The sequence below is a fragment of the Ciconia boyciana genome, chromosome 16 (assembly GCF_034638445.1).
Source record: "Ciconia boyciana chromosome 16, ASM3463844v1, whole genome shotgun sequence".
NCBI classification, from domain to species: domain Eukaryota; kingdom Metazoa; phylum Chordata; class Aves; order Ciconiiformes; family Ciconiidae; genus Ciconia; species Ciconia boyciana.
Genome location: NC_132949.1, coordinates 1492812 through 1557159, shown reverse-complemented (window position 1 = coordinate 1557159; position 64348 = coordinate 1492812). Strand labels below are relative to the sequence as shown.

General features: G+C 68.0%; 9 protein-coding genes across 10 annotated transcripts; 7 read left to right on the top strand and 2 right to left on the bottom strand.

The window, feature by feature from the left end:
• The first annotated feature begins 8491 nt into the window (after positions 1-8491).
• On the top strand, positions 8492-11327 carry RPL38 (ribosomal protein L38). Its single transcript, XM_072881426.1, has 5 exons — positions 8492-8613; positions 8836-8868; positions 9280-9340; positions 10629-10751; positions 11245-11327. Exons 2-5 carry the CDS (start codon positions 8866-8868, stop codon positions 11268-11270), a joined length of 213 nt encoding a protein of 70 aa, XP_072737527.1. The 5' UTR covers positions 8492-8613; positions 8836-8865; the 3' UTR covers positions 11271-11327.
• Positions 11328-12520: 1193 nt separating this feature from the next.
• On the top strand, positions 12521-21550 carry TTYH2 (tweety family member 2). Its single transcript, XM_072881319.1, has 14 exons — positions 12521-12728; positions 13459-13631; positions 15029-15140; positions 15570-15790; positions 15882-15977; positions 16067-16139; positions 16254-16323; positions 16451-16506; positions 16601-16693; positions 16783-16875; positions 16965-17107; positions 17250-17435; positions 17554-17632; positions 19608-21550. Exons 1-14 carry the CDS (start codon positions 12600-12602, stop codon positions 19686-19688), a joined length of 1605 nt encoding a protein of 534 aa, XP_072737420.1. The 5' UTR covers positions 12521-12599; the 3' UTR covers positions 19689-21550.
• A 930-nt stretch (positions 21551-22480) lies between these two features.
• DNAI2 (dynein axonemal intermediate chain 2) lies at positions 22481-29383 on the top strand. 2 transcript variants are annotated; one of them, XM_072881056.1, is made up of 14 exons: positions 22481-22605; positions 22731-22958; positions 23087-23248; positions 23373-23494; positions 24085-24227; positions 24898-25011; positions 26408-26547; positions 26807-26929; positions 27322-27545; positions 27822-27957; positions 28313-28459; positions 28650-28874; positions 28959-29060; positions 29260-29383. In XM_072881056.1, the coding sequence occupies exons 2-14, from the start codon at positions 22776-22778 to the stop codon at positions 29266-29268; spliced, it is 1830 nt and encodes a 609-aa protein (XP_072737157.1). In that variant the 5' UTR covers positions 22481-22605; positions 22731-22775; the 3' UTR covers positions 29269-29383. The 2 variants fall into 2 exon arrangements, with proteins under 2 accessions (XP_072737157.1, XP_072737156.1); XM_072881055.1 differs by having other exon boundaries at positions 28945-29060.
• A 1328-nt stretch (positions 29384-30711) lies between these two features.
• KIF19 (kinesin family member 19) lies at positions 30712-37857 on the top strand. Its single transcript, XM_072881501.1, has 19 exons — positions 30712-30813; positions 31417-31497; positions 33047-33157; positions 33278-33365; positions 33452-33588; positions 33752-33877; positions 33956-34138; positions 34232-34378; positions 34481-34603; positions 35005-35161; positions 35230-35389; positions 35475-35661; positions 35936-36206; positions 36421-36515; positions 36584-36729; positions 36825-36921; positions 36994-37081; positions 37149-37462; positions 37714-37857. The coding sequence occupies exons 1-19, from the start codon at positions 30712-30714 to the stop codon at positions 37855-37857; spliced, it is 2757 nt and encodes a 918-aa protein (XP_072737602.1).
• A 1331-nt stretch (positions 37858-39188) lies between these two features.
• Positions 39189-42352, bottom strand: BTBD17 (BTB domain containing 17). Its single transcript, XM_072881130.1, has 3 exons — positions 42259-42352; positions 40674-40950; positions 39189-40269 (listed from the first exon to the last, which is right to left on the bottom strand). The coding sequence occupies exons 1-3, from the start codon at positions 42350-42352 to the stop codon at positions 39189-39191; spliced, it is 1452 nt and encodes a 483-aa protein (XP_072737231.1).
• A 3136-nt stretch (positions 42353-45488) lies between these two features.
• On the top strand, positions 45489-49445 carry GPR142 (G protein-coupled receptor 142). Its single transcript, XM_072881500.1, is given in 4 exon segments — positions 45489-45542; positions 45544-45616; positions 47349-47504; positions 48583-49445. Coding segments are annotated over 4 exon segments (1146 nt in total).
• Positions 49446-53785: 4340 nt separating this feature from the next.
• Positions 53786-58317, top strand: GPRC5C (G protein-coupled receptor class C group 5 member C). Its single transcript, XM_072881104.1, has 5 exons — positions 53786-53901; positions 55196-56255; positions 56874-56968; positions 57235-57381; positions 57643-58317. The coding sequence occupies exons 2-5, from the start codon at positions 55238-55240 to the stop codon at positions 57673-57675; spliced, it is 1293 nt and encodes a 430-aa protein (XP_072737205.1). The 5' UTR covers positions 53786-53901; positions 55196-55237; the 3' UTR covers positions 57676-58317.
• A 2132-nt stretch (positions 58318-60449) lies between these two features.
• Positions 60450-62808, bottom strand: CCDC137 (coiled-coil domain containing 137). The gene is made up of 6 exons (XM_072880957.1): positions 62637-62808; positions 62157-62287; positions 61749-61959; positions 61329-61411; positions 61119-61198; positions 60450-60911 (listed from the first exon to the last, which is right to left on the bottom strand). The coding sequence occupies exons 1-6, from the start codon at positions 62759-62761 to the stop codon at positions 60696-60698; spliced, it is 846 nt and encodes a 281-aa protein (XP_072737058.1). The 5' UTR covers positions 62762-62808; the 3' UTR covers positions 60450-60695.
• A 140-nt stretch (positions 62809-62948) lies between these two features.
• Positions 62949-64003, top strand: OXLD1 (oxidoreductase like domain containing 1). Its single transcript, XM_072880952.1, has 2 exons — positions 62949-63011; positions 63393-64003. Exons 1-2 carry the CDS (start codon positions 62967-62969, stop codon positions 63783-63785), a joined length of 438 nt encoding a protein of 145 aa, XP_072737053.1. The 5' UTR covers positions 62949-62966; the 3' UTR covers positions 63786-64003.
• The last annotated feature ends 345 nt before the right edge of the window (positions 64004-64348 follow it).

The following is a 64348-nucleotide window of genomic DNA, read 5'->3' as shown; positions in this document are numbered from 1 at the left end:
AGTACTCAGGTGGGCACTGGCAAGCGAGGAGGGAGGGGAGCAGCCTGCGAAACGCCGAGCCCTTGGAGCCAACGTTTCCCCCGCCAAGGGCTGGCGTCCTGCTCCGGGACGGCGTTTTATTGCTGCTGTTCGGTGGCTGTAATTTGCAGGCAGGAGCCCAGAGTTGCCTGCCTCGGGGCAGGCGATGCACCCGGGGAACACCCGGCTCTGCTCCCGCCTTTGCTGCCTGCATCGCTCTCGTGCTGCCGGGCGTGCTGCTCGGCTGGTTTCGGCTGGACGCGGCCACGGCCGGCAGCAGCGGGTCGGATGGCACGGCCGAGCCACCATGCTCGCGTCCACCCAGGCGCAGGCCGGTTTTCTGCGTGACAAATGCCTGAACTCCAGGAGCATGGGATGGGAAAGGGGGGCTGCGCCTCCCTCCCCACCGCTACCTCGCCCTGCCTAGGCGGCCAGCCTCCTGGGAAGGGATTCATTTTTCCTTTATTAATATTATTTAAAGGCAGGAGACCCAGTCCCTTGCTCCAGCATCGCTCGCTCCCCCCCCCCACCCCCCCGTCATGCCACCTTCCCGTGGGCTTGCACAGGGACCGCTCCCCGCGTCACCACCCCGGGCAAAGCTCACCCTGGGCAGAGAAGCATCCTCGCCCTCCACCCCATCCCCCCCGGGGGACCTCACCCCACGGACCCCTGGGCCCTGGGGCTCTGTCCTGCACGGCCACGTGCTCCCGCAGCCCTGCTGAGTCCGGAGCAACTCATGACATGGGTGGCCAGACACAGCGCTGGTGGGAGGGGCAGTGTGGGCTGCGGACGGGGACCCCAGTGCCTTCTGCTTTGCATCACTTGGAGTTTTTTTTTTTATTCCCTCAGTTTTTGCTCCCCTGCCTCCCGGGGAGGGACGCTGAGCAGAGCTGGCGATGGGGGACCCAGGTATTAAATGGCTTTGCCACTGCCACACCACAACCCATTAAACCTCCCCGGCTCCGGCCTCTCCCGGCCCCCGAAACGGCTGAGAGCAGCAAAGCAGAGCCGCTCCCCGGCCAGACGCTGATCCCAGCTCCCGTGCAGCTGCTTCGCCCGGGCAGGATCCGGCCCAGCCCAGCCCTAATTTTAAAAAAATAGATATTCAAGAGCTTCAAACGGCTCCCGATGCCTGCGGGAAAACTTCCAGCCGCTTTTATTCTCCTTTTCCCTGCTCCGGCCACACCACGATGCCGCCGCTGAACACGAATCCCACCCCAGCTTTTTTCCCAGCCCTGTGTCCCCTCCCTCCCCAAATTTGCTCCCCCCTTTTCAGGGCATTTCCATGAAAACAGGCTCTTTTGTTTCTTCTGGATTTCATCTGCCTCCACTGCCTGTTCCCCACCTCGAGCCCGCGCCTGCCTTTGTCCTCCACAAATAAAGAACAAAAGGGGAAGAGATGGAGAAAATATGATCTCGCCTCCAAATGGGCTTTTTTTTTTCCCCCAAGTCGTCCATGAAGCCTCGGATGCTCTTTAAGAGCCCGGCTGATGAATGCGAGGGCATGGGAGCTGCCATTAGGAGTGAATTGATCGGCTCTCTGCAGCGCGCTGCCAGGGCCCTTCGCTTTAAAAACCAAGAAAGGAAGAAAGAATGAGAGTGAAGGGGGGGAAAAGAGAGAAAATACCGAGTGATTGGAAAGAGTTTTCTGTCCCTGTTAATAATAAACGCATCCAGCAAATTGCACTCGCACTCCAGAGCAGGTAATCGCGACGCAAGGCCTTTCTTCTCTGCACCAGGGGGGAGAAACTCAAGTAAACAGGGGGAAAAAAAAATCAATTTCTGCTGCCGTTTGTTCCCTGAATAGGGGAATCTCCCGGCAAACGTGTCCTTTCATGTCTCCTATTAACTGTGCCAGCTCCCCACCTCTGCTGCACGTCGCCTTCCCGCACAAGCACCTTTGCACAGTGAAGAAGGACCCGAGATTCGGGAGAACAAAACAAGGGCTGGGTGGCGGACGCCTGTGCCGGTGCGGTGCCCCCACGCCGGGACTGGTGCCGCGGCGCTGGGCTGCGTGGGGGCACCAGAGGGCACACGGCCTGGGGACACGGTGCTGGGTGTGCACGTCTGGAGCACACGTCGGGCACCGGTGTGCATGGCTCGGGCAGGCGCGTCTGAGGCGTGTACCGCTCGGGCACGCAGCACTCGAGCTGCGTGCATGGCTCCATCTTGCACGTCAGCCACGCTTATCTCAGCCACGCATATCTCAGCCACGCACGTCTCGAGCTTGCATGTGTCAGCCACACACATCTCAGCCACGCACATCTCAGCCACACATGTCTCAGCCATGCACATCTCGGCCATGCACATCTCATCCATGCACGTCTCGGCCACGCACGTCTCGAGCTTGCATGTGTCAGCCATGCACATCTCAAGCTTGCACATCTCAGCCACGCACATCTCAGCCACGCACATCTCAGCCATGCACATCTCAGCCATGCACATCTCATCCATGCACGTCTCAGCCATGCACGTCTCGAGCTTGCACGTCTCAGCCACACACGTCTCAGCCACACAGTCTCAGCCACGCACGTCTCAGCCACACTCATCTCAGCCATGCACATCTCGAACTTGCGTGTCTCAGCCATGAACATCTCAGCCGTGCACGTCTTGGGCACGCACATCTTGGGCACACACATCTTGCCCTGACCTGGGGCTCAGCAGCTGTGGGGCGCAGCCGTGAAGCGGGGCTCCCGCAGGCAGCTCCCCAGGGTGCCCGAGGTGGGACCACGCACCTCTGTGGACACATCTCCCGCACATCTCCTGGCATGCAGCTAGCGCATCGCGTCCCCGAGGACGAGCGAAGCTCCCACGCTCTAACCGCCCATGGGACCCCGGAACCGTGGGTTTTCCCTGCTGACTGCCCAGGGCTGGCTCTCCCGTGCGTCCTCGCTGGGCGGGAGGGACACCGGCGGCATGAAGATATGAGCAAACATCTGGGGGTGTTGCATGGCGTCTGCGAGCAGGGGACGGTCGTGTGTCCCTGGCAAGAGCAAGAGGAGAAGGAAACCACCCACACTTTGGGTGGGCAGGGTGCTCCCTGGTCACCGGTGGATGCCAGGGATGGGGAGAAGAGGAGGTGCTCAGCTTCCAGCGGGATGCACCGGAGCCAAGGGTGCAGAGTCAGGCCCCAGGGTCCGGGCGGTGGGCACCAAACACTGCTGCAGAGACCCCCCTGCTCGCTGTCCCGGGGCCGCAGCAAGCACCGGCGCAGTCGGGACTGGTCCCGTAGCTCGGAGCTCGCCCTGATGCACAGACGAGCTGCGGTTCCCCTCCCCACGCAGCCGCTCTCTCCCTCCGCCAGGAAAAATGGTTTGCAATTCCATTAAGGACAGTGTAATTATGCATAATAAAAATAGGGCTGCCCTTGTGTGTGTAAACACAGCTTTGACGGAGTACCCCTCCGCACCCAGCCCTTCTGGCTCGCTCGGCTCTCCGGCGAGCGCGCGAAGCGAGCTGGCCGGCTCCCAGGGACAGAGCAGGGCTCGGGCTGCCGCCGCCAGCCGAAGGCCCCCAAGGTCAAGGCGAGCAGCGCTGAGGAACGGAGCCCGCGGCAGATTCCCTTCGGCGGCTGTTTAACTTTGAATCAGAGCTTTGAGAGGGAGAGAGAGAAAAATCACATCGGCTTTTTCTTCTTTTTTTTTTTTTCATTTCTCATTGTTACCCCCCTCCCCGCAGCCCCCGGCGCTGCTGCCGCTGATAAGGCGATACCATCTAATCGCCGGGTGACACGCGCATCTCACCGCCTGCCAACGCGCCGCTTAAACCCGCCGCTGCAAATAAACTCCCGCGCGAGCTGCCGGGAGTTGCCACCCGCGCCGGCACCGTCCCCGCTGTCCCCAAGGGTGCTGGGGGACATCGCCCCGCCAGGCTTAGCGGGCAGCACCTGCGGGTCGCGGCGAGGGGTGCGTTTGGGGAGGGGGAGATGGGGTGCGTTGGATGTCGGCAAGGTGCCGGGAGCCAGATTTGGCATCCTGGGTTTCCTGCATGTGGCTCCATCGACATCCACCTCGCCGGAGCCTCCCGGAGCTGCTGGCAGAGGAGGAGGAGGAGAAGGATGAAGAGCAGGAGGAAGAGGAGGAGGATGAGAACAAGGAGGAGGATGAGAACGAGAAGGAGGATGAGGATGAGGAGGAAGGCTCCTCATCAAGCTCTTCACCAAACCCCGCACCGGGGGGGCGTGCGGTGCCCCCGAGCCGCGGGGTTAAACACAACTGCGATCCTGGCACGGCGCTTCCCGAGCAGAACCAGAAAGATTTTTTAATATAAAACTGGTAGCCAGCGGGTGAATTAAGGATGCTAATTGAATTTCATTAGGCAGAGGAGCTGGGCCGGTGGGAGGCAGGGAGGAAATTTATTTGATGTGTTTTAAAAGCTGCAGTTTCAGAATGTGGTGGGGTTTTTTTTTTTTTCTTTTTTTAATTTAAAGCCGGTCGTAAAAAGATCCCGTCTTTGAGGAGCTAATGACTCTCATGAATTATTTTTGTTGATTTATACACCCACTCGGCTTTTAAATAATATTAATAAAGTAAAAGTGAATCCGTTCCCAGGCAGGAGCGGGAGCGATGCTGCTCGGGGGCGCAGGGGCCGTGGGTCGGGGGGGACGGCCGCCGCCTGACCCACGCGTCCCCCGGCTCAGGCTCTGGCGGTGAAGCCACGCTGCACTTTGGGCCAAAACCAGGCGATTTTGGAGGCCGCTGTGGCATGCCGGCATTCGCAGCCCCTCACCGGGGCCGGATGGTGCCTCGCTCCCCTCGGCCGAGCATTAGTATTCAGCATGGGTGCCGTAATGGGCACTTTTCATGCCGGTTTGGTTTTATTATTATGCCAAGAAGCTTGCTTAATTCTCTGCTGTCTTTCTTCTGCACTGTTGATTTACACTGTTAGTGTTTTAATTATACAATTCAGCACTCCTTAAAACATGAAAAACTGCTCAACTTTTGAAGCAATTAAAAGGCAGCAGAGTAGATCAGCCGATCAGAGATGAGATAAGTAAATCAAACAATTAAAAAACTCACTTGGTGGAGGGTGGGGGGTTATCCCACCCAACAAGCCTCCCCTCGGTGGGAGCCCCACAGCTCCCGCCCCGGCTGCAGGTTTTGTCCCAGTAACTTGTCTTAGTGTGATACTGGGAGGAACTGGTGGGTCTGCCACCAGGTGGGAGTGCGGGGTGATGGGGACAGGGTGATGGGCGCAGGGTGATGGGGACAGGGTGATGGGCACAGGGTGATGGGTGCAGGGTGATGGGCACAGGGTGATGGGCGCAGGGTGATGGGCACAGGGTGATGGGGACAGGGTGATGGGGACAGGGTGATGGGCGCAGGGTGATGGGTGCAGGGTGATGGGCACAGGGTGATGGGCGCAGGGTGATGGGGACAGGGTGATGGGGACAGGGTGATGGGCACAGGGTGATGGGTGCAGGGTGATGGGCACAGGGTGATGGGCGCAGGGTGATGGGGACAGGGTGATGGGGACAGGGTGATGGGCGCAGGGTGATGGGGACAGGGTGATGGGGACAGGGTGATGGGCACAGGGTGATGGGTGCAGGGTGATGGGCACAGGGTGATGGGCGCAGGGTGATGGGCACAGGGTGATGGGGACAGGGTGATGGGGACAGGGTGATGGGCGCAGGGTGATGGGCGCAGGGTGATGGGGACAGGGTGATGAGGACAGGGTGATGGGCGCAGGGTGATGGGGACAGGGTGATGGGGACAGGGTGATGGGGACAGGGTGATGGGCGCAGGGTGATGGGGACAGGGTGATGGGCGCAGGGTGATGGGCACAGGGTGATGGGGACAGGGTGATGGGGACAGGGTGATGGGGACAGGGTGATGGGCGCAGGGTGATGGGGACAGGGTGATGGGGACAGGGTGATGGGCACAGGGTGATGGGTGCAGGGTGATGGGCACAGGGTGATGGGCACAGGGTGATGGGGACAGGGTGATGGGGACAGGGTGATGGGGACAGGGTGATGGGCGCAGGGTGATGGGTGCAGGGTGATGGGCACAGGGTGATGGGTGCAGGGTGATGGGGACAGGGTGATGGGCGCAGGGTGATGGGGACAGGGTGATGAGGACAGGGTGATGGGGACAGGGTGATGGGCGCAGGGCGATGGGGACAGGGTGATGGGCATGGGGCGGTGGGCATGGGGTGGTGGGCACAGGACGGGCACGTAGGAGCCGTGGTGGGGACACCGCCAGAGTTCAGGAGCAGCATCCCTGCAAAATCCACTCTCCCATCGCAGCGGGACGCCCCAAGTCCCCCTTCGGCCAGGAGCAGCGGGGCCGGAGAGGGGCGAGCCCGGGTGCAGGACCTGGGGACAGCTGTCCCTTCCCCGGTGTCACCTACCACTGCCTTTCTTCCTCCTCATTCTTCTTCCTTGGAACTTAATTCCGTCATTCAGGGGAGCTGCCGGCACCCATGGACCCACGTCCCGGGCTTTTGAGTCTCCGGGATGACTGGGACATATCCACGCTGCCGACACGAGACACGGCCCCACGACCCTCCGGTCCCCTTGCGGGCACACGAGTGCTGCCAACAGCGTCCCCCCGCCAGCAGCAGTTACAAGCAGAAGGGAATTAATTATCCATCTGCAAAGCCACCATGGCTGCAAGATCAGGAACCAGCAGGTAATTAATCTTTGGCAGCTTTGGCACCCAGTGCCGGCTCAGGCCACCGTGCAGTGGGTGCCCACGGGGGGTTCGCCCCATGCGGGGCCACGGAGGGGGGACCCACGGCATCGGGGCACGGTCCCGGGGAAGGGTTTGCTTTGCGAGGCAGCTGTGATGCACGTGCCCAGCCACAGTCCACCCAAAACCGCAGCCCCCGTGGCTGTGGGTGCGCCTGGTCCAACGGATGGGGACGTCCACGGGCGGGGCCACGGGTGACAAGGAATGGGAGCTCGTCCTCCCGCTGCGGAGCGGAGGAGCCTCTGCGGGGCCGTAACTCCTCACTCTCCGTTAAACATTGTTGTTTAATAGACTTGGAACAAAAATCCTGCTTTTTAGTGAGTTACAACCATTTCCCCACAGCGCGTGGCGGCGATTACCCCGTTCCGGCAGCTCCCCCGCCGCAACGCTCCCCACGCTCGCGTGAGCTCACACACGCTCGTCGGGGGGCCACGGGGACCACGTGTGCACGGACACCAGGGACCCCGTCGGAGCCCGTCCTGCCGCAGGGCAGCTGGGGCACCTGCATCCCCCCAGCCCCGTCCCCGCAGGGCTGCTTGCGGGGGCTGTTCCGCTCCCCCCGGCTCTCTCCCGATGGAAAAAGTCCTTCTGCACCCCGCCGGTGGGAGGGATGGACCCGGGGACGGAGGGTGACAAGCTTCTCCTGGCACCCCGCAGGCAGCTGGGCAGGAAAGGGGAGCAGGGACGAGCCGGGGCCCTTGGCCGTGCCATGCCAGGGACCCTCGGGACATCCCCGGCCGAGGCAGGGACCCTCCTCGCGGGCACGGGAACTTATGGGCTTGAATTTTCCCCAGTTCTCACCTCCGTCCCCGCAGCCGCATCAGGCCTTCGTCTTCCCCAATGGTTTATTCCCTTCTGATTTGAACCGTCCGTCAGGTGGTGCCCGTGCCGGAGCAGGGTGCCGGGTCAGGGTGCCACACCAGCCGCACGGGAGCCGCCAGCTCCCTCCATTCCCGCCCTCCGCCCTGGGGACGCCGGACCCAGACAAGCCGCCCCGCTGCCCCCGAGCCCCTCCTCACCCGGGGGGGGGTCTGGCCCCTCCGGGTGATCGTCCAAGTGGGGGGGCCCTGCGTGGTTGGGGGTCCCTGGCACGGACCGAGGGGCCCCGGCGCTCATGGTCAGCACAGGGCACATGGTGTCACGACCCTGGAGCCAGCGTGGGGTGGGTGACCCCCCAAAAGCACCTCCAGCATGAGACTTCGGGGCAGAGCTGGAAACTGCGGCCAAGGGGAGGGCACGCGGCCCCCTGTCCCCGCTGTCCCCGCTGTCCCCATTGCACCCGATGACCCCGCTGTCCCCGCTGACCCCAGCCAAGCGCTGAAGCATCCACAAACCAGCGCTGCTGAGCACCCCAGCATCCCAAAACGCCGGTCCTGCCCCGCGTGGGGCTCAGCAGGATGGGGACAGGGCGAGAGGGACCGAGGAGTTGCGGGGACAGGGACAGGACGGGGTCCCTCGCCCCCAGGGACTCTTTGCAGAGGTTTGGGGTGGTTTGGGGGTTTTGAGCGTGGCTGAAGCTCTCTCTTGTGGCAAAGCTGCTCCATTACAGCCCTACCCGAGCCGCCGAGCCCCAGCATCTCTCGGGGGACCCTGGCTCCGGCCCTGCGCCAGGAGGTGGTGCTGGGGCTCGGGAGGCTGCAACAGCCCGCCCAGGCGGCCGTACTCCTCCTCCGCGGCGGTGCACGGAGGGATCGGGGAGGCCGGGAGTGCCCGGTGCTCCCTGCGTACCCCCCCGTTACCCGTGCAGCGGGGGCTGAGACCCCGCCAACTCATCGCGGGAACCGCGATCGCGACCCGGCGCCGTTTGTCCCTCCGCCCGAGCCGTAGCGGCGCTGCCGGGGGCGGGGCTAAGGCCCGGATGCGGAAGTGCGCGCTCACTTCTGGTCTCTGCGCAGAGGCTGTTGCTGTGAGTACGGGGCGGTGGAGGGGGGGGTCCGTGCGGGATCCGCCGCCATCCGCCGCCGTGCGGGGCTGGGCGGCCCCGGGGCGGGCCGGGGGAGCAGAGGGGACGCGGGGCAACCCGATGGTGGGCGGTGGGCGCGGGGCGAGCGCGGGGAGGCCGTTGTGGGGCGGCCGTTGTTGGGCGGTGGGACTGCGCTGACGCCATCTTGGGTTGTTTCTGCCGCAGGTTGGAGCGCTCTGAGCCCGGCCCGGAACCATGGTGAGGAGGGGGGGCCGGGGACGCACAAGCCTAGCGTGGGGCTCGCCTGGGGGCTGTCCTGTCGGCCCGGCAGGGTGGGGGGGTGTCCTCCCCCGGGGGTGAGGGGGGGGGTCCCTGGCCCCGGGCGGGGTGGGGGTGCTGTCAGCGCCTCGCGCTGCGGGGGGTGACGGTGCCGACCCCCACGCTGGCTTAGGGCAGGGGCGCGGTGCTGCTGTCCGAGGAGAGGCTCTGCCTGAGCTGGCTGTGAGGAAGAGAGATGCCCCGTGCCCTGGGGCAGCTGCTGCGGGGGGGCTCGGCCGTGGGAGCGGGGGCTCACAGCGGTCCCGGGGCGCTCCCAGAAGCCCAGTGTGCGAGGAGGGGAGCGAGCTTTCGGCTGTTCTCTGTACGCTGAGTCTCTGTTTTACTTTTCAGCCTCGCAAGATCGAGGAGATTAAAGACTTTCTGCTGACAGCCAGGAGGAAGGACGCAAAGTGTGAGTGCCGAGGCTGCTGTGTGCGACTCCGGGAGGAGCGAGGCGGGGTGCTCCGGCGCAGGAGCTGTTCTTCCCTGCCCGAGCAGGGCTCTGGGGGCCGCAGGTCCCCGAGGAGGCTGAGGAGCTCCTTGGCTTGGAAGCGCTGAGGGACACACGGTGCTGAGGCTTTGTCTGGTGACAGCAGTGGTGACGCTCGAAGCGGCTTGTGCTGAGCGTTGCCTGAGGTCGCTGCCTCTGAGCAAAGCCCGGCTGGGCAGAGGGACGCTGTGACGGGTGGGGGCTGCGGGACCGGGCTTCTCCAGGGGCTGGTGCTCTGACACCCGCTCAGCCGCGCTTCTCCCGCTGCTCTGCACCCCGGAGTCTTTTAGCCAAGCCCCAGCTGCCGCTCGCTGGAAACTATTTGCAAATATCCCTGTCTCTGACTTGCTGTAGTCTTCGAAAAGCTACAAGATGTCAGACGCTGGGGAGCTCTGTCAGAATGACGAGTGAATCATTCTCAAACTTGAGTTTTCTTTTGTTGCAAATACAAAGACCGTTATAATTGGAACGCTGGAAATGCCTTGTCTCGGTATTTAACGACGCCTGAAGAGTTTTCCCTCTTCTCTTGCTTATTTGGATCTGGCTGTCATGGGAAAGAGGCGCTTTCATTCTGAAAATGTTTTGTTAGCTCACCAGTGTGGGTGAGAAGGGATAGTTCAACACCGAAACGCTGTTGTAGCTGATGACGGCCCCTGACAGAGCATTCCCATGCCTTTCCACTTCCTCTGGGTTTTGCAGCAGCTCCCGTAATGCTGAGCTGCGGGGAAGGGGAGGAACCGACCACAGCTCCGAGCGAGCTGCTTAGATAAAATGGCCTTAGGGGGATAGAGAGGAGAACGGAAGCGCTGGCCGCAGGGTTCGGAAGCCGCGTTACGAGCTCCAGCGCAGCTCTTCGGTTGCGGAAGGTGACACGGGTGAATAACAAGGCCGGTGTGAGCTGTCATGCTCCGTTGAAAATTTGCGGTGCAAGAAATTTTTCACGTCGCTTGTTGTAAACTGCTGCTGCGAAGCCGAACGGCCTCCCAAAATAAAGCTGTTGGCTTCGAGAAACCTGCGAGACGGCGGGCTGAACCCTCTGGCTGGGGCGGTAGCTGTTAGTGACAACGGGGTAGAAAAAATAACTGAGTTTGGATTTTCTTTAGTGCCGGTGGGCCGGGCAGGGCTGTAATCGTCCTCCCCGCTCGGGTGAGAGGGGAGGAGTTGGGGTGGGGTCGCCGCCACCCCGCTGACCCGTTCTTTAATCCTGCAGCGGTCAAGATCAAGAAGAACAAGGACAATGTGAAGTTCAAGGTGCGCTGCAGCCGGTACCTGTACACCCTGGTCATCACGGACAAGGAGAAGGCTGAGAAGCTGAAGCAGTCCCTGCCCCCAGGTACCCCTCGGTGGCCAGAGGGAAGGGTCCTGTGCTGGGGCACGGCCGGGCCGGGGGCAGAAGGCAGCCTGCGTCCAGGCGGGCAGCGAGAGCCCCCTCCCCACGGAGGGGCCCCTGCGGAGCTCCCGCTGTCGCAGCCTTGTCCCAGCACGTCCCCCCCTCCCCGTCCTGGGTCGCTGAGGTGTTCGGGCCACCCGGTTTTGCTGTCCCCGTGCCTGGAACCGATGCCGCAGTCGGTTCCTTGCCTGGCTAAACGCTGCTGTTGTCCCGCTGGTTCCCCGGTGTCGGCGTTCACGGGGAGCCGGAGACTCCGAGCACCCTCTCGGTGGCCGTACCCCCCCCAGGCAGGCGGCGGGAGCCGCCCCAGCCCCTTGCAGAGCCGTGATGAGCCGCGGCTGCCCGTCTCCCGGGGGAGACGCTGATCCCCGGCCGGGTGGGCACGGCAAGGAACAGAACCTCTCCAACCATTAAATCTCCTCTTTCTCCTCCCCAGGTTTGGCCGTGAAGGAGCTGAAATGAGCCGTTCCCCCGTGGGTTTCTCCACGTTTGTTACAATAAATAAAAACCTGAACTGTTCGTGTCCCCCCCCGTCACGTTTGTTTTTTCCCAGCGGCACCAGGCTGAGACCCTTCGTGTTCTCCGGGGGGACGGATCCTGCTGGGACCGGCCCAGAGCGGCTCCCCTGGGGGCCCAGCTCGCCCTTCCGGGGGTTCAGGAGCCGGATTCGGTCCGTGTCCCAGTTAGAGTCACTGGTGGTCGCCGTCCTCGGGGCCCAGCCCTGGGTGAAGGTCCCCGGTGGCGTTAGCGGTGGGCGTGAGGGGGCGAGGGCTGCTCCTGGGGGGGCAGAGGGGCTGGGCGGGCAGCTCTCCTGTTGCCCAGTTGGGACTGGTGTGCACTGGGAGGAGGCGGGGTGGCTTCCCCGCGGGCAGGGGGAGGCGCTGCCACCGGCTGAGGGACCCGGGGAGGACGAGGGGGGCGAAGCCCTGGTGGCCCTCGGCCCCGAGAGCTTCCGGCCACCCCGTCCCCAGGGCTGGGGACACGGCCAGCGCGGCCACGCCACGGGGAACCGGGGGGCTCTGCCGGTGGCACCCGCGCCTCGGCTGCGCCAGCGCGGCCCCGGTGGCGGTGACCCTTCCCCACGGCCATGGCTGTGTAGGGCGTGACGGGGAGCGGTGCCCCTATAGCGGGGAAGGGATGGGGAGCGGTGCCCCTATAGCATTGAGGGGATGGGGAGCGGTGCCCCTATAGCGGGGAGGGGATGGGCAGCGGTGCCCCTATAGCATTGAGCGGATGGGGTGCGGTGCCCCTATAGCAGTGAGGATGGGCAGCGGTGCCCCTATAGCGGGGAGGGGATGGGGTGCGGTGCCCCTATAGCGGGGAGGGGATGGGGAGCAGTGCCCCCATAGTGGGGAGGATGGGGAGCGGTGCCCCTATAGCGGGGAGGGGATGGGGTGCAGTGCCCCTATAGCGGGGAAGGGATGGGGAGCGGTGCCCCTATAGCAGTGAGGATGGGCAGCGGTGCCCCTATAGCGGGGAAGGGATGGGCAGCGGTGCCCCTATAGCGGGGAAGGGATGGGGAGCAGTGCCCCTATATCGGGGAGGGGATGGGCAGCGGTGCCCCTATAGCAGTGAGGATGGGCAGCGGTGCCCCTATAGCGGGGAGGGGGGTGCGTTCCCCCTCTAGGGGAGCACAGAGCTGCGGTGGGGTGCGGGGCACCCGGGACACGGTCCCCGGTCGCGGGGGCGGGGCCGGGGGCGGGGCCGGGGCGGGGCGGGGCGGGCCGAGCCCCTCGGCGTGGCGGCGCGGCGCCCCCCGCCATCGGCGGCCGCAGCCCGCCCGGCCCCGCCATGCCGCCCGCCCGAGCCGACTACCTGCCGCCCTGGTGGGCGACCTGGCTGCACGGGCTGCCGCACCGCGGCCTGCGCCTCCAGCCCGTGCCCGCCGCCTTCCGACCGCGGGACCCCGACTACCAGCAGGTACCGGCCCCGGCCCCTTCCCCGCGCGGCCCTCCGGGGTGGGCTTGGGGGCGGGCGGGGGGCCCGGAGCCCTCCCCGGGCGGGGGGTCCCGCTTGCCGGCGGGGCTCCCCGGCTCCCCGCCCCTTGCCCGCGGCGCGACGGCCCCTTCCATCCGGCGGCGCCCGGCGCCAGCTCTGATCTCACGGCCGCACAAAGCGCCCTTCTTCCCGGGCAGCGCCGGGGGCGCGGGGCCCCCCCCGCCGGGCCAGCCCGCACCGGCACCGGCACCCCCGGCCTCCCGCTGCCGCGGGGCAGCGCCGGCTCTGCCCGAGCCCTCCCCCCCGCCGCTTCCCCCCCCCCCCCGGGGGGTGCCAAAAAGAAAAAAAGGCGGGGGGGGGGGTCACCCCTCGCCTCGGCGCTGCTGGGCCCTCGGCGGTGCCGCGCCCCCGGCTCCTGGCCCCCGCTGCAGCCCCCACCCCCCTCGGCGTCCCAGGGCACGGACCGCCGTGACCCCGAAATGAGGGGGGGGGGACAGCGCCGGTGCCCCACCACCCCTCGGAGGGGCCGCTGCACCCCGGGCTCCGCAGCCCGACGGCCCCGCGCGGGGATGGGGATGGGGATGGGGACGCTTCCTCTTTCCCCGTGTGACCGTCCCGTGGGGCGACGGACATGGCCGCATCCTGCCCACCGCCGGGCGCTCTGCCGCACGTGACGGCCGCGGGCGCTGACTGTCCCCTCTCTCCTTCCCAGTCGCTGCTTTTCCTGGGCTTGGTGGCCGCCGTCTGCCTCGGCCTCAACCTCCTCTTCCTCACCGTCTACCTGATCTGCCTGTGCTGCTGCAAGAGGGACCAGGAGCCTGAGACCAAGCGGCCCCACTCCTGCTGTGTCACCTGGATGGCCGTCACCGCTGGGCTCATCTGCTGGTGAGGACAGGGACGGGGACCCATCCCTGTGGCTCTCCGACTCACAGCTCCGGCCATGAGACGTTTTAATTAGATCTGTGCAATTAAATATGGTCCATCCCTGCCTCCTTCCGTGCGGCCGCTGATACCGGGGCAGCCCCGGGGACCGGCCGCGGGCCAGCCCTGTCCCTGTCCCTGCCACGGCCATGCCACCTTCCTGGGTAATCCCGGGCGGGAGCGGGGCCGGGTCGCTAATCCCAGCCCGGAGCAGATGGCGGGCAGCAGCGTGACCCAGCTGGCAGGTCCCGTGCACGCCCGGCCTTAATTGCGACCGGAGCAATTAGGCGAGGGGACGCTTCTTCACCCGGCAGCGCTCTGGTGGCTTTCCAAGCCCGTCTCGGTTTTTGGCAGCCCGTGGCTGGGAGGACCCCCCGCCAGCTGGCCCCTGTGCCCCCCGGCAGGCCTGGCCTAGCGGGGGACAGGATGGGACACGGGGCCCTTTCGCTGCCCAGCCGTGACCCGCTCGCCAGACAAAGGGGCTGGTTTTGCCGGGGCGGAGCGAGATGGCTGCCTGCGAGCGTTGTACGGAGCAGGGAAATGGCACTAATGAGCTTGGCGCGCTCCCCCGGGACCCCCCGGGTCCTCCCTCTCCTCCAGCCTCGGGGCGCCCGCCGGCAGGCTATCCTTCTGCAGCTCCCCGGGGGCTTTGAAACCCCCCCCGACAGCCGCGCCGAGCCTGTTCGCAGCCTAATCACGGCAAACGGGCCGGCGTCTGTCGGTTTTATCGGTGTTTGCCGCGGGGAGGGAGGGAGCACCGCGTGCACCCAGCTGCCTGCGGGCACGTGCCTGGCCAGGGCAGGGGCACGTCCCTCCTCGGAGCTGGCTCCGACCGCCAGCCCGGCTTCGCCCGCTGGCACACCAGGTGCCGGGGAGCGCTGAAGCAGCTGCGGTGAGCTCGCCGCAGGGCCTGGAGCAGCCGTGGCATGGTCCCCAGCCTGCCACCCGCCTTCCCTCCTGGGGCTGAGCCCGGGAGCGGGTTTAATCGGGAGCAGCGTCGCTTCCAGCAGATTCCCCTCATCTGCTTGGCCCGGCCCCGCCGCCCTCGGTCTCTTGGGGTTCGGCAAGAGGAGCTTCAAACCCGCCGCGTCCGGCCGTGGAGCAGCTCCGGGCTCGCGTGTCCCCAGGCCCCGCGGGTGCTGGCAGGAAGCAGGTCCCCATCTCGGTGCTGTCTCTGTCCCATCTGCTTTGGATCTGCCCTGCCGGGGGGTGGGGGGGGAGTCCCCCAAAACCGGGATGCTCCGGGGAGTGTCCCCTGTCCAGCTGATGTCCCCACATCCTCCCCGGCCCCAAGGCAAGGCACCCAAGTCGGGGTGAGTGTTTCCCTCCCCTCTAACTGGGGGTCCCCTCTCTGCCCACAGCGCGGCCGTCGGCATCGGCTTCTATGGGAACAGCGAGACCAACGACGGGGTGTACCAGCTGCTCTACGCCCTGGACCACGCCAACCACACCCTGACCGGCATCGACTCGCTGGTAGGGCCGCGGGGCAGGGTCCCCCCATCCAACCCCCTCCGTGTCCCCCAGGGTCGCATGGATGCTCCGTCCTGGGTTTGGGTAAAGCCCTGGGGAGGGAGGCATCCAGCTGAAGGGACCCGGGCGTCCTGCGCTGCTGGCCGAGCCCTGCCTGCTCCGGCCGAGCCCCCGGGGTGGCCGTGCCGCACCGAGCGTGGGAGGGTGACGTCACCCCGCAGAATGGGGCCTTTGTGGCCGGGAAGGGGGGGGGCTGTGGTGCGGCCGTCCCAGGGGATGGATCCGGCTCAAGCGCAGGGGGTCGATGTGGGGCTGCCCTCCCAAAGGGTCGGCATCCCACAGACGGGGCGAACAGCTCCTCCGGGCGCGGGGCTGACGGCGGGGAAGCCCCCAGCACCGTCCCGGTGTGGCCGACCGTCCCGCCGTCCCCAGGTGGCGGGCACCACGCTGCAGATGCAGGTGGGCCTGGAGCAGCACCTGGCACGGCTGAACGAGCTCCTGGCCTCACGGGGGGACTACCTGCAGACCCTCAAGTTCATGCAGCAGTTGGCCGGCAGCATCGTCCTGCAGCTCTCGCGGCTGCCCGTCTGGCAGGGCGCCAGCGCCGACCTCACCGCGCTGGCCGGCCACGTCGCCTACGTCGAGTATTACCGGTGAGCGTAGCCACGGCGCTGGGCCGCCGGAGCATCTCCTGGCGAGGCTGGGAAGGTGGGCACACGTGACGGAGCCTTCCTCTGCACCCAGGTGGTTGGCTTATCTCCTCTTCTTCATCCTCGTCCTCGCCGTCTGCCTCCTGGCCTGCCTGGGGCTGGCCAAGCGCTCCCGCTGCCTCCTCACCACGTGAGTACCCCGTGGCCGGGCTCGGTGGTGCCAGAGCCGCCGGTGGGGCAGAGCCGGACCCCGTGGCACGCTCACCCCTCTCCCCGCAGGATGCTGTGCTGCGGGCTGCTGACGCTCATCCTCAGCTGGGCCTCCATGGCCGTGGACACGGCGGCAGCGGTGGTGAGCGGGGCCGTGAGGGGAGGGGTGGTACCGGCTGTGCCGGGGCAGAGCCGAGGGCTGCGGGCACCCGTCCTGTCCTTCCCAGCCCCGACGATGTCCCTCTCGTCCCCACAGGGTACCAGCGACTTCTGTGTGGCCCCAGACAAGTTCATCATGAACCAGACGGAGAGCGACATCCGCGCGGGTGAGAGCCGGCTGCGGGGCAGGACCCCAGCGCTCCCCCAAAACCTACCTGGGGGTCAGTGCTCTGCGCCTGCGCTGCTCTCCGCCCCCCGGGGTGCTCACACCGACGTCTCCCGTTTGCTTTGCAGAGGTGGTTCACTATTACCTCTACTGTGACCAGAGCCTGAGCAACCCCTTCCAGCAGGTACGGGGGAGCCGGCACCCCGCTTTGTGCCGCCTGCGGCGGGGGGGTGGCCCCGGGCAGCTCCGTGACCGCTCCCCGCTCCCCCCCCTCGCAGGTTCTCACCGTCTTCCAGCGCTCGCTCACCACCATGCAGATCCAGATCCAGGGCCTGATACAGTTTGCGCTGCCCCTCTTCCCTACGGCTGAGGTATGGGGTGGGGGGGAGCCGGGGCCCCGTGTCCCCCCTCTGCTCCCCGCCCTGCCCGGCGCTGCCCTGACCCCCCTCTTCTCCCACAGAAAGACCTTCTGGGGGTCCAGCAGCTCCTCAACTCCTCAGAGACCAGCCTGCACCAGCTCACGGCCATGCTGGACTGCCGGGGGCTGCACAAGGTGAGGGAGGGGCCGGCACAGGGCTGTGCAGCTCCCGGGGTCCCCCCCCCGCTGCCGCCAGCCCTGCCCCGTCCCGTCTCCTGCTGCAGGACTACCTGGACGCCCTGATCGGCATCTGCTACGACGGGGTGGAGGGTTTGCTCTACCTGGTCCTCTTCTCCCTGCTGGTGGCCGCCTCTTTCTCCACCATCATCTGCGCCACGCCGCGCGCCTGGAAGCACTTTGCTGGCCGGTGGGTCCGCCCGCGGCCCCTGCCCACGCGGCCGCCCTGCCTTCACCGGGGGGCACGGGGCTGCGCGTGTGGCACAAGCTGGGCACGGGGGAGAACTGCCTTTGGGGCTGGGGGGGTGAGCGCTGGCGCCTCGTCCCTGCAGGGACCGGGACTACGATGACATGGACGAGGAAGACCCCTTCAACCCGCAGGCGCGTCGCATCGCCACCCACAACCCAGCCCGGGGGCAGCTCCGCAGCTTCTGCAGCTACAGCAGCAGCCTGGGCAGCCAGAGCAGCCTGCACCCCCCGGCGCAGACCATCTCCAACGCCCCCGTCTCCGAGTACATGTGAGACCCGCTTCCTCGGAGGCGCTGACCCTTTGGGTCCCCCCACCTCGGGGATGGAGCGTCACCCCACGGTGGGGGTCTCGCTGTGCCCCCGCTCTGACGGGCTCCCCCGCTCCAGGAACCAAGCCGTGCTCTTCGGTGGAAACCCGCGCTACGAGAACGTCCCCCTGATCGGCAGAGGCTCTCCTCCTCCCACGGTACGGTGGACGGCCGAGGCCAAGTCCTTCTTGTGATGCCCCGCGGGCTGGGGGGGGGGGTTAGCTGGGTGGCAAGAAGCCCCTCTGCTTCGCTGGAAGGCCGCTCGCCCGGGGCACCGACGAGGTCTGCCGGGGTGGGGACGGGGACGGGTGAGCTTGGTCCCCTCCTCCTGCCCTTGCAGAGGACGTGCCCTATCTGCGAGCGCATCCCTCCTGCCCGTCTCGCTAACCCAGTTCCCGGCCGGCCCGTGGAGGCTGTGGGGAGAGGTCACCAACCACATGCTCGGAGGAGACCAAAATAGTCTTCCCTTCAGCTGCTCTTCTCTGTCTGCTTTATTTCTTATTTATTCTGACTTTCAAAGGACACTTCCCACAGTCACCAGTGCACGTTTACATTTCCCCGCTGTTTGTTTAAACCCACCCTGTCTGTTAACGCCTGCTTTTCTTCTTTTTTTTTTTGTTTGTGGTTTGTTTTTTTTTTTTGCATCCATTATTTTGGAGCTAAGTTACCCAACAAGAGTAAGTTCAGCCGCTTCCTTCTCCCTCCTCGTCCTGGGGCAGCAGCTGGGTTCCCATCCTCCTTCTCCTCCTCGGTGCCTCCCTCCATCCCCTTTCCCATGGGACTGGTTTGCTTTCGGGAAGAGCACGGAGGGCTCGGGAGGGATGGGGCCGCATTTTGTCCCCAGCCCAGGTACAAGAGGATTTGCAGCTGCCATGCGTTGGGAGTGGAAGTGGTCCCCATCTCCATCCCCTTCTCGGCGCAGTTTTCCCCCACTCCTTTTCTGACAGCATTTAATCTGCTTCGATGCCTCCATCCGAAGCAGCAATGCCCCCCCCCCGGCTCATCCCTCGCGGGCACGGCAGTGGCACCGCGGCAGGGCCGGGGACACGGCTCCGGGCACGCTGCCGTGGCAGGGACACCGCGCTCGCTTCTTCCAGGGAAGATTTTTGCCATCAGGTGAAAGCGTGGAGCCACGTCAGTGCAGGAGGCTGTAATCCGATTGCACAGACCTGGCAGCTGGCGAGCCTCTTCCCCGGGGGGGATGAACGGGGGGGGGGGATTAATTTGAGCACTTCTCCTCGCCCTGAATGGACTAATTTAACCAGGATTCAGATCCCTGAGGAAGGACTTTCACGGTCCAAAATAACAAACTCGGAATAATCTTTCTTAATGCCTGGCCAGGGTATCCCTCCCTCCTGCAAAATGCTGGAGAAATTTAATTCTGCAGCGTTGGTGGGGCGAGGGCGGCTGGAGATCTTGGCCTCTGCCCTGGGCTCGCTGCTATCCCCTTCCCGGTGCGGCAGGGGGACCTTGCCCTGGCTGGTCCTTGCAACCGGCACCCGGTGAGTCCCGGCACACCGGGGGTAAGGTTGGTGCGCGGACAGGGAAGATCAGGGGGCAAAACCCAGCTCAGCTGCCGCAGAGACCCGGTCCCGAGCCTGGATGCTCCCATGTGTCAAGGCTAAACCCCATCCTGCTCCACCGCCGTGCCGGCCCAAGCTGGTGCCACTGTCCCCGTGCCGGCACAGGGAGGGGAGCTCAAGCCTGCGGCTGGCATCCCGGTGTGAGCCCCTCGGGATCAGATGCATCCAGACTCAGTGGTTGGGGCTGAATTTGCTGCCAGGCTGGAGTCGGGAAGGCGGAGGACGAACCTGGCCGACGTCCCGGCAGCACGGGAAGGGGCAAAGCAGAGCCTGAGGCACTTGAAGCGTCTTGGCTGGGGGGGGGTCTCTTCTCTTCCAGCCCTCGAAGAGGCTGTGACCAGGGTCTGGCCCCCTTACCCACGGCAGCCTGGCAGATTAATTGGGGATTAATGCAAATGGGAAGCAATCTTCCCTCTCCATCCTCTGGCTTTCTCTGGCGGCTCAGCCGCACGTGGCAGCGCAGGGTTGGGTTGGACGTGGCTGGCGGGGGCTCAGCGGGGTGCGCCGTGGGTTGGGGGGGTGCGCTGACCCCCATGTCCTCTCCCCACAGTACTCCCCGAGCATGCGAGCCACCTACCTGTCCGTCACCGATGAGCACGTCCGGCACCACAGCACCGACTTCCCAGCCTAACGCCCTCGCCCCGAGCAGCTCGCGGGAGGAGAAAATGCCACCGGTGTTTCTGTAACGGAAACCAAAGACACCTGGAAAAGACGCGGTGGGAAGCCCGCCGGCGGCAGCCAGAGGACGAGCCCCGGCGGTGGGGAGCCCCCCGCCCCCTGCGTGCTCTGCGCACCCTCCTCTCCCCCTCAGCAGCGTCTGCTCCATCTCAAGTCTTCCTGGCCTTACGGCTGACAGCGACTCTGGGGCTGAACACCAGCCACCATGGCCGGGCTCCTGGTGCGCCAGGAAGACCGGAGGTACTTCACGCCCCTGCGTCAGCTTCTCCTTTCTCTTCCCGTCTGCACCAGCTCGGGGATGTTTTATGCCACGGAAGGGAGCCTTCTCCAGCTCCCTCTGCCTGGAGCGCACAGCCTGGGACCACGGGCTGCCCCCAGCACCAGCCCCTCGGGGAGGGGTCCGGGACAGCGGCTCCTTCGCTCCTGTAGCAATGCAGTACCAACCACTAGTGATCCCAGCCCCTTCCTGGTGCCCACGGCGGCTTTGCCACCCCCCAACGGTGACACCGGCTGCTCCCCCTTGCCACGCTCCTGCTCGCAGGGGCAGAGCCAGCTCCCCGTGCCCCCCCATTGCTGCCCTCCCCCCAGCCGGAGCCGCCCCAGGCTCAAGGGCTGTAGAATTAGGGATGTTTTGGCCTTGCTGGTTTTCCTTTGCTTTGCTTCTGGGTTTTATGAGTTCTCTGCAGGGCAGAGGTGCGGTTCGACTCGCTGCCTCTGTCCCAGCGTGGATTTACTGCAGTGCATGTTGGTAGCAGGTTTTTGGCTGGTTTGTAGGCTCTTTTTGGCGATTCGGCTCCCCGGGGCAGGCAGGCCGGCAGTGTGGCTGGGGCAGGCTCCCCTCCTTCTGCAGGACAGCCCTGGGGTAACCACGCATCCCCTGGAAAAGGGTTAGGGGCTACTCAGGCGTCTCGGGGGCAGGATGCGGTCACGGGGAGGGGAGGGCGTGTTCCTGCCACCCTGCCTGGCTTGCCTGCAATTGCCAGGGCTTCAGGCTAAGCGAGGGTGCAGCTCTGGAGGCCAAGGAGTCGGGGGAACCAGCATGAGCTGAACCGGATCCTTTGTGGCTGCCCATTTTGGCATGGGCTGCCCCGGGAACCTCGGGAGGACGCGAGCAAAGGCCCCTTCCCCATGGCAGCCCCTCGCTCACCGTGGGCAGGGAGAGCCCCTGCTCCGTCCCACCAACTGGGGACGGACCCCAATCTCCCAGCCCAAAGGGTGCGGACAGGGTGATGGCTGTTTTCCTGCCCGCTCCTGCCCGTAACCACGTTCAGCACCGCGGCGGTGGCTTAGCCGGGGCTGGGTTTGCTCCAGGGCTCTTCCTCACTGCAAAGGCTGCACCCGTGCCGTGGGAGGGCAAAGGCTTTCCCTGGCTCATCGCAGTTAGCAGCCGCCTCCTGTGCTGCTGGTGGTGGTTATCCATCCCTTCCTTCCTCCCTGCTTTGGCTAACAGTGCTGCAGCCGGGCAGACCCCCGGGGTGGCCGGGCTGTCCCCCTCAGGCGAGCCGGGGGGGTCTTACTTGATAGCAGTGACTCACTGTGTCTTTTAAAGATAACTTGTACGTACCCTTTGGTCCCCTAACGCTGTCTGTCTGTGTTCCGTGTGACTAGCATTACTTGCTGTTGGAAACTTCCAGGGGATTTTTATTTTTTTGGGGGAGGCTTTTAATGTTTCGATGTAACGGTACTGATAGAAGAGCTGTTTTTAAACGCATGTGAACTAACCTCATTAGGACTCCATCTAGGAGCTGGAGTCCGGCCTGATTTGTATGTGCCCTTTGGGGAAAAGACAATAAACACTTGTACTAAACTTACCTCTTCCTTGCAGGTTTCTCCGGGCTGCCCTGCATCTGCCGCCGCTTTCCCTGCCAGCCCTGCGCAGGTTGCTCTGCCCATCCCGGGGTGCCGGCTCTGCCACGCCGGGCCTCTTCATGGCCAGTGCAAAGGCCTCGCTGCAAGCGCCGGTCCTAGCATTTCTTTGCAGTCAAAGCTGGTTTTAATTGGGCTTAAATCCTGTGCCTGCAGCTTGGGCTGGCTTTGGTAGTGGCGGGGGGCGGCTGGAGCGGTTGCGGGTGCGTCAGTGCTGGGGAGCAGGGGGGGACACGGGCTTTGGAGGCGCAGCACGCGCGGAAGCGTGTCCTGGGTGCGAAGGGAGAACCGGCGGCTGCTGGGGCTGGAAGGCGACCGCAGGGCCCCGGGGAAGGGTGTCAAGAGCTGCGTCTCGTGCTCCTTTCCCAGCCGTCGTCACGTTGGAGCGAGCACGGGTGCGTGGGGAGCAGTGCCGTCGCCTGGTGCCAGCCCCCGGGCTGCTGGCGGGCACCGGACCTGGGCAGCCCCAGGCCTCTGGGGCCCTGCAGCAATGGCGGGGGGCTGCGGCCCCGGGGGGCAACGCCTGCTGGCTGCAGGGACCTTGCGGCACCCACACGGCAGCTCCCCCAGGACCCTGGCCTGCTCCCGCAGAAACCGCAGCCTTCCCCCCGGCCGAGGGCTGCGGCGAGAGGGGTCGGGGGCAGCAGGGAGGGCGGCCCCGCCGCGGGCTGGGCTCCCCTCGCTGGGGCTGGAGGGCCCAGGCCGCGGCCCGCTCCCCACGCACGGAGCTGGGGCCCGGCCTGCTTTCCACCCGCCACAGTCGGGCTGTGGGGCTGGAGCTGGCAGCAGAGCCGCCCCCGCTTCGGGGAGCCGCAGCCGCCCGCCATACCCTGCGCTAATTGCACCTCCCTCATTAGCCGGGTTTTGCCCTCCCAACATGGCGGCAAGCAGCGACCGTCACGTGACACCGCCGCCGTGCCCTCCCCAAGATGGCGGGTGTCGTCACGTGATCGCCCGCCGGCGTTGCCAGGCAACGGCAGACGCGGCCCGCCGAGCGCCTCCCGGTAAGGCCGCGCTGGGGGAGGCCGGGCCCCACCGGAGGCCGGGGTCCTCGGGAGCAGGGCGGGGGTGTCCCCTGCCGCGGTGGGCCCTCTCTGAGCCCCCGATCCCTTTCGGGGCCCCCCCCCAGGGCTGGGGTCCGTAGGGGCGCCCACCACCCCCTTGCAGAGCCGCCATGGAGATCATCTACGTGTACACGCGGAAGCGCAGCGAGTTCGGCCGGCCCTGCAGCTTCTCCGACCAGCCGGCCAAGGTCAACGTGGACATCCCCCCCGACCCCAGCATGGCCAGCGGCTTCATCCTGAGGAACCCCGTGGACAGCTACGTCCAGCACACCAGCGACATGTCGGAGCATGAGGTGAGGGCTGCCCGCCAGCCATCCAGGGCCTCCCAGGCTGCCGCTCTGCAGGGCAGCGCTGTACGAAGAGGGAAAGTTGTGTTTTGTAACCGTTGGGCTCCATCTCTTGCTCCGTTTTCTCCCCCCAGGTCAACACCGAGCGGGTGGAGGTGGAATCCCGCGGTGTCAACCACGTAGAGGGCGGCTGGCCCAAAGACATCAACCCGCAGGAGGTGGAACAAACCATCCGCTTCAGGAAGAAAGTGGAGAAAGATGAAAACTATGTCAACACCATCACGCACCTCGGCACCGTAAGGCCCTGCCCGCGTCCCCTCCTCGCCTCCCGCTCCCAGAGCCCCCTTGCCCGCCCGCTGCCGCTTCCTTCGCCCATGCGGCTCTCCAGAGGCCCGGCCTCTGCCTGTGCTCTCCCCGCAGCTGATGGAGCACTGCGTCAAGCAGAACAACGCCATCAACATCTACGAGGAGTACTTTGGCGAGGAGGAGATGGCAGAGGTGGAAGATGAGCCCCCCTCCGCAAAAACCATCAACGTCATCAGGTAGCACGACCAGCTGGGCTCAGCAGGCTCTCCAGATCCACAGCGGGCTACTGCGTATTAAACTGCCTTTGGAGACAAAGGAGGTGGAAAACCCAGCGGCTTTAGGGTAGTGCTGGATCAGTTTATGGATGGAGAGACCTGCTGCAGCCCCCCTGCTCCATAACTCCGTCTGTTCCTCCCCTCCCTGCCCTCCGCCCTGCCCAGGCACTTTGGAGATAGGTACCACGGTCCGAGGGCAGATGCAGCTCTGAGCATCTTCTAACAGTGCTTTAGACAGGTTTTATTTTTTTTTTTTTTGGTGCCTCAAAGATTATTTTCAAATGTCAGGGGCTGGTAGGTCATTTCTAGAAGTCAGATCCAGTAACCTAATTGGATTCTTAGAAACGTATAACTGGAAAGACTTTATTAAATCATCAACTCTTCTCCCCCCGCCCAACCCCCAAGAGAATCATTTCCTGCACTCAGTGCTCCGCGGCTGCAGCTTGTTTTAATTGCAACTCCCACAGTTTCCTTTGGGAGACAGTCATCCCCGGGCGTGACAAAGCTGTGAGCAAACTAACATCTTTCTTTGATGTCCTGTTATCAAAAAGGGATCCAAACGTAACCAAGAGGACGGCCACGCATCTCTCCTGGCACCCCGACACATGCAAAAAGCTGGCAGTGGCTTATTCCAGCCTGGAGTTCCAGCAAAACGTGAAAGACATGAGCTTTGACTCATACATCTGGGATCTTGGTAAGGGGAAGGGAAAACTCACCAGTCAGTAATGCTGCTGCTGCGGAAGCACTTTGTGTCTTCAAAGAGTGTAAAGAAGCCTCGCAGCGCTCCGGAGGGGGTGAACAGGGCTTCGGTTTCTGCTTTGCCCACAGATCAATGCAGAGAAAGGGAGAAATGGGGCCTGAAAGCTGGCCAACAGGTGGAAAATAACCGCTAAAATCCCACTACATGACTTGATGAGCTGGAGCGCCTGTGACCACAACAGGCAGCTGAGCCACACTCCTCTTATGTGGTTCTTGTCTTTTTGTGGTTCACTTGTGCTTGATTGAGAAAGAAAGGCAGCACAAGCCCAGGCTGAGAATTGCCCTGTTCTGTCAAAGACTCTCTAAGACCTGTTGTATTTTGGAGTGAAAAACACAAAGAAGAGGGGTCAGGGTACCGGGGGTTGGGGTACCAGGGGTCTGTCCCCAGGCTGGCAGGTGAGGACAGGTCAGCTCCCTTCCCTGGCTAAGGCGAGGCATCCTGGTGCCATGGCCACCTCCTCCAGCATGGCCGGGCAAGCACCGGCGTGGCAGGGAGCCAGGCGCGGAGGAGCGGGGCGCGGCATCGGGAGGCTGGTTTAGAGGCGGGGGTGCTCACCCTCCGGACCGCCTTTGCACTTTGCTCTTTACTCATCCCTTCTTGGCAGAAAACCCCAACAAGCCGGAGCTCGTTCTCAAGCCGTCATCCCCTCTCGTGAGCCTGGAATACAACCCCAAAGACTCACACGTCCTGGTGGGAGGATGCTACAACGGGCAGATGGGTAAGGAAGATGGATTAGGCGTGAGGCCGTGCTAACGAGGGCCTGGCTTCATTTTAATTCAGCAAGAGCCTGGTTCCAGCACTGCTACACTCACAAAGGACGTAATGTCATTAGTGCTGTGGCTGGGAACATCCTGAGCACGGCCTGAAGCCCTGGGGCTTGGCGTGCAGAGGACAGGCGTGTGCTCACCTTAGCAGGTACCAGGGGAGGGGAGGACACCGTGACGGGGAGCCCTTCGCAGGCACTCGGGGCAGTGAGGCGGCTGCGGCCACGGCGAGAGCCCGGCAGGGACTGCTGGGTCAGATGGCTGAACAGCACGCGTGCTGGGCTCCCGCCTTGCCCGCGGCCCCGTGTCTTCGCATGGCAAAAGCCCAGGAGAGTTGCCGTCGTTTCGTGCTCTGAATTGTTCTTGTGCTGTTGTTTCAAGTGCTTGGAAAAGGGCCCCTCTTTGCCAGCTTCATTTATGGCTCTCTCACTTACTTGGCCACGCGAGCCCTTTGATTTAATTGCGCTCATTTTGATGTTTTCCTTGCCATTTGCAGCAGCAATCAGACCTGACAGGGCATGCATTACGGGGCTGTTACTGCACGCTCCGCAGGTGATGGACGGGAGGGATCTCACCCCATCCTTCGCAGCGCTCCCCAGGCGTGTGGCACGGGCCCAGCGAAGCACACTCCGTCACATCCAATTGCCTAATTAGAAGTGAGCAAGAAGGAGTGCGTGCGGCTCGGTGCCACCGCGGCCCAGCTGCCTAACCTTTGCTGAACTGCAGCCGGTCCTGCGCCGTGGCTTGCCCTCCGCCGCGTGTCAGAGGCAGAGATAGGGAAGGACGGCTGCTGCTGGCTGCGGGGGACCTGCCTTCGTTAGCCAGCGCCCTTCGGGCACGTAGGAGGGGAGCACAGCCGGGGTCAGGTCACACAGGCCGGTTTTTAGCAGCGTTGAGTGTAAGAGCCGCTGTTTGGAGTTGACAGGGGGCTGGGGGCTGCTTAGACCATGTCTGGTCCTGCTGCAGCCTCTTGTGCAGAGGAAGGGGGACCTGGGGGGATTTATTGTCTCTGGGGATTGTAGTGCATCCGCCAGAGAGAGATGATCGCTGAAGAAATGCTGCGGCTATTTAGTGTGTTACCACCATCTAGCTCAGCGTTTGCAGAAGGTGCAAATTGCATTACCGCTCAGAGTGGGCATCCCCGCGAGCGATCACAGCAGCAGGCTCCCAGCCTGCGGGGCACGTGTAGGGCTCTTCTGGGGCTGGGAAGCGTGGGGGGAGCAGCCGGTGAGGTTTGCTCCCCGTTGCGGCTCGGGCAGTGGCGCAGCATCTCCTTGGGAAACACGTGGCAAGCAAAGGAGCCAGGCACAGGAGCTGGTGCAGATCTTGACAGTTCCTTTTCTTTCCCAGCTTACTGGGACACCAGGAAAGGGGGGCTGCCCGTGGAGGTGTCCACCGTGGAGGTCAGCCACAGGGACCCCGTGTACGGAGCCATCTGGCTGCAGTCCAAAACGGGCACCGAGTGCTTCTCAGCCTCCACCGACGGGCAGGTAAAGGGCAGGGGCAGGGAAAGGTGCCAGGCACTCACACAGGGGCCGCGCTGGCAGGTGCCGACAGCCCAAAAGAGCTTCCCCTGCCTGCTCTGCCCCTCGCCAGCCACGGCAGCACGGGAACCAGGCTCCCAGGCTGGCAGCACGGGCTGGCACAGGGCGGCCGCCCGGCTCCAGGACACTCGGCTCCCCAGCACGCGCGGCTGAGCCGGGAGCAGTCCCTGCCCTGCAGCCCTCTCCCGCTGCTTGTCCCGTGCAGGTCCTGTGGTGGGACATCCGCAAGCTCTCCGAGCCCACCGAGACGCTGGTCTTGGACATCACCCGGAAAGGGCTCCTGGAGAACGCTCTGGGTGCCGTCACGCTGGAGTTTGAGCCCACCATGGTGAGTCTCCCTGCCCTGCCGTCAGGATCACCCTGCCTGCACACAACCAGTATCCTCACCTGGGCAGGAGTGTGAGCCGAGCCGAACCCCCACGGGCAGGGCTCCAGGGGCGCGGCACAAGCATCTGATGCCCAGAGTGACCCGGAGCACCGTGCTGCAGCTTGCAGCATGTTCTCACGCATCTTTAAGAATTAGGAGTTGATGTTCTCCCAAAACGCAGGGTCTCTAAATCCCCCAGATCACGGCGGGTCCCAGGGCTCCGTTCTCCCCAGGCGCCGGCCATGGCAGGCTCCCCCCTGCTCAGACAGCAAAGCCCTTTTCTGCCCCACTGCCCCCGGCACCGAGGGGTCCCCAGCCTGCTGATGGCTGCTCTCTCCTGCTCCCACCCTCAGCCCACCAAGTTCATGGTGGGCACAGAGCAGGGCATTGTCATCGCCTGCAACCGCAAGGCCAAGACACCCCCTGAAAAAATCACCGGCACCTACAGCGGCCACCACGGACCTGTCTACGCGCTGGCCAGGAACCCTTTCTACCCGAAAATCTTCCTGACGGTCGGCGACTGGACCGCTCGAATCTGGTCGGAGGAGACCAAGGAATCATCAATTATGTGGACCAAGTAGGTGTCAGTGTGTGTTTGCCCTGCAAAAAAAATCTTCTTTTTTGTGGAAGAGCATGTTCAGGGCAGCTGACCAGCAGGGTCTGGTCTGCTCGGGTCAGGCAGGAGGCGGTGGGACCGTCACCAAGGCAGAGCGGTGCCAGCGTGGCCGAGGGCACTGGAACGGAGAGTGACCAGGCCTGGGCTCTTGGCTGAAGGTGCTGTGCGGGCAGCAGCCATGGGGCCAGGGGGACGGAGGCCACGAGCCCATCCCCGCTGTGTCGGGTCTGCCGGCAGGTACCACCTCTCCTACCTGACGGACGGGTGCTGGAGCACCGTGAGGCCGGCCGTCTTCTTCACCACCCGATCGGACGGGACCCTGGACGTCTGGGACTTCCTCTTCAAGCAGAACGACCCCTCCCTCAGCCTGAAGGTTGGGTCCCCAGCGGCTCTGGGCCCCTCGCCCCGGGAGGGGAGCGGGGGCTGCCCCCGGCCGGCGCCGGCAGCGGGGTGCTTGGCAGACCTGCCCTGCCCTGCACAGAGCAGGCAGAGCCAGGGGACAGGGTCCCATCCTGCCCGCGCGGAGCTCGGGATAAGCTCCACCAAGCAGCAGCCGTCCCCTCGGCCCTGAGCTGTGCCTAGAGCCCAGCGTGCCCAAAAATTTGCACGTAGGCTCCTGGTGTTGGCAAGCGTGTGGATTTGCCTCTGTCAGCTCGTCCTGCCTGACTTCCCCCGTGGGGCATCACGTCAGGGCTAAGTGCCACCACCCGCCCGTCCTCCCTCCCCAGGTCTGCGACGAGCCCCTCTCCAGCCTGCGCCTGCAGGACAACGGGTGCGTTGTTGGCTGCGGCTCCAAGCTGGGCACCGTCACCCTGCTGGAAATCTCCTCCGGGCTCTGCACCCTCCAGAAGAACGAGAAGACCCTGGCCACTGCTGTACGTGCGCTTTGGGCCGCGGAGCTGCTGCGCCAGGTCACGGCGAAGCCCTCGGCACGTCGCTGACCCCGTGCGCAGCAGCTCCGCCAGCACTGCCAGCGGGCCCTGCGCCGTCCCTGTGCAGAGCACGCTGTCCCGTGGGGTCCCCTGCTCGACCCTGCACCCCTCAGCCCCCGCCCCCCCGCCCTAGATGTTCGAGCGGGAGACGAAGCGGGAGAAGATCCTGGAGGCTCGGCAGCGGGAGCTGCGGCTGAAGGAGCGTGCCAGGTCGGAGTGCCAGGAGACGGAGGTGGAGGAGGAGCCGGCGGAGAGTCCCCACGAGGTGCTCGACCGTGCCCGCAGGGAGTTCTTCGAGGTTATCGAAGCGGAGCTGCAGAGGAGGGCGCAGGCAGAGACCCCGCGCCTGCGTGGCAAGGTATTGGGGACGGGACAAACCGACAACCGCAGCAGGGACTCCCTGCCGTGGGGCGGGGGACATGGGTCAGCCTCTGCCTTTCAGTTTAAAGACCGTGCGGGAGAGGAGGCGGCTGCGCAGGGGGAAGAGAGCCAGCTGCCCAAGGACAAGGAAGAGGAGGAGGAGGAGGAGAAGGATGCTGCCAAGGTCAGTGCACTCCAGTTTTGCGTTGCTTTCCCCCTCCATGCCAGGGTCGCTGCTCCGTGGCTCATGTGGGAATGAGGCTGCTGTCCCTGAGCCGGGCAGAGCTCGTGGGGTCTCTGCCTCCGTGGGGTCTCTGCCTCCGTGGGGTGGCGAGCAGAGGGCCCTGCACAGCTCCCTGACCCCCCGCCTGCTCCCTCTGCAGGAGCCGTAGCCGAGACTGGACCGGTGGGTCACACAGAAACCCTCACGTTGGTCACAGATGCTCCCTGGTCCTTTGCCCTCCTGATTTTTTTTTTCTTCGGGGTGAATAAACAGGAGCTTTCCACGTCACGTTTCCTGTTTTGTCACAGCAGGGTTGAGCAGAGGGTGGGAAAGTCGCGTCCTCTCGCTCTTCATCTCCCCGCCTCGAGCCAGGCCACGGATCAAAGCCGGCTGCTGACCACAGCGGAGCGCCCGTGGCAGCAGGGTGTCCCTGGGTGCGTCCCCAGCCCAAGGAGCAGGGCAGAGCAGGGCGGCTCGTGGCGGCGGCGGGGTCCCGGCGCAGCACCGTGCCCCTTCCCAGCTGGAGAGTGATGCCGAGCAAAGCCCCGTGCCCCCAACCTGCTGATATCCCTGCGAGAGCAGCCTGCAGTGCTTGGGCCAGGGTTATCGGCGCTGGGTAAACACAGCCCGGCCGGTATCGCCAAGCAGCCGCCCTGCCTGCTCACCCATCCGTCAATTATTAACGAGCTGCTGGTTGCGCTGGACCCACGGCACAGCTGTCGGCAGAGGGACGGGGCCGGCGTGCAGGCGGCATCCCGTGTGCCGGGGCTGGGGGTGAGCCCTCCCGGCAGGACCCTTCCCCGGGCTCTGCTCGGGCGGTGGAGGGTGGGCAGGGGCTCTTGAAGCCATCCTGCACGCGTGGGGTGGGCGCACGGCGGAGCGGCTGGGTGCGGGTCTTGTCCTGGCAGCACGGGCAGAGGGGGAGAGCAGGTCACCTGCCGCCGTGGGACTGGGGTGGGGACAGGGCTCGCGGTCCCCCAGCCCTGATCGGAACGCTGCCGTGTCCCAGCACAGCCGGCTCCCGGGCTGGGAAGCGCTGCCCAAGGGACAGGTTCTTCCCCGGCTGTGGGAAGGGAGCCAGGCACCAGCCTTGCAGCTCGGCCAAGAGCCTCGTTACGGGCCAGCCCTAATTGCACCAGCAGCCAGAGGTGGAAGGGCACTTCCCCAAGCCGTGCGCTGGCTGTGCCCCGTGCGGGACAGGCGCGTTTCCACCCCGCTCACCGCACCCTGACCGCGCCGCGGGGCCGTGGGTGCAGCCGGCGGAGGGTGCGGAGCGTGGGCAGAGTCGCACGCGCCGCCAGCCGCTGCGTCAACGGGAGCCGGCCACGCTGCCGGTGTCGTGTACGGCTCGACATCTCCAGGGGACCGGAGCAGACGAGTCGGGTGGGGAGATGCAGCCTCTGGAGCACTTCCCAGCCCAGGCTGGGGGGCACCCATGGGGCCAGGCCCACAGCCCAGCCCAGGAGGACAGAGGGGCTGTGCCAGTGCCCACGGAAGGAAGTGGGGAGAAGCAGGCTGGGCTGGAGGTGCCCCGCTGAGCCCTCCCACGGGCAGTGGGGGCACTTAGGGACAGGGCTGCAGCGAGGGGACAGAGCGGGGATCAGCACACCCCATGCACCCCGCATGGGCACCTCCGCTCACAGGCTCCCCGCGGCCCCCGTGCCCTAGCAAGGACGCGAAGGCTCCGGGGGACGGCAAGGACCAGCAGCTGGCGGTGAGTCCTGGCCGGTGGCACGCTGTCCCCGAGGGGAGCAGCACCACTGCCGAGGGCAGCGGCGACACCCGGGGCCAGGGCACCCCACGGCTGCACCCCACAGGGACACGGCAGGAAGCGGGGGACGTGCGGGGGACAGGGTGGCTGGCGTGGCTTGCCTGTCCTGCCGCCCCACGGAGCAGCCGTCCCTCCCGTACCTTGGCACCACAGGGCTGGTTTGGCGGATGCCGATGGGGCACCCTGGGGGGTTCGGGGGCACAGAGGCATGGCACCGGCCCCCCCCCGTGGTCCCCCCACTCCCGCTGTGCCACCGCAGGCTCACCCATCCCCGAGCCACGTCGGCGTGGGGCCGGGTGCCAGCAGGAGGGCACGCTGCCCGGCTGCCCCTTTAAGGCCGGTCCCAGCGGTGTTCGCTTTCGTCCCAGGAAAATGAACCTTTAATTGCAGCGCCCGGCATAGGGGGGTCCTGGGGGCTGCGTCGACACCGCACCACCGAAGCCTCGGCTGCCAGACCCCGCTGTGATGGCTCGCGTGCAGGTCCGTGTCCCCGTCCCCGTGTCCCCGTCCCCGCCACCCCACGCTGACCCCCCCCGTGTCTTGCAGGTGGCTCTTCGCATCCGTCCGATGAGTACGACCGAGCTGGCGGAGGGGGCCAGGCCCATCGCCCACCGCGTGGACGAGCAGGTACGACCACGGGACGGGCACCCACGGGTTCGCTGGGCACCGCCTGCTCCTGGTGCTTCGCCCCCCCCCCCTCCGCTTGCCCCGTGCCCGTCCCGCGGGGTCAACAGGGCCAGGTACCCCGGGGCGGGACGTGGCCCTCGGCATGGTGCGTGCCCTGGGATGTCCCTGGCAGCCCCCAGCGCTCTGTGCGATGCCCACGTGTGCCACCTCGCAGCCCCTGCGGGAGACCCTACAATAACAAAGCAGGAGGGTGGGAAACTCCGGGGGCTCTGGGGCAGGAGCCCCCCCCCTTCCTGCAGCGCTGTGGGACACCAGTGCTGCCTGTCCCTGTCCCCAATCCTGGGGCCAAGCGAGGGGGGACGGAGGTGGCAGTAGGGCAGCAGCGAGGGAGCAGCTTGCATTACTGCATTACGGGAAAGGTCAAAATCTGCATTGCAACGGGAGCCGGCAGGGACGCCGGGAGCAGGGGACCCTGCGAGGGGCCATTCCACTCAGGGACAGGGCCACGCAGGGTCCCTGTGGGGTGCCGGCACCCCCAACCACCTCGCGGTACCCGGGCAGCGGGCACCTTGGCGGGCCGCGCTCACAGAGGTGCCTTTGTGCCGCCGTGCCCAGGTGGGTGCAGCGGGGCGGCCGGCCCGGCAGGTCCCCTGGCACCGCGCACAGAGCTGGCTTTGAGCCCCAGCCCGGCCTGGGGACAATGGGACGATTCAGGAGCACAAAGGGCCCCACGCCGCCAGCACCGGCATCGGCCCAGGCACCTCCTGCGCCCCAGCACGGAAGGGACGCTGGCCCCGGCAAAGCAGTAGAGGGATGCCCATGGGGCCCCACGAGGGCTCAGACCCACTGGGGAGCACATCCCAGTGCCCCCCCCCCCCATGCCATGGTGCCCCCCTTGGCTCTGGCACCATTGTCTTTGGTGTGGGCGATGCGGGGTTGCCGGGCAGCTTCCCCCCCAAGCCTGGGGGGAAGATGCAGCCCCGAGCAAGCCGTTCCCCCGCGGGACGTGCCGGCGATGCCTGGGCAGGGTGCTCGGTTCCCACCAGCTCCTGCGGCCGGCAGGGGCGAGCGATCGCGTTACCCAGCGCCGGGGTGCTGATGCCTGGGATCTGAGACCCAAGTCCCCCTCGCGTCCCCTCGGGGCTCCGGGAAGCCAATCACCGGTGGGGTGACGTGCTCTCCCACGGGGTCCCTCACCCACCGGCCAGCACGGTGCGGCTCGGCAGACCCAGGCCATCCCGGTGCTCCTGGGGAGCTGTGCTGCAGGGCCACCCCGGTGTCGGGGCCGGGGAGAGTGTCCTGGTGCATCCCCCGGTCCGTGCACATCCCGGGGGATCTCTGCTCGCAATGCCACCAGCCCACGGGGCTCCCAGCACCTCGTTACACCTTGGGGCCCAACCGGGTGCTAATTAGCACCTTTAACAGCGGTGCAACACCCAGCGTGTGCTGTGCCTCCACGGGAGGCTGGACGTGACCCCGGAGCAGAGCGGTGGTGGGTGCCCGGGGCTGGTGCGTGCCCCCGGCCAGCCCCGCTCGCGTCCCCCGGCAGGTCGTGCTGCTGCGAGACCCCATGGAAGACCCTGACGATGTCCTGCGTGCCAGCCGCTCCCGGGAGAAATCCTACGTCTTCGACGTGGCCTTCGATTCCACGGCCACCCAGGTGGGTCCCTCGGGGCACGGGGGGGATGTGGGGCCAGGGGAGGCAGGCTGGGATGCCCAGGGCAGCGGGTGGAGGTGGGGGGCAGCAGGATGCACCCCGGGGCCTCTCTCCCTCCCGCAGGAGACTGTGTACCGTGCCACCACCCGGGGCCTCATCGCGGGCGTCATCTCCGGCTACAACGCCACCGTCTTCGCCTACGGCCCCACCGGTGAGGGGTGTGGGGCCAGGGAGGGGGCCAGCTCCGTGGCCATGGCGGGGGTCCCAGCCCCAAGTGAGCCCCCTCCTCTCCCTCAGGTTGTGGGAAGACCTACACCATGCTGGGCACCAACGGCGAGCCCGGCATCTGCACCCACACCCTGGGCGACCTCTTCCAGGCCATCGAGGACGCCAGCGGTGACACGGAGTACAAGGTCTCCATGTCCTACCTCGAGGTGCGGCGGGGGGGCACAGGCACGTCCACCTCCCCAGGGAGGGCAGGGGACAGCAAGTGACACGCGGCCCCAAGCCAGGCATCTTTGCACCCAGCGTGGGACGCTGTGTCCCCACGGGTCCCCACGCCGGGGAGGACGTGCCCAGCTCCTTCCCCCTGCCCAGATCTACAACGAGATGATCCGGGACCTGCTGAACCCCTCACTGGGCTGCCTGCAGCTGCGGGAGGACGCCAGTGGCACCGTCCAGGTGGCCGGCATCACCGAGGTCTCCACCATCGACGCCGAAGAGGTGAGCCAGCAGACGCCCATGGGGCGTGGGGGGGATGCAGCGAGTCCCCCCCCGCCCGCCGCTGCCCTTCCGCCCCAGGTCATGCAGCTGCTGGCGCGGGGGAACAGGCAGCGGACGCAGGAGCCCACAGCCGCCAACCGCACCTCGTCGCGCTCCCACGCGGTGCTGCAGGTCACCGTGCGCCAGCGGCGCCGGGGCGGGGGGTTGCACCGCGGCCGCCTCTTCATGATCGACCTGGCAGGCTCTGAGCGGGCGGTGCAGGTACGGCACCCGCCGGGGGGGCTGCAAGGCTGGGGAGCCCCCCGGCCTCTCTTCTGCCGGGTTTTTCCCTCTGCCTTCCCCTCCCCTGCCCAGACGCAGAACCGCGGGCAGAGGATGAAGGAGGGAGCCCACATCAACCGCTCGCTGCTGGCCCTGGGCAACTGCATCAAGGCCCTGAGTGACCAGGCGAGCACCAAGTACATCAACTACCGCGACAGCAAGCTGACCCGCCTGCTCAAGGTGCGGCTGGGGGTCCCGGCTCCCCCCGGTGGGGACCGAGCTGGGGAGGGGGCACAGGCTGCCCCCGTCCCGGTCCCTCTCAGCCCTGCTCTCCGTGGCCAGGACTCGCTCGGGGGCAACAGCCGCACGGTGATGATCGCCCACATCAGCCCGGCCAGCACCGCCTTCGAGGAGTCCCGCAGCACCCTCGCCTACGCCCACCGTGCCAAGAGCATCCGCACCACGGTAGGGCCAGGAGCGCAGGCATCCCCCTCCCTGGGTGCCAGCCCTCCCCTGGCCCCCTCCCCGAGCAGCCCTGGCCCCGCCGCTCCCCAACAGGGAGGGCACGAGGTGTTCGTCCTTACGCTGCCCCACGGGTGCCTGGAGCAGGGGACGCTGCTCTGCTGGCTGGGGGACGCTCAGGACCTGCTCCACGGCCGTGCACTGCTGGGGGACCCTATGGGGACCCTATGGGGACATGCTCCACAGCCGTGCACTGCCTGGGGACATGGCTTGGGGACCCTACTCGGAGACATACCTGGGGACCTGCTCCACCAGCTCTGTCCTGTTCAGGGGTCCCACTTAGGACCCTGCTTGGGGCCAGGCTGTGCCGGGGCCGTGGGACGCTCACACCGGCTGCGTCCCAGGTGAGGCACAACCTGCTCAGCATCTCGTACCGTGTGGCACAGTATGGCAGCGTCGTGGCTGACCCGCGCAGGGAGATCCAGCGCCTCAAGGGCCAGGGGAACACGGAGCCAGGGCAGCCAGGGCAGGGCGAGTGCCGGGACACCCCCTATATCCAGGGTACAGCCCGTCCCCCCCTGCCCTCCCTCAGCCCCATGGGGCTCGGCGCTGACGGCCCATGCCTCCAGCCCAGGTTCAGCTGCGCGGTGCCTGCTGCACCCACCCGGAGCCGGGCCGCATGCGGGAGGAGCTGCTCGGTGCCTGCCGCGAGCAGGCAGCCCTGCACCACCTCCTCCTCCAGCTGGAGGACGCTGAGCTGCACGCCCAGCACCTCCTCACCCTTGCCCGGTGCGTGGGTGCAAAGCCCCCCCAGGTATGGGGTTCCCCGGTGAGCCAGGCTGGGGGTGAGACCACCTCCTCCTCCTCCCGGCAGCAGGACGCGGCAGAGCTGGCAGTGGACCAAGGAGGGGCTGGGGGAGCCGGACGGCCCCGGTGACAGCGAGAGGGACTCGGACACAGGGGACAAGCGGTTGGATGTGCCAGAGCCACCTGACGTGGCCGCTGTCCACGAGAGCATCACGGCTCTGGTGGAGGAGCAGGGCAGGCTCCAGCAGCGGAAGGTTTGGGAGCCCCCTCCCCACCACCAGCAGCTGAAACCCCATCACCGGGGAGCTGAGTTTGACAAGTCTCAGCCCAGCAGCACGGGTCACCCAGCAGCCCTGGGGGGACACGGATACTCATGGACTGGGGTGTGGGTCAGGGGCAAGGGGCCCTGGCGCTGGCAGGGATGCTGGCACCACGGGCAGGGATGCTGGCACCACGGGCAGGGATGCTGGTCCCGTGGCAGGGGTACTGGCTGTGGGCAAGGACCCTGACCCTGCTGCGTGCCTGCAGGCAGAGCTGGCGCGGCGCTTCCGGCAGAGCCAGCAGCGTGCACGGTGGCTGGAGGAAGCCCTGCGGCACCGGAGCCGCTCAGAGGAGCAGCGGGAGGTGCTGGCCCTGCTGTGCCATCTGCACCAGCTGGAGCTGGAGACGGCAGAGACACGCTCCCGCACCCTACTTGGGGGTGGCCTCCGGCACCTGCCGGCCACCGCCACGCAACGCTTCGACCGGCACCGGGCCCTCTGCGCCCGCATCATCCACCAGCAGCGTCAGCTCATCGCTGGTGCGTCCCTCCCGTGACTTCTGCCATGACAAAGTGGCCTCTCGTGTGTGGTCGCACTGGGAGTCCTGCAGTGTCACCGGGTTATTGCAATGGGACGTGCCACAGTGCAAAGTCCCCCTGGTGTCGTGACATAGCCACGACGCTGCCACCTGAGCCCGGCGTGGCAGGGCGCGCAGCCCAGCTGATGCTCGCCACCCTGCCCTCTCGCTGGCAGACCACCGGCTGTCGGTGCCGCGGCCGCTGGAGGAGCTGTATGAGACCTACCTGCGGGAGCTGGCGGGGGGCCCCGGGGACACCGGCACCCTCAAGGTATGGCAGGGTGGCAGGGCACCCCCCGGCCCCCCAGGCAGGGCACTCACCCCCTCTGCCCTGCCCAGGGCACGTCCCTGCCCAAGATCCTGCAGGTGACTGGCACAGAGAGCCTGCCGCACGCGCAGCGGGCCAGCGTGTGGGCACAGAGCTGCGAGCACCCCACCGCCCCGCGGCGTGATGCCCTCCCACCCCTGCGCCCCACGGGGGACAGGTACGGGTGGGCATCCACCACCCCCTGGGCACACGGGGCTGCACACGCCCCACAGCCGCCGTGGCAGCGGGTAAGGGGTGTCCCCTCTCCGGCAGCGCCCGGACCCCCGTGTTCAAGAAAACCCCACGGGCACAGCAGCCGGGGAGCGCAGCGGTGCCCACCCCACCTCCTGGCCGGGGCACGGTGGTCCAGGTGAGCACAGCTGTGCCCCCAGCACCGAATCCCCGAGGTGGGGTTGCTTATGGGTGCTGTGTGTCCCGGCAGCACACGTCACGGGCCAGCCTGAGCACCCGGCATGACTCCTGCCTGGGCAGCGGGACCAGCTCGGAGGCAGCGGTGGCAACAGGCAGGGGTGAGCCGAGCGGCCGGCAGGGCTGGCTGGGCGGCCGTGCCCCGCTGACGGTTCCGCTGTGCCGCAGAGCACCGGGAGATGTCGAGCAGCACCAAGAGCATCATGGCTAAGGCCGCCTGGCACCGGTCCCGCATCCCGGAGAGCACTCCTGCCTGCCTGCCTGCCTGCCTGCACTCGCCGGGGTCCGCAGAGGAGCGGGGTGGCCCCGGGCAGTGGCATGCGGCCAGCGAGGACAGCCTGGCAGGGATGGCCGCCCGCTCCCCGGGCGTCTGGCTGCGGGCACGCAAGAAGGGCAGCAAGGAGCTGGGGCGGAGTGAGGAGTCGCTGGACGGCAGAAGGCGATCAAGGCGGTCACCGTCCTTCGAGGTCACCTGCCATGGGGTAGGTGCAGGCACGGCGGGGGCCGTGCCCCGGCGAGGCGGCACTGGCTTGCCCTGGGAGGTGGTGGAGCTCCGCCGGCAGCAGTGCCGTGCCCTGGGGGGGAGGGCAGGGTGGGAAGGCCACCCCCAGCTCCCCTTGGCGTCCCTTTGCCCACCATCAGGGTGCCAGCACCCTGCGGCATGCGTGTTCCCCCCCCCGCCGCGCAGCACGGTTCCTCCCCAAAGCGCCGTGCCTGTGGACCCTCTCTCCAGCAGCTGGCGGCCCCCAGGGGCCCCCCGCCATCATCCAACGTGCTACAGAGCTGCGCCGAGCACGCCGTGCCGGCGGGGGTGCAGGCAGCCAGCACCCAGGGACCCCCCAAAGCCCTGCCGGGACCAAAGCCCCTGTACGGCTAGCTGTCAGGTAAGCCCCCGGCTGGGGATGGGGTGCAGGGGCCATCGCCCCCTCCCCGTGCCCCAGCCCAGCACCGGGGCTGCTGCTGAAGTGCCCCTTCCCCAGGTGCTGGGGTCCCGGCTCTGCCTCTCCCCCTCCAGCTCCCCACCAGCCCCAGGAAGGGCCAGCGCTCGCGGCTCAGCTGTGTCACCGGGAACGGCGCCAGGGCCTCCGGCAAGGATGGAGGGAATTACCGATACTGGAGCCGAGCGCCTTGCCGGAGGGGGACCGGATCCTGTGCCAAGGCAGTGGGCTGAGCGCCCGTCCTGCCAGCCCCAGCACCACACGGCATACCCCGTGCCAAGGGCTGCCCGTGGCACCCCATGGCCGTGGCCGTGGCACCCCATGGCCGGGCCAGCCCTCCCCGTGCCAAACCCACCCCGAGGCAGCGACCCAAGTCCCTGGGGAAGGACGCAGCCGTGCCAGGCAGCGACCCCAGCCAGAGCCACACGGCTGCTCCGGGAAGGGCCTCTGTGGGTGCTCAGCACCCGGCGGACGCAGCCATCCGGGTACCGATGGGGCCACCTGGGTGCAGGGCGTCCGGACGGGCGTTTGTCCTTCCGAGGGGTTACATTAAAAGGAGAAGTGCTGAGCCGGGGAGTGGTGCAACTGCTGCGCACAGCCCGATGCGTCCCTGCCCGTCCCCGGGGACCGGGACCCCCCCAAAGACGCCCCCGCACGCCCCATGCTCTTTTTCTGCTTTTATTAGGAAGGGTGGGGGGTGCCCAGGCAGGGATGGGGCAGCTGCCGGCCGTGAGCGGGGACAGTGCCCCCCAAGCCTCCGCCGCTGCGGGAGGGAGCCGGACCACCCGCCCCAGCCTGGGCACGCGCCCAGCTCACCGCCGAGCCCTGGGGTGCTGCTGCCGGGGCACCCGTGCCAGCAGCCGGACCCAGTGTCGCGGCCTCGCTGCCCGGCACAGAGGGACCCCAGTGCCGCAGGGGTGGCATCACAGGAGGGCCGGGCTGTCCCTGTCCCCATCTTCTTGCCCGTTGGGGTTTGTGAGCCTGGGACAGGGCTGCACCCGCGGCTGTGGGCTGCACATTTTGCCTCCTGCACCACCCGCACGGGGCTGGGGGGTTCCCAGTGTCCCCCATCCCCACGTCCCCACAGGCACCCAGGGACAGCGATGGGGATGGGACGTGGCAGGGGCACAGTCAGGGAGGGGTGGGCAGCGGAGAGCGGCCCCGGGGCCCCCCGGCATGGAGACCTCCATCTACCTATGAGCGGGAGGACCAAGCACGAGCCCCCCACAGGGCTGGGGCCAGTCCAGCTTCGGGGCCCAGCTCTGCCTCGTTACTTCTTCACCTTGATGAGGGAGTGGTAGATGGGCTTGATGATGATGTGGAGGTGCAGGGAGTTGTCGATGAGGTACTCGGAGGCGCGCTTCTGCAGGTCGGCGTGGGCGAGGAAGTCGGCCGCCTCGTCCGAGCTCTGGTGGAAGCTGTAGGCGTGCTTCACCAAGACGCGGCCCTGCTGCCGCACGCCCACCAGCACCGTCTTCTGGAAGCTGACGCCGGCAAAGTCGGGGCTGCTCATGGCTGGGGTGATGACGAGCCGGGGGCGACCGTCCTCGATGCGCACCGGTTGGACGGCGCCTGAGACTGAGTCCGAGTAGACGGGGCGCAGGCTGACGGGCAGCCAGCGCGGCGAGAAGAGGACGTTCCAGGTCACCCGCTTACCGGCATCGTGGCTGCTGGGACCCAGCTGGGTCTGGAAGCTGGTGCTGCGGTCGTCCCGCGCCGGGTTGTTGATGACCCACTGGGAGCCCCAGCTGGGTGCGAGGTAGTTGCGCGGCAAGAACATGCTGCAGTTGACATCGAAATACTTGGCAAAGTGGAGGGGGGAGGCAGCATGGAACTGGAAAGCCTGGAAGAGCAGATCCTGCACCGCGCTGTAGTGCCGTGCCAGCACCACCGACTGCACCTGCAGCCGGAAGAGCTGGCTGGGCGCGATCATGGGGTAGCGGATGGCACGCAGCACCCGTTCGGCCACGGGATCCTCGGGCTGCCGGCGGCTCAGCCAGCCCTCCACGGCAGTGTAGAGCTCCAGCTCGCTGTGCAGCACCAGGTCGGAGCGCTCCAGCAGCAGCAGCAGCAGCTCCACGCTCACCGAGCCCCACTCGGCGCTGCCCAGCACGGCCGAGAGGTTCCAGGCCAGGAACTGGAGGCAGCTCTCCTGCAGCGCCGCGTCCCCGATGCGCACGGCGTAGTGGTACCAGCCCACCACGTGGCCTTGGCTCGACTCGCTGGCCAGGTGGGTCTTCATGTAGTCGGCCACGCCGCGCTGCAGCCCCCACACCCGGTACTTGCTGGCCAGCTGGTGCATGGGGATGGCTTGGTGCAGCAGGATGGAGACCCCCCCGCAGTACAGGTACCTGGGGCAGAGGGCAGGGTGGTGACGCTGGCGTCCCCCAATCTGCCACCCAGCCCCTTGCTCCGGCAGCTCCCCAGGGGAGCATCCTCCCTCCTTGGCTGCATCCCTCCGGGCATCCCATCCCATGGGGTCCCCACGGTCCCTAGGGGAGCATCCTCCCTCCTTGGCTGCATCCCTCCTTGCATCTCCATCCCGTGGGGTCCCCGTGGTCCCAAAGGGAACATTCCCCCTCCTTGGCTGCATCCCTCCGGGCATCTCCATCCCATGGGGTCCCCGTGGTCCCCAAGCAAGCATCCTCCCTCCTTGGCTGCATCCCTCCCAGCATCTCCATCCCGTGGGGTTCCCGTGGTCCCCAGAGGAGCTGTGTCCCTCCCGATGTCCCCATCCCAAGGGGTCCCCACGTGCCTGATAAACTTCTCAAAGAGCGCAGCAGTCTCAGGCGGCTCGTGCAGGGTGACAATGCTCTGGTTGCGCAGGAGGCTCTCGAAGACCTCACTCTGGAGGCTGAGCAGCAGCTGGTGGGTGTGGAAGACCTTGGCCTCGTCGGAGGCGGCCGTGCGCACCCGCAGCACCGAGTCGCTGCCGTTGCCGTTCTGCAGCAGCTCCTGCAGCCGCTGCAGCAGCGTCAGCGAGTGGTTGATGGTGGCCGCCGTGGCGTCACCGCTAAGGTCGGCTTTCTGGGCTGCGGGGAGATGGGACCATCCCAGTGCTGCACCCCGGGAACCAGGCATGGGATGCTGGGGCACAGCAGAGTGGGGCCCAGCTGTGGGGCGATGCGTGGTTAATGGGGGGCTGGGGAAGCCTGGCTTTGTGCGCATCCTCCCTCCGCTCCCCCCAGTGCCGAAGGGCTGGCTGGTGCCAAGGGGGTGTGGGGAGGACGAGGGGACGTGGGGTCATTTGTGTCCTTGGGAGCCAAAAAACTGCTTTTCTGCAGCAGAAGGGGTGAGACCACCGTGTCCCAGGCTGGGACGTGCTGGGAAATGGCCCTGTGCCGGGCAGCGCTGGCTCACAGCCCGGTCCGCCAGCCCCGGTGCGGGCAGAGCGAGCCCTGGGCATTGCCCTGGACCCGCTGCGTCCCAGACCGACACGCAGGGCACAACCACACGCAGACCCGGTGGGTGCAGGGGGCCAGGAACACTCTGCTCCCACACCCGGGGTCGGAGTCCCCACGGTCCGAGCAGTCTGGGGACACCAGCTGCCCCAGCATCGCTGCGGGTCGGTGCCGCTGAGCAGGCAGCTGCTGCGCCGTGCCTGCTCCCGGTGTGATCCCTGCGTCCTCACCGACGCCGTGAACTGGCACCGCCGGCCCGGCCGAGTTTTGCTCCCCTCCTCGGGCTGTGTGTGCCGGCAGCCCAGCCTGGTCCCGGCTTGGGCACGCAGCGGGCATGACCATCCCCCTGTGTCTGTGTCCCCACGGTGCCAGGCTCCCAGTGGGGAAAGGGACCAAGACAGGGGCCTCCGTGCTCCTGCGGGCATGGGGAGCCTTCCTCCCTCTCCTCCTCTCCCTCGTGCCTGGCACAACTTCCACCTCCTCCCCGGAACATCCTTCCCCCAGGGTGAATTTGGCCCCGTCTCTCTCAAATCCGTGTCTTACCAGCCAGCGATCCGGCGGATTACCGTTCCCAGCACCAGCTTAAGCCCCGCTGAGCAGGGACGGGGAAGGGGATCGGGAGCCCCTCGCCCTGCGGTGCCGGACATCGCTGCCCGTGGCACCAAGCCTTCCCTGGGCAGCGGCGAGCACAGCCCAGCTCTGGCTGCCGGCACCTCCCAGGTGCCGTGGGGCACGGCCGTGGGGCACTGCACGGTCCAGGAGCCGCATCCATCCCGCCCCAGGAGCCGCTACGGCTGCTGGAGAGCTGTGCTCAGCCCCCCACGGGCATCACCGGACATCCGCGCCGCGTCCGAGCCTCACCCCGGCACCCGGCGAGGGCAGCGGGACCCACGGCACGGGGACCCCTCCACGCCTCCCCCCCGCCATGGCCACCCTTACCGGCTTGCACGGTGAGGAGGAGGAGGAGGAAGGCAGCGGCGGCGCAGCCCCAGCGGCGGGTGGCCACGGGCCGGGCCCCCGTCAGCCTGGCCATGGCTTCGCAAGCACATCTGCCGGCTCTCGTCGCGGCACGGGTGTGCGGTGCCCGCCTGGCGCTTATGTAGGCCACGAGCCCTCCCAGCCCGCGCCGCCACATCGATTGGTGGAAACTGGGACCGGCCGTTACCAAGGGAACCGCTTCCAGCCCCTGTGCATCCCACCCTGACCCCGGACCCCAGCCCCGCACCCGGGGGTGGCGTGACAGGGTGCTCCGGCGAGCCCCGGCATGGCATGGGGCCATCTCCATTTGCCGCCTGTTCCTGCCGCCGCCGGGCACTGCCGTGCCGTACCACAGCCCTACGCCGTGCCGGAGCCCCGTGCATGGCCGCAGCCCTTTGTGCCGCTGAGGCCGCGGCAGCGGGGTCTTTGCATTCAGGGCACAGCTCGGCGTGGCCTCCCCGCTCCCCCCGGCTCATGGGTATTCATGCCGGCAGCAGCCCATCACCATGGCATCCGGGCTGCCGGCAGGAACTGCCTGCCCTTTTCCCAGCCTTTGCAGCCAAGAGGCTGCCTGCGCGGTGCGGGTGCCCTGTGCCGGCCTCCGCTGGCACCTCGCCCACCCCGACGGCCCTTGAGGGGCTTCGCAATGAGGCCGGGGTGGCATTTGTCGTCATCGTCGTCCCCCCCCAGCCCTGGTGCCACATGCCGGGGCCGGTACGGCTCAAGCATGGGGCTGGGGGTGGTGCTGGGTGCCCCCACCCTGCTGCAGGAGATGGGCACCCCTCTGGCACAGCCCAAACAAGCGGGGTGGGAGCGGGGGGTGTCTGCACCCCACTTTTGGCTCTGGCCCCAGTGGCATCACGGGGTGGGGAGCCCCAGCCGGGACACAGCCGGGGGGGACAGACCCCACAGACGGCAGCAGCCCGGCTCGCACGGGCACGGCAGCCCCTTACCCACCACCGGGGCTCCCCGTGAAGGCGGCCGGGGGCTGCCATGCCGGGCAGGAGCCCCCCCTGCCCCGCAGCTTGGTGGTCCCTGGGCAGGAGCTGCCGGGCACCGTGCTCGGCCCCGGGACCCCTGCGCAAGGTCACCTCGGGGGGCAGGAGGACCCTGCGTGTCGCGGGGGACAGCGCCCGGGCCCCCTGCTCCTGGGGACACCGCTGGGGAGATGCTGTGACCTTCAGCACGTGGCAGTGCCGGGGCCTCGCGGGGGGGTGTTAAGCGGTCCCGGTGATCAAATATCTGTCGGGGCTGATGGGATCAGCGCCGGCACCCGCGGTATCGCAGCTTGGTGTTCAGCTGCCGAGCGAGGTGACGGCGCAGCGTGGCTGGCACCCGTTTCACACCCCGCTCCCTCCCCAGGACCCACGGGGGGACGCCGTGCCGTGGCCGGCGCTGCCAGCACCAGGACCCCGCAGCGGGAGGGACACCGTGCCGTGGCCGCCGGGACAGGGAGTGAGCGGTTCGTGGGGCAAAGCGCTTGCCGTGGGGTAGGACGGTGGTGGCCCAGGCTCCGTGCTGGGCAGGGGGGCTCCAGCTGAGAGGGGGGTGCTCAGCCCGTCTGCCTCTTTGCGGTGCTGCCGCCGTGGCCCGGGGTGCTTTCGTGCCGGCGAGGGCTTCTGAGGACAGGTTTGCTTTGGGCTCACGTGGGAGCAGAGATGGTGACGCGGGGCTGAGGAGCCTTGTCCCCGAGCACGGCCATGGCGCGGGAGGGTGGGCGAGGGGCCCGGGCTTAGACGGGGTCTCCAGATGTTGAGCGTGGGCAGATGTTGCCGCGGCTCCCGGTGGGGTGGGGATTACCCGTCTGGCCCTGACCCGCGGGTGGGGGGGCTGGGGACAAGCCACCCAGCCATCACTGTGCCGCGCTCCTGGGGCTCCCCGGCCCCTCGCAGGGACAGGCAGGGGGGCAGGCGAGGCCATGCCTGGTGTGGGGCCGGGGCTCAAGCTCTGTGGCCCCGTGGGGCAGGGGAGCCCCAAGAGCGCGGTGCAAGCAGAGCACGCAGCCCAGGCGGGCATTCCTGCATCGCGGCGAGGCGCGGGCCGGCCGGGGGACAAGGGGCCCCCACCACGGCACAGCCGGTTAATGGCTCACCACATCCATCGATGCCTCATTTAATCACCTGCCTGCAAAACAACAGCTTGCCGGGAGCGTGCGCCTGGTGAGCCGCCCGGCACGGTGCCAGCCCAGGCTGCACCCTACAGCCCAGGGACCCTTGTGTCCCCCGTGGGGACATCGGCTGGCCACAGGGCAGGGTGGCATGGGCTGTGGGCCATGGGGGAACATGGGGGACCATGGTGCTGGGGGTCACCAGGGACAGGGCATCCATCCCCCAGCCCCTGGTGGGATGGAGAGAGCAGCTGTGCCGGCTCCGGTAATTGCGGCTGAGGCGGTGGAGGGTTGGCTCACCATAGCGACCCGTGCCAGGCGGCTCCCACTGGCCCCGTGGCTGTGGGCGCGGCATCGCCCCTGCGGGCTGGGGGACACGGGGGGGGGCGGGAGTCAGGGGGCTTGGTGGCCCCAGGGGCGAGCAGGGGACATCAGCCTTCCCACCCCTACCTGTGCGGCTGGGGAAACTGAGGCACGGGCTCAGGTTTGGACGCCGGGGCTGTGCCGGTGGGCACCCAGGCACACCCAGAGCAAAGCCCAGCAGGGACACGCAGGCAGGGACACACGGGTGCACACTCGTGTGCACACTCACAGTCCCACTCCTCCGGGTCCCTGGAGGCGGCCGTGGACCCTGGCTGCCTGCCTGGGGAACCTGCGCCGGCCCCCGGCACCTCGCCAGGCTTGGGCAGCCCTGCCTGCCCGCACCCCCCCCGCCCGGCCCCGGCCCACCTGGGCTGTGCAGCGAACCCAGCAGAAATTGGGGGTCCAGCACCCAAAGGCGGGGAGCTGGGGGTCCGGGCGCAGGAACGATGCACCCCAGCTTGGTGACACGGGCCTGTGGGTATAACGGGGGGCCCAAGCTGTCCCCAAGCCCCCGGACCACCATCCCTATTGCTCTGGGGTGGGGACCAGCTCTGTCACGGTCACTCAGGGCTGGCACAGCCTTCCCAGGTGACCCCATCCCTGGCCCCCACGGCAGCAGCAAGGCCCGGGGACGTCCTCCTGCCCCGCTAGCCCAGCCCGCGGCTCTGCCCACGCCGCTCTCCCTCCGCCCCGCGTCCCTCGCGCCCCGGGAGGCTGTGCGATGCTGCGGGTGCCGGAGGGGACACGGCCACCGACGGGGACACGGCCACCGGTGGGGTACACGGCCACCCGCAAGGACACGGACACCGGTGGCTCTCCGAGCCCAGGGAAGGTGGCCCTGCACGCCCGGTGGGTGGCACGGGGGCCACCGAGGTGAGAGCCCATCGCCCGCAGGGCTTGGGGAGCGGGACCCCCGCCAGGGGGGGACAACGGGGGGACCAGCCCAGACCCAGACCCCCCCGCAGAGCAAACGGGATCAGGGCCGGGAAAGGGTTAACGCGTTCCCCCCGCAGCGGCAGCGATCGATGCCCCAGTTCAGTTCCCTGGGGGACATGAAGGGACTGGATTTGCCCCTGCTCATTAGCCAGATCTAATCTGCAGTTAATTGGCAGCCCCCTGCGCATGTGTTTGTGTGTGTCCCCCCCGCTCGCACCCAGCCCGGGGCTCTGCTCAGGATCCCTGCTCCCAGCCCGGTGGGGCGCAGAGGCCAAAGCCCCCCCGGCTCCCAGAGCCCCCCACTGCGGCCGCTGCCGGGCCGGGGGCAGATCCATCGCTGGGGGCCCGGAATGGGAGCAGCGGCGGGGGGAGACGTGCTTCCCCCCCCCCGCCTCCGGAGCCGTCGGGGGGCTGCGGTGACTGGGGCCAGTTTGGGATCCCTGCGGGGCCAGGGCTGGACTGAGACCAGAGCGGTGCCCAGTACCCCCCCCCGACCCGGGGCTCAGGACCCCCCCTGCACCCCGCAAATTCCCCGGGGCTCAGGACCCCCCTGCATCCCCCGCGCTCAGGACCCCGCTGCACACCCCCGGGCTCAGGACCCCCCTGCACCCCGCACCCCCCTCGGGCTGAAGACCCCCACACACTCCCCGGGGCTCAGGACCCCCCTGCACCCCACAAACCCTCCCGCTGCTCAGGACCCCCCTACACCCCGCACCCCCGGGGCTGAGGACCCCCTGCACCCCACAAACGCCCCCGCTGCTCAGGATCCCCCCTGCACCCCGCACCCCCCCGGGGCTCAGGCCCCCCCCCCGCACCCTCGTCCAGCTCCAGGGCCCGGGGGGTCGCGGTCCCCCTCGGGAGATGCTAATTTGGGAGGGGGGGAATTCTGACCAATCAGAACGCAGAGCTCAGGTTTGGCCTCCCCATTCCTTGAGGGCGCCTCTCTGATTGGGTGAAGCCTGGTCCCCTCTAGCCAATAGGAGCGCAAAGCTCGGAAAGGGGGTGGTGCCGCCCGGGTTTATGAATGGTGGGCCCGATCCGGGCGCGGGGCATGGGCAGGGCTGCGGGCAGGGCCGCGGGCAGGGCCGCTGCCAGACCCCTCCGGCCCCGCTGCCTCATGCGGGCCTGCCCGAGGAGCTGGCAAAGGACCCGGCTGGCAGCCTGGAGGGGGCCACCGCGCCCTGGCACCGCTGGGACCCCCCCCTCCGGCACCTCTGGGTCCTCCCTGCCACTGCTGGGTCCCGGCGGGTGGCACCCAGCCCAGGCCAGGAGCCAGGGCCTCACCCCGCTGGCAGCCACCCAAGAACGTGGTGTTTTAATCCGGTTTTCTTCAAGGTGATAAACGGAGCCGGGGGGATAAACATGGAGCATCTCTGGTAGCGGGGCCACCCTCTGCTGTGGGGATGGGGACTGTCACCCTGGCGTCCCCGCAGGGGCTGGATCATGGTCCCTTGTCCTGCAGCATCCATGGATAGCGGGCAGCTCCAAAATGTGCCATCGCAGGCAGACATGGCGGCAGACCTGGAGCAACTGCACCCGTGGGAGCCAACCCGCCCCGAGCCCCCTGTGCCGCGTCCTGGCTGAGCCCCCACCCGGGTGCCACCGGGGCCCTCGGCCCCCTGACGCTCCCTGTCTCCCTTCGCAGCTGGTCCGTGGTGGAAGGCGATGGTCTGGGTGCCCAACAGCACGGCGGTGGCGTGGGCCAGTGAGGCGGCGCGGCCGGAGCCGGAGCGGTCACCCTGCATGGTCGGCATCTTCCCCATCGTGTACTACAGCGTCCTGCTGGGGCTGGGGCTGCCAGGTGAGGGGGCTGGGGCGGGGGGGCTGCCCGGGAGCGCAGGGGTGTCGTGGTTTAACCCCAGCCGGCAACTGAGCCCCCCCCAGCCGCTCGCTCACTCCCCCCCAGTGGGATGGGGGAAGAGAATCGGAAGAGTAAAAGTGAGAAAACTCCTGGGTTGAGCTAAAGACAGGTTAACAGGGAAAGCAAAAGCCGCGCAGGCAAGCAAAGCAAAGCAAGGAATTCATTGACTCCTTCCCACGGGCAGGCAGGGGTTCAGCCATCTCCAGGACAGCAGGGCTCCATCACGCCTCACGGTGACTTGGGAAGACAAACGCCATCACTCCGAACGTCCCCCCCTTCCTTCTTCTTCCCCAGCTTTATATACTGGGCATGATGCCGTATGGTATGGAATAGCCCTTTGGGCAGTTGGGGTCAGCTGTCCTGGCTGTGCCCCCTCCCAGCTTCTTCTGCACCCGGCAGAGCAGGGGAAGCTGAAAAGTCCTTGACCAGTGCAGCAACAACTAAAACATCAGTGTGTTATCAACACTGTTCTCGGCACAAATCCAAAACACAGCCCCATACCAGCTCCTATAAAGAAAATTAACTCTATCCCAGCCAAAACCAGGACAAGGGGCCAGCACCCATCCTGCCTCATCTGAGCTGTGCACCCTCAGCCCAGCCTGTGCCCTCTGCTGCCAGCGGAGCCTCAGCTCCCGTCCCAGCCCCAGGGCTTTTGGTGATGTGGAGGAGAGTCCTCAGGGGTGGGGGAAAACAGCCTGCTCCCACGGCCCCCATGGCCTCGGGGCCGGCCCCAGCTGCGGTTCCCAGCTGAAAAGCCCAGCCCCACGTGGCAGGTGCCGCAGCAGCAGGGACAGATGGTATTTGCGTTGCTTGGACTGACACACAGAACAGATTAATCAGCTCAGCAAATCCCCAGGGCACTGTGATATTTATAGCTCCCCACCCCAGCTGGGGCCTGGGGCCGCTCGCCTGCGGCCCAGGGAGAGCCTGGGCACCGCCGGGGTCCCGGGTGCTGCGGGGTGGGGGGGGGCTGTGAGCCCCAGGGTCTCACCACCGCACATCGCTCCCCTCCCTCCAGTGAACGTCCTGACCGCCGTGGCCCTGTCCCGCCTGGCCACGAGGACCAAGAAGTCATCGTACTGGTACCTGCTGGCCCTGACCACCTCCGACATCCTCACCCAGGTCTTCATCATCTTTGTGGGCTTCATCCTGCAGACAGCCATCCTGGCCCGGGCGGTGCCCAGTGCCTTCATCCACACCGTCAATGTGCTGGAGTTCACGGCCAACCATGCCTCCATCTGGGTCACCGTCCTGCTGACCATGGACCGCTACGTGGCCCTCTGCCACCCACTGCGGTACCGCACAGTCTCCTACCCACGGCGTACCCGCAAGATCATCGCAGCCGTCTTCGCCGTGGCTCTGGCCACGGGCATCCCTTTCTACTGGTGGCTGGACGTGTGGCGCGATGCCGACCCCCCCACCGCCCTGGACATGGTGCTCAAGTGGGTGCACTGCGTCACCATCTACTTCTTGCCCTGCAGCATCTTCCTGGCCACCAACTCCATCATCATCTGCAAGCTGAAGCAGCAGAGGCGCTCGGGGGGCGGCCGACCCCGCCTGAGCAAGACCACGGCTCTCCTCCTGGCCGTCACCACTGTCTTCATCGTGCTCTGGGCTCCCCGGACCATCGTCATGATCTGCCACCTCTACGTGGCCTCGGTCAAGAGGGACTGGCGCATGCACCTGGCCTTGGACATTGCCAACATGGTGGCCATGCTCAACACCACCCTCAACTTCTTCCTCTACTGCTTCGTCAGCCAGACCTTCCGCCGCACAGTGGGCGAGGTGCTTCGGGCCCACCTCCGGCACGGCCCCCGGCACGGCAGCGGCCGCTTCCCAGCCCTGAAACCACTGGAGCTGCTGGCCAGGACGGCCCTCTGAGCCGGGGCTGCTGCCAGCCAGAGCAGCACCCGGCCAGGGGTCCCGGTGCTCACCCAGCCCCAGGCATCGCCCCGGGACGCGGCGAGACCCTGCCCCGGGGACGCTGCCCCCGCGACGCCTGCCCTCTGCAGAGCTGGGGGTTAACGCGGGTGCTGGTGGTGGTGGCAAGAGGCGGCGGTTGTGCCCAGCCAGCCGGTGGCACTCGTTTGGGGCCATCGGGCTGCCCTGCCTGCGGGCAGCACCCGCTGCAGCCCAGGGACCCCTGCCCGCTCCCTGAGCCGCACCGGGACGGGCAGCTCAGCCCTGCCCGTGCTCAGCCCCTTGGGACGCGCAGTGTTCAGCCCCCCGGGAAACCCGGCAGCAAGGACGTGCCCCAGCTCAGCGGCAGGAGCTGCTGCCTGCTCCACGTGTGCCCCCCCGGCTGGGCTCCTCTCCAGCCCTGCGGCCGTGGGGCTCATGGGGCTTCCATGGCTGGCCACGGCCAGGGAGCGTGACCACGCTGCTCTCCTGCATCAGCTCCAGCCTGTGCTGAACCGACGCACCGAAGGTCCTGGGGAGCCCAGCGGGCACGGCTGCCCCGTGGTGAGGGGTGACGGGTGCAGGTGAGCTCCTGCGGGCCCTGGCGAGGACGCGGTGCCTGCTGGGTGCCGGCGGAACGGTCCTTCCTCCATAAACTGCCACGCTGAGACCAAAACTCTGCCTGGGTCCGGCTCCCTGCGAGCGGCTGGGATGGGGGCACCCATGGGGTCCCTCTGCCCAGCCCTGAGCTCTCAGCCCTGCCCACCCCAGTGCTCCCAGTGCCACGGTGCCCGGGGGGGTGCTGGGAGGGGGCGTCCACGGGCTCCAGCGTCCCCAGCTGCGGGGCCTGGGCACACGGTAAGACCCCAGCTCCGGGCTCTGCAGGAGCCGGCCCCCACCCATTATTCCACGCGGGACAGCCACCCTGCAAGGCTGCAGCCCCCCGGGCACCCTGGGCGCACCCCAGCCCAAGGGTGCAGCGTCTCCCACCGGCTGCAAGGGAGGGGGCTCACGATACCCCCCCCTGCACCGACTGCACCCAGCACCAGTGCCGCCCTCCCAGTTACACCAGTACCGAGCTGGTGCGACGCTGGGCGAGCGGCTGTGCCGTGCCAGCCCGGCTGTCCCCAGCTGCCACCAGAGGGCAGGGACGGGACGCCCTGAGGAGCTGGCACAGCCCGGGGGCAGGGAGCCGGCACCCCCCGCACCCCCGGCCCCCCGCACCAGCCCTGCCCGTCCCGCTCCCCACCCTAATTCCCCTGTAAGGTCCTTAGCGTAATCCCCCCCAAACAGACCAGCCTTGCCCCTCCCGTTCCCCGGAGTCCGGGCAGGACAGCACCCAGGGGGGCTGGCCTGGGGGCAGGGGCTCAGCCAGCCCCCCCGGGGGATTTGGGCTGGCCATGGAGACCCCCCCCCCATGCCCACCAGCCTTCCCCCCTGCCCGCCCCACCGAGTCCGGCCTGTGCCCAGCACCGGGGTGGGATGGGGCGCAGCGTTTGCCCCCGGTGCTCGTGGGATGAGCCAAAACCCCCGGGACGTGGGGCAGACCCACAGCGGCACCGGCACGCACCCGCCTGCCCGCGGTGCACCCGGGGCCCCGCAGCCGGATCCGTCCCCGGCACGGGCAGACCCCGCCGGTGGTGCTGCCTTACGCCAGGCAGGATCCAGCTCTGGCCGTGCTCCCGGTGACAGGGTTAAACCCCGACCTGGTGGCGCGGGTGGTACCTGGGAGGTGTTCGCTCCATTAATTCTGGCATGTGAGGAGAGCAGGACGGGGAAGAGATTAGATATTAACCCGGCCAGCGCCTCCCGCCTGGCGGGCACCCATCCCTGGGGGCTTCCAGGGCTGGATCCCACCCCGGGGCCCTTCGCCGGGGCTGGAGGGGCCGCGGGGCGGGGGGGCTCTGCCGGCGAGGACGGCGTTTGGCAGGAGGTGCAGCCCCGCTTGCGGCAGGCCGGGACCACCGCCGGCCCCCCCTCGCCAACCGGCGCTTATTTACTTGGAGAGGGAGGTGGAAATGTGCTGACCGCGTCCGCCGGCGGCGAGGGGCTCCGGTCCGGACAGAACCGGCTTGGGTGGAAAACAGCTCCCCAGCCCTGGCCCGGGCGGCAGCAGCAGCAGGGAGGCAGCTGGGTGGGCGAGCGGGGCCCCCCCGGCCCCGGGTGCGGCTCTCGCCTTCCCAAGGTGAGCCACGGCCGAGCGGGAGCCGCAGTGGAGCTGGGCCTCAATCAGCCGTGCCACCGTGCCAGCCGTGCCACCGTGCCAGCCGTGCCAGCCACGCCAGCCGCCCGGCCCTGCGGCTCCGTAGAAAAGGTAAGCCTGGAAAAAATGCGCCCAGCACGCTGATGTTGTCGGAGCGAGCCGGCGGGGAAGCCTGGCCCACGTCCCGGTGCTGTGCTGAGCTGAGTCCCAGCCCCTCACCGCGGCCGCTGTGCTGGAGGGACCGGCTCTGCCCGGTCCCACCACGGGGACCGCGGTCCCCAGCCCACCCGGGGCACCAGGGAACCGGGATCGGGCTCTGCCCTCGCCGAAAGGGCTGTGCCAGGCACCAACCGCCCTGGCACGCGGCTGCAGGAGGGGACCGAGGGCAGCCGGTCCCTTGCAGCCCACGGTTGGTCCCTGTAAGGCAGCCGGCACATGGTGGGATCATACCCGACCTACCCTGCAGCCGCCTACCTGGTGAGGTGTTTCTGTAGGACCTACAAAAACCCCAGGGGCGTGCAGCAAGGCTGGAAAGCCAGGAGGGTCCCCACAGGAAGGGGGGAAGAAATCATCCACCGTGGGGGGGACGCAAGAGCGAAAGCCATGCGGCTGCAGGGCAGCCTCGGCGGGACGGACGCCTGCCAGCGGCCCCATGGCGGGTGCGGGGGTCACGGGGGGGCTTGTGCTGAGACAGCAGCTGGGAAACCCGCCGGCCCCACGCGGCGGAAGGAAGGAGCCGGCAGGAAGCCGCATGCAGCGTGGCCTCTCGGCGGCTTGGGCCCGGGTCAGTGCCGGCGCAGGGGCAGCAGGGCAGCCAGCCCACGCTCCCAGCACTGATTATCCAAGGCTGAGTCTTTGCCGGTGAGCGGGGGCTACTGCGAGTCTGAACCCCGACTCCCTGGGGAAACTGAGGCACAAGAGGCCACTGCAGAGCCCCTCCATCCACGCCGCCCTTCTCCGGCACCACAGTGAGAGCACACGCGTGTGCACGTGCCCCGGCAGGGAGGGACGATCCTCCCCCAAACGCCGTCCCGAAGCCAAACGCTCTTTAGGAAGAAGAAGGGCAGGAGGGCAGGCGGCCCCAGTGCCGGAGGGACGGCGGCAGCGGGTGCAGCACCCAGCCCAGACACGCCATCTTCTCCCCGCAGGCTCCGGCGGGTGCCGGTCCTCGTGCCGTGGGTGCTGCCGGCTCTGGCTCTGCCTCCCTTGCTCCTCGGATTGTTTTCACCCCGGCCCGGGCTGGGGGAGGACCTGCCAGAGGCACGTTGAACTTTCGTCTGCATCCTTCACCCTCTTGCTTCACCCTCCCAAAATAGCAGCGCCTGCCTGGAAACCTCCCCCAGGGCACCCCGAGCCTCCTGGGGCTTTTCCCCATCCCCGAGCCCCAGGGATGGGGTGACCGCGGGGTGCCCATGCCCAGCCCCGGGGTGCACAGCCACCCCCGCCGGGACAGGGATCGCCGAGCCCCCCGCGCTGCCCCCGGGCCGGGGCTGCCCTGGGCCCCCGGCCCCTCGCAGGAAGGGCTTTTCTGGGGCCCCGCTGCCCTGCCAAGGGCTCCGGCTTTAGCCGTCAGCTGACATTCCTCCGGGAGGCCCCTCCGGGCCTGCGCCTCGGGCCTTCCCGGCGGGACCCGGAGTACCCTTACACCGTGGGGCTGCCTGTGGAGTCCCGCTCCCGGCTCCCACCCGGGGGCCCACCCACCAGCCGGGTGCCGCCGGCCCAGCACCCAGAGGAGGTCGGTGCAAGGCCCCGTGTGGGTGATGCTGCCCCGGGACAGCCCCCGCCCCGGCCCCTGCGGTCCCCCCAGGCTCAGCAGGGCCGGGCTGACCCGGTTCCTCCGGGCTGAGACCCCGCAGACTCGTTCCACCGATGGCCAGGTGGGCTCCCGTGCTGATCGCCCCCACTCCACACACCCCCCTCTCCAGCCCGGGCTCCGGCCCCGCTCCCGGCCACCCCGCACGGCCCCCCCCCGGCCCCCTCCGTGCCCCCGGGGCAGGTACCCCCGCCCGGTGCGGGACCCCGGCCCCGCTCGGTGCCCCCGCCCGCGGCGGGGCAGGTCCCGGCCGGCCCCGGGCGCGCTCCCCGGGCAGAGCCGCACCTCGGGGAGGGGCCGGGCCGGGCAGGCGCGCACGGTGCCGCGGGACCGGGGCTCGCTCGCCCGCCGGCACGGCACGGCACGGCACGGCACGGCACGGCGGAGCGAGCGGAGCGGCCGGGCTCCGGGCGCTGGAGCCGGTGAGCGGGGCGGGGGGGGGACACGGGGACCGAGCCCTGCGGGGCTGGGGGCGACCGGGAGCCGTAACGGGAGCGGGTCGGGAGCCGGGACCGGGACCCGGAGCCGTCCGCCCCCGCGGGCTCGGCTGGCCGGAGAGTTGCGGGCGGCTCTGGCCAAGTTTGGGGTCCGGTACCGGTCGGGAGCGTCGGGGAATCGGCCGGTACTGGTCGGGAGGTGCGTGGGAACCGGGCCGGGGGTGCGGGGGAGCGGGCCGGAGCCGCCGGGGAGAGGCGGGGGGGCCGGCCGGGCCGGGCCGGGCGCGGTGGAGCCGGTAGGACCCGCGGGCGGGGGGGCTCGGCCCCAGCGCGGTGCCGGGGGTCCCTGTCCCCATCCCGGGCCGGCAGCCCCGGGTGCGGGGCGGGGGCTGCCCCGGCTCCGGGTGCCGCTGCGGGGGGGGGGGGGGGGGGGGGTAGCGGGGGTCCCGGCCCCGGGCACTGCTCCCGCTCCAGCCCGGGGTCACCTTGCCGGGGGTCTCCCCCCGGGTTCCCCCCCAGCAGTGGGGCTGCAGCTTCCTCACTGCCTCCTCTTCCCCATGCCCACCCCGCGCTCCCCAGGGCCGCAGGAGCGGGGACAGGGATCCCCGTGCCGTGCCGTGCCGTGCCATGCCCGTGCCGTGCCAGGCTGCGGCTGCCTGCGTGCCAGCGGCCGGCAGCGCCGGACACGGGACCTGCCCTGGGTCAGTGCCCAGAGCCAGAGGAGGGAAGTGGGACAGGAGAAGTGGAAAGGAGAACGCGCTGGCACGCAGGGACGAGCTGAGGGGACAGCCTTGTCCCCTTGTCCCCCACCCTGTAGCCCCGGGTGGGCTACCTCTGCCGTCCGGCCTGGGCCCCTGTTCGGTGTTCTCGGGGAAGCCAGCGGGCACGGTGCTGCCTGCTCCCGGCACTGGAGGAAGGGATCGGCACAGCCCCAGAGCCGGCTGCGCTCAGAGAAATCCCATGTCAGGAGGGAGCGTGTGGGGCGCAGGGGAGGCTGAGCCCCCCCCGGCTGCCTCCAGCCTCCAGGCAAGGAGCCGACGGGGGACGCGTGTCTGCCCAGTCCCGGCTGCGGCTGCTTTGGGCCGCGCTGGGGTGGGCTCGGCTGTGCCAGCACAGACAGGGCTCCCCGGGACCCGACCGCTCGCCATGGCGCAGCGGGAGGGATGCCAGCCGGGGACTGCGGGCAGGGATGCTCTGAGTCCTGGAGACAGCGCAGGCAGCGCCGGGAGCTGAGCCGCAGCCCCGGTCCCCGATTCCTAATGCCCCCTCTGTCCCGCAGGGTCCCTGGACGCCCCGCTCGGCACCCGCACCACGGTGCAGGATGGGTGCTGCGGCGGTGCCGCCGGCGGCCACCTGCGTGCTGCTGGCCCTGCTCCCCGCGGCCAGCGGACAGACCACCCCTCCCTCGGGCTGCGGCAAGGACCTCTCCTCCCTCTACTACAACCTCTGCGACCTCTCGGCAGCCTGGGGCGTCGTGCTGGAGGCCGTGGCCAGCCTCGGCGTGGTGACCAGCTTCGTGCTCACCATCGTCCTGGTGGCCAGCCTGCCCTTCGTACAGGACCCCCAGAAGAAGAGCCTGGTGGCCACGCAGGTCTTCTTTCTTCTGGGCACCTTCGGGCTATTCTGCCTGACGTTTGACTTCATCGTGGGGCCAGATTTCTCCACTTGCACCTCCCGCCGCTTCCTCTTTGGCGTCCTCTTCGGCATCTGCTTCTCCTGCCTGCTGGCGCACGCCGTGGCCCTCAACTTCTTGGCGCGGAGGAACCGGGGCCCACGGGGCTGGGTGACGCTAGCGGTGGCCCTGCTCCTCGCTTTGGTGGAGGTCATCATCAACGCCGAGTGGCTCATCATCACGGTGGCGCGGCAGGAGGGCGGCTCCCCGGACCCTTGCCAGCTGGCGGATGCTGACTTCGTCATGGCGCTCATCTATGTCATGTTCCTGCTGGTGGCCGCCTTCGGCACCTCCTGGCCGGCCCTCTGCGGCCGCTACAGCCGCTGGCGCAAGCACGGTGCCTTCATCCTGGCCACCACCAGCCTCTCCCTGGCCATCTGGGTGGTGTGGATAGCCATGTACCTCTACGGGAACAAGCGCGCCGGCGAGAAGCCCACCTGGGATGACCCCACGCTGGCCATCGCGCTGGTATCCAACGCCTGCGCCTTCCTCCTCCTCTACGTCATCCCCGAGGTGACGCACGTGACGCGGCAGGGCCCCGAGCAGGCCTTCGAGGACGACGTGTACCCCACACGCGGGGTGGGCTACGAGACCATCCTCAAGGAGCAGAAGTCGCAGAGCATGTTTGTGGAGAACAAAGCCTTCTCCATGGACGAGCCCTCCTTCGGTAGGTGCCGGGGCTCACCAGGGACCCTCTTGCCCCACGGCGGGGCTGGCAGCGGGGCCGGCAGCGGTGGGCGGGCGGCGAGACGTCTGGCCGTGACCCGCCCGGGATTGACGCCTGCCGTTGTTGTGGCTCCCGAAAACTCGCTGGGCTGGGTCTACAAGTTTGGGCTGAGCTCAGCGGCTGCAGGGGTGCTCCCTCCCCAGCGCGGGGTGCCTGCGGCTCCCGGCCCTCCGCCCCAGGCAGCCGCTCTGCTCGCGAGACCCTACAATAACACGGGGCAGTGTTCGCTGCCCCAATGGCGACCGGTGGGCGAGCGCCAGCCCTGCCCCAGCAAAGGCGTCTGCAGCCCACGGGGCAGCGTGGGCCCTCCCGAGCAGCACCCGTGCCACCCCGCCTCCCGAGAGACCCTACAATAACAAACCCCGGCCGGGCAGGGGCTGTGCCAGGAGCGCGGTGATGCAAACCCTTGGGACATCCTTCCTGTCCCCCGGGGACAGGCGCAGAGCAGCCGGTTGCTGAGTCAGCTCATTAAACCTGCTAACGAGGAGCGGCTCCCCAGTGGGGTGGGGGTGGCTGGGTGAGCCCCCCCACACCTTCACCGTCCCCGCCTCTTTGCAGCCAAGAAGCCGGTGTCCCCGTACAGCGGCTACAACGGGCAGCTGCTGACCAGCGTCTACCAGCCCACCGAGATGGCTCTGATGCACAAGGGGCCGGTAAGTGCGACGCCGCACGGCACCACCGGCCTCTCCGCGGGCGGCCGCATCCTGCCTGATGGACGGGCTTTCAACCGGAGCGGCTGGGACGGGGGCCAGGATGGGGGGGGGCTCTGGTGGGGCGGCTCCCCTGGCCCCCGTGTCCCAAGGACTGCTGTAACAGGGTGCTGGGGGGGGGGGGTCACCCCTCGCCTTCCTCCCTTGGGACCCCGCGGGGCTGGGAGTGCTCCCGGTGCCTCTGCAGCCCTCCCTCCCCTGCCCCGCAGACCGAAGGTCCCTATGACGTGATCCTGCCCCGCGCCTCCACCGCCAGCCCGGTGGCCGGCAGCGCCAGCTCCACGCTGCGAGCTGAGGACGCCTTCGCGGCGCAGGCCCGGCACGCCACCGCCCAGCGGGACGGCAGGAGCTGCCAGGTGGGTTAATGTGCAACGCAGTGGGCGGGAGAGCGGGCAACAAGGTCCAGCCCGCGACTGGGTGCAAAGTCTATCCCCACCACAGCGTCTCCCGTGGGAGGGCAGGGACAGGGATGACTCTGCCCGGTGCCCCAGGGCAAGCCAGCGTGGGGGCGAGCGTGGCTGCACCTCCCCACCGGTGCCAGAGCCGGGTCTGCCGGCCTGTGCCACACAGCCCTGCCACCGCCGTGCCACCCCAGCGCCGTTCCGCTCTGCCCGCAGGTGCAGTCCCCGTACAGCAGGAACCGGTGGTGAAGCCCCCACGGCATGGGTCCCGCAGTGCCGGCACAGCCACGGCCCCGCCGTCCCGCTCCTGAGGTCTCGCTGAGCCTCATCCCGCCCCGCCACGTACATCCCACCCTGTCCGGCAGCCGGAGCCAGTTCCTGTGTAAGGGATGCCCGGACGCGGTCCCGGAGCCAGCGCTCCCGCCTGCCCGTCCCGCCTGGCCGCGGCACCCGCGAGCCACCAGCTCTGCCTGGACCCTCGCATCCCTGCTGCTGTCCCCGCCGCAAGGACCAGCTCCCGCGGGGCCACACCGAGTCATCCCCTCACTGCCATCGTGACACGTGGACACCTCGTCCCCTCCAGGCCAGGGACCGTCCGCTGCCGAGGAGCCGGTGGGACTCCTGCCCGGGGCTCCCCCCGGCGCTGAGCCCCCGGTTCCACGCTGACCCTCGTCAGCCCCAGGGATGTCACAGGCCCTGAGCTGAGCCAGCACCGTCCCGCTGCAGGGCACAAGGTGACACAAAGCTCTCCCGAGCCCTGACTTCTGCTGTGCCTCAGTTTCCCCATTGCCGGAGAAGGGGGGGGGGCTGCTCAGGGTGCGGGGGATCAGTGCCTTGCTGGGGCTGGGGACCTGGCCCCCCCGTGGCTCCAGCCGCCTTCTCGGTGCCTTCCCGCCCCGGGGCTCGGGGATCCCTCCCGGGGAGCAGGGAGGGAGCTGGGCCCCTCGTCCTCCTCATGGCTTTCTCCGTCATTCTTCCTCTTCCCCTTTTTTTTCAGGTCAGCCCCAATAAAGGTGGTTTTTCCTACGTGGTGCCGTAGCAGGCAGCCTGTGAGGGGAAGGGGGTACCCAACTGTGCCGCCGGCTGCTCCTCCATCCCCGGCCCCACCACGGCCAAGGGCTTCTTCCATGGTGCCGGCAGGCTCAGCCCCGCATCCCGTTCCTGGGGGACAGCAGGGAGCAAGGGGGGGCTCAGGGCAGGGCCCTCAGCGTCCCCCAGCCACGTCCCCTGCTCCCCGTCCCCCCGTGGCAGCATGCACCGGGGCCAGGCGCACAGATGGCGCACAGCCTTGGCAGGGCGGGCAGCGCGGGACCGGCAGCCAGCGGGCAGATGGGCTGCCTGGCGGGAAGTGGCACGGCATGGAGGACGTGCCAAGGTCGGGGGCGGTTTCTGCTGCTCAGATTGCCTTTCCCCGCTGCAGCGATTTCTGCTGCCGGGCAGGAAGCCTGCGGCCACGGCCGGCAGTGCCGTGAATTATTCAGGGGCTGAAATGGCTCCGTGGGGGCAGGCGGGTGACCTGGTCTCCTTGAGCCGGAGCCGGGCCGGCGGCGGTGGGGCTGCCCACGGCTGCAGGCACAAGCGCTGTACACGGCCGTGGTGCCCGCACGAGGGATGCACGAGCAAGAGTTTGGCACGTGCGGCGTCCCGGCCATGTCCTTGCCAGCCGGCACGTGCCCACGCTCCCGGCTGCAGGGACATGGCACGGTAGGCGCAGCCCCGAAGGCCGGGACGGCCACGGGAGCCGGCTGGTTGCAGCAGGATCCGGCTGTGCCCCCCCCCGGGGCCGCACTGCGTCACCCGTGTTTACCTGGTGCCGGCTGGCAGCAGGGACGTCTCCAGGCAGCACCAGGCACTTGAGGTCCCTGGGGCTGCTGCTGCCGCAACGCACCCTCCTCCTGACCGCTGGCACCATACGGCATGGCACGGCACGGCACGGCACGGCGTGTGCCCCACCTCGGGCACGTCCACCTGCAAGCCCAGCCCTGAACCGGGCTGGTGCAGGGGCTGCCCCGGGGTGTGAGGAAGGAGGCGACAACCGCAGGGACAGCAGAGTCACCCAAAAAATGAGGAGCAAAGACCCTGTCCCCATTCAGCTTTGGCAGGGGACACCAGAGCTGCCGGTGGCTCCGCTCCCCACGTCCGGCCCCAGCCCCTCCGGAAGCCCGGGATCCCACCGGCTGCCGTCAGCACCGGCCGCAGAGCCGGGGCCGGTCCCGCTCCAACAGGCAACGCTTTGTGCAGGCAGCGTGGCGCGGGGCCGCCGAACAGCACCGCCTTTGTCCCACGCAGGTGAAGCCGCTGCGCCGGCCCCACGGGCAGACAGGGGCTGTGCTGTGCCGGGAGCAGCCCCCCGTACCCCCCCCTCCCCGGGAGCTGGGGGGCTGTCAGACCTGGGGGGCCAGGTCTGGATTGCGGGGGGCCTCGCGGCCGTGTCAGATGGCGCGGGGTTGGCGTGGGTGCGGCGATGGGGCCGTGGCAGCGTCCCTGGCAGCGGGGAGGGCACCGCGGTCACCGTGACCCGGGGTGTCTGCTGGGGACAGGCAGGGACGCGGGCAGCGCCGGGCCGGGTGGCGATGCTGAGGGCAGGGTGAGCGTGGCTGCGGCCTAAGGGCTCACGCAGCGTCACCCTGTGGTGACGACGGAGGGAAGTGACACCGTGCAGGTGAGTCCTGCGGGACGCTCCGCATCCCCGGGGCTCGGCTCGCCCCCCTCCAACCGGCAGCCGGGGTGGGAGCCGGAGGGGTCACGGCCAACACTGGGGTCTCCCTCGAGGCTCAGCAACGAGGGTCCAGCCCCCAGCCAGAGCCCTGCCAGGGCCAGCCCGCAGCGAGCGACAGTGACGTGCCCGCTGCGAGCGACAGTGACATGCCCGCTGCGGGCCGGGACTGCCATCTGCCGGCACGCCTGCCGGCACAGCACCCGGCACAGCCACGCACGCACTGGCACAGGGATGTCCCCTTCCCAGCTGCGGCGCAGGAAGGCAGCCGGGCAGGTCGGGGAGGCACAGACGCGCTCACGCCATCAGCACTCAACGGCACTTTTACTACAAGCAGGTCCATGGCACCGCAGGGGTCCCAGCTCCGGCGCCGAGCCCACGGGGTGCCCCGAGCCGAGGTGCGGGGCTGTGGGGAGCCCCAGGGCTCGGCAACGGCAACAGGAGAGCAGGGTCAGGACAACCGTCCCCCTCGAGTCCCGGGGTCCCGTGCCGCCTGCGCGCTGCCTGCGCACCCTCGTTGGGACCAGGGAGGCCCAGCTCCTCCAGGCTGGGCTCAGCGGGGGACCCTGCGTCCGGCCTGGGCGCTGCCCCGCGCCGCCTCCCGCTGCTGCTGTTTGCGCCTCTGGATGTCCCTGTAGGCCTGGATGACGCGCGCTCTCTCCTCCTCCACGATGCGCCGGCGAGCCATCGACACCGGCGCGGCCGGGGACGCTGGGGACACCTGGCTCTGGCCCAGGCGAGACGTCAGGAGGAGCCGCTTCCGTCCAGCCTGCGGACAGAGAAGGGACAGGTCAGGGAGGATGAAAAAGCCAGGACCAAGCTCTGAGGAACTGTCACCAGGAGGCTGAGGCCACCGCTGCCCTTCCAGGCCTGATTTCCAGCCCAAGGGAGGCGAGACGACCCGGGTCCAGCCCAGACCTGCGGGTACCCGAGGGCGCGGCCGAGGGGCGGGAGGCATCGCCCCCCGGCAGCTCACCTGCTCCGCCGGGCCCCGGCCCCTGGGCCGCGAGGTGATGGTGGGCGGCTGCGTAACCACTTCACCGAACGGCACCGCATCTAAGAGAGAGAAGCAGGCGCCGGTGTCAGGCAGGCGCTCCCCGGGACACACCGCTCCCACTCGGCCCCACCTCTCCCCACGCTGCCGGCGCAGGGGGTCACTCCAGCCACCCCGCTGTGCCAGACCCACCCTGGAACAGGCTCTTCTCCAGCATGGCCTCTTTCTTCTCCTCCTTCTTCTTCCGCGCTTTTTCCAGCTTCTTATTCTGAAACCTGAAGAGCTGCGTTACGGCCAGGGCTCGAGACCAGACAGGGAGCAAGGGAGTTCCCACCCCATGGGATCCCCCCAAAACCTGGGGCCCTCCAGCTCTCCCCCCCCAGCTCCAGCCCAGTAGCAGGAGGGTGAAGCAGGTCTGTGGCTCCGGTCCCAGACATTGGGCCCTGCGGAGATGAGGCCCACAGCCCTCCACCCGCACCCCGAGTGGCTGCCGGATGCTGGACCTGCGCTGCAGCACCGGCGAAGGACCCACCACGCACCCAGAACCGGTCTGGGGCACAGGCCTGGGCTGACCCAGTCCAGCCCCGGCAGCCGCGGTGGCCCTGCTCTCACTCTTTCTTTCTCTTGGACTTCTCTGGTGCCGTCGCCTCCTTCTCAGGCTCCCGCTGCAGCTGGTTCTTGGTGAGGAACAGGACGCGCTGCACCTCCTGCTCCATACGGCAGACATAGGAGCGCTCCGACTCCCCCTTCCCCCTCCTGAACTTGGGCACGGGGATGTCTCCCTGGGCCTCGGGGCCCTTGGACTTGGGCTGCTGCTTCTTCTCTAGGAGAGACGGGTGACATTGCTGCAGCAGTGACAATCTGGGGGCTCCCTCTCCCTGGCAGGGCAGGGATGAGACATCAGCGGGGGGACGAGGATGTCCCACGGCAGGATCCGGCTGGCTCCAGCTGCACCGGGGCTCCGCGGGCTCCTCGGCCGGGCCCCGGGCACCCCCTGCTGGGGCCAGCTCCGCACCCCACCTGCCACCCGCCTCTTCCCGGGGTCGGGGCGCTTCATGGCCTCGCGGCTCCTGATGAGCTCCCGCAGGCGGAAGGGGATCTCCTGCTCGTCGGGGTGCTTGGGCTTCATGTTGTCCACCTTCTTCTCCTTCCTGGAAGAGAACGAACACGGTGTGAGGCTCGCCCTGAAGCAGCGGGACCCGGGCACGGCGGGACACCAGGACGCAGGCACGGCGGGACACGGGAGCGGTGGGACACTGCGACCCGCGCACCGAGACCCGGGCACGGCGGGACACGGGGAGGCGGACATGGCGGGAAACCGGAGCACCTGGACCAGGGGGCACGGTGGGACACCGGGATCTGCGCACAGGGGGACTGTGGGACCCAGCCCCCGGAAGCGGGACCCGGCCGGCCCTGGGGACCCCTTGATCCCGCGTGGGACCAGGCCCCAAAGCGGGACCCAGCCAGGCCCGATCCCGACCGGATCCCCCGGGCACTGACCTGCCGGGGCGCGGGGGGGCCAGGCCCCGCCCGGGTGCCGGCCCCTGTCCCTGTCGCTGTCCCTGTCCCTGTCGCTGTCCCTGTCCTTGGCCCCGGCCCCGGCCCGGCCCCGGCCGCCGGCCCATGCCTCCGCCGCTCCCCACGCCGCCGTCCCGCCGCCACTTCCGGCTTCCCTCCGCCCCGCACTGCCCTGACCCCGCCCCCTGCTCTCTATTGGCTCCGCCCGACGGCCACACCCTCATTAGCTGGCCGCGCCGGGCTGCCACTGGTCGGAAGAGCTGTCGCTCGGGCGGGACCGGGGCGGGGCTGTGGCCAGGGCGCTGCGGCCGGATGTTGCTGCGGGGGGCGCGCGGGCTGGCGGGGGCGCGCCGGGGGGTGAGCGGGGGGGGTATTGGGGGACAGAGAGGACCCCAAGGGAGAAAGGGGGGATGGGGGGCAAGGGGGGATGGGGATGGGGGGAGCTGGGGAGGTCAAGGGGGTGGGGGGGACGGGGTGGGGGGTCAAAGGGGATGGGGATGAGATGGGGGATGGGGGTGCTGGGGATGGGGGCTGAGGGGGGGAGGGGGTGCTGGGATGGGGGGCAGGGAGTGCTGCTGGGGCTGTGTGAGCTGGTGGGGGGGTGACGGAGGGGGTACACAGGGAGCGGGGTGCTGTGGGGCGGGCGGGGGTCCTCTGGCTGGGGAGGGGGACACAGCGGGCAGGGCTGCCCCCTCGTCTCCCCCCGGGCTGGCGTCAACGCGGGGTCGTGGTTCTCAGGAGCCCCCGGACGGCACCCGCAGCCGCGGAGGGGTGCTCAGGGGAGGGGTCCCACACCCCCACCCCACCAACATCTCTGGCCTTCGGGAACTGTCGGACACCCCGGCAAAGGCTGGTGGCACCTCGGACACCCCGGGGAGCGGCGGCGGGACAGGCACCCCCCAAGGTGAGGGGGGGGTCCCTCCTGCCACCCCCCCCGTCCCCCCACCGCCCACCCACTGCTGCGGGACCGGCTGCCCCAGCTGCGTCTGGGTCGGGTACGTGGAGGAGCTGCTGGAGCGGTACCGGGACGGCGGCGAGCGGGCCTTGGCGGCCGTGGAGGAGCACGTGGAGGACGAGAACATTAAAATGTTCCTCAAGATGGAGATCAGGCTGCGCATGGAGAAGGACTGATCCTCCCCCAGCCCCCCAAAACCGGCGGGTGACACCCCCCGGCAGCCTCTGCTCCAGGCTGGATGGTGGGCTCCAGGCTCGGCTTATTTAAAGTATTTATTTGTGGGTGTTGATCCCCGGGGGCGGTGAGCCGGGGACGGTCTGAGCACCCCTGGGGACCCGCGTGGCATCGTGCACGGGATCCCACGTGTGTTTCAATACAGGCAGCGCCGAGGTCGCGTCTCGCTTCTCATCTATGGGGGACCCTGCCCTTGGGGACAGGCAGCGGCTCACGCGTGCCCTGAGCCCCGGATTTCCCGGGATGGAAAATCCCCGCCAAGGGCAGGCTGGCGCGTCCCCCCCACACCCAGCCCTCCCCACGCCACTGTTCTTGCCTCGTCCTTGCAGTTCCAGCTTGGATTTTAAGCGTCTTCAGCAGCTTGGCCGTGACCCGGTGACCGGGGAGGGCTGGGGCGCGTGCCGGGCCCCCCCACCCCGCCGCCGTGCTGGACCCCCCTCCCTACCGGCACCGTAAGCCTCTTAGGGGCTCCTCCGCGTGAAGGGCTTGCAGGGGAGGCACGCGG

Coding starts and splice junctions, on each gene's coding strand:
- RPL38 (XM_072881426.1), top strand. Junction 9,341..10,628: donor CAGGAGGAAGGACGCAAAGT/GTGAGTGCCGAG, acceptor TTAATCCTGCAG/CGGTCAAGATCAAGAAGAAC. Junction 10,752..11,244: donor GAAGCAGTCCCTGCCCCCAG/GTACCCCTCGGT, acceptor TCTCCTCCCCAG/GTTTGGCCGTGAAGGAGCTG.
- TTYH2 (XM_072881319.1), top strand. CDS start 12,600: ATGCCGCCCGCCCGAGCCGACTACCTGCCGCCCTGGTGGGCGACCTGG. Junction 15,791..15,881: donor GCCTACGTCGAGTATTACCG/GTGAGCGTAGCC, acceptor CTCTGCACCCAG/GTGGTTGGCTTATCTCCTCT. Junction 16,140..16,253: donor TGGACACGGCGGCAGCGGTG/GTGAGCGGGGCC, acceptor TCGTCCCCACAG/GGTACCAGCGACTTCTGTGT.
- DNAI2 (XM_072881055.1), top strand. CDS start 22,776: ATGGAGATCATCTACGTGTACACGCGGAAGCGCAGCGAGTTCGGCCGG. Junction 24,228..24,897: donor CTCATACATCTGGGATCTTG/GTAAGGGGAAGG, acceptor CCTTCTTGGCAG/AAAACCCCAACAAGCCGGAG. Junction 26,930..27,321: donor TGGAGTTTGAGCCCACCATG/GTGAGTCTCCCT, acceptor TCCCACCCTCAG/CCCACCAAGTTCATGGTGGG.
- KIF19 (XM_072881501.1), top strand. CDS start 30,712: ATGCACCCCGCATGGGCACCTCCGCTCACAGGCTCCCCGCGGCCCCCG. Junction 33,158..33,277: donor TCGATTCCACGGCCACCCAG/GTGGGTCCCTCG, acceptor TCCCTCCCGCAG/GAGACTGTGTACCGTGCCAC. Junction 36,207..36,420: donor GCAGCGTCAGCTCATCGCTG/GTGCGTCCCTCC, acceptor TCTCGCTGGCAG/ACCACCGGCTGTCGGTGCCG.
- BTBD17 (XM_072881130.1), bottom strand. CDS start 42,352: ATGGCCAGGCTGACGGGGGCCCGGCCCGTGGCCACCCGCCGCTGGGGC. Junction 40,951..42,258: donor CCTCCTCACCGTGCAAGCCG/GTAAGGGTGGCC, acceptor ATCTCCCCGCAG/CCCAGAAAGCCGACCTTAGC. Junction 40,270..40,673: donor CTCTTTGAGAAGTTTATCAG/GCACGTGGGGAC, acceptor CCTCTGCCCCAG/GTACCTGTACTGCGGGGGGG.
- GPRC5C (XM_072881104.1), top strand. CDS start 55,238: ATGGGTGCTGCGGCGGTGCCGCCGGCGGCCACCTGCGTGCTGCTGGCC. Junction 56,969..57,234: donor CTCTGATGCACAAGGGGCCG/GTAAGTGCGACG, acceptor CCTGCCCCGCAG/ACCGAAGGTCCCTATGACGT. Junction 57,382..57,642: donor GGGACGGCAGGAGCTGCCAG/GTGGGTTAATGT, acceptor CTCTGCCCGCAG/GTGCAGTCCCCGTACAGCAG.
- CCDC137 (XM_072880957.1), bottom strand. CDS start 62,761: ATGGGCCGGCGGCCGGGGCCGGGCCGGGGCCGGGGCCAAGGACAGGGA. Junction 61,960..62,156: donor CGGGAAGAGGCGGGTGGCAG/GTGGGGTGCGGA, acceptor CGTCTCTCCTAG/AGAAGAAGCAGCAGCCCAAG. Junction 61,412..61,748: donor AAGTCCAAGAGAAAGAAAGA/GTGAGAGCAGGG, acceptor GCAGCTCTTCAG/GTTTCAGAATAAGAAGCTGG.
- OXLD1 (XM_072880952.1), top strand. CDS start 62,967: ATGTTGCTGCGGGGGGCGCGCGGGCTGGCGGGGGCGCGCCGGGGG. Junction 63,012..63,392: donor TGGCGGGGGCGCGCCGGGGG/GTGAGCGGGGGG, acceptor CGTGGTTCTCAG/GAGCCCCCGGACGGCACCCG.